A 72,089-nucleotide genomic window follows, 5' to 3' on the forward strand; every position below is an offset into this window, starting at 1 on the left:
ACCAGAGCTTGAACTCAAGATCTGGGCACTGTCCCTTAGATATTTCACTCAAAACTAACACTCTATAACTTGGGCTACAGCTCCATTGCAGGCATTTTAGTGGTTAATCGGAGATCATGGCTGTAAACCATGATCCTCAGACCTCAGCCTCCTGAGTAACTAAGATTACAAGCATGAGATACCAGCACCTGCCTCAGAAAGTATTCTTATGTTTACTATTTGCATTTTGAGCTGTGTGGCTCTAGTCAGTGGCTTAATCTCTCTGAATACCATTTTCTGACATGTGAATGAAGTTTAAGAAAGAACATCAATAATAATAAATACTCCATGGGGTGGGTATGGACATTTGATGGGGTAAAAATAAAATAAATGAAACCTTCATGTCTCAATACAGGAGTTGTTAGTAATCAATATTTATTATTTGTCATTATTATTTGGCCTGACCTTGATTTGAGAAGCCTTATAAGGTGCAGGGCAGAGAAGAGAAGTCCCACTGCAGCCTCTTCCCTGCCCCATCTCACTGGCTTTCTTTGAGGTCACTAGAGGCCCACAGCCTTGATAAATGTCCTAGCCCTATATGTTATGACTTGCTGGCAGATTTGAATTTGACCTTAATCACTCGTGCTCTGGCTGTGATTTTGAGGAAAATGGCTAAATACTGTTGTTGCCAATGGGGAGATAGCAGCCCATTCTATACTCTGGTCATTGAAGACTCCCCAAAACAATAGAGGGAGGGAGGGAGAGAGAAGGAGAGGGCTGGCAGAATCTGTGCTGGACCAGGACTGTCAAATGGGATAGAGAGACCCACCCTATACCCATTGAGGGGGCTCCCTTTCTTTTCCTGGAGTGCTGGTGATGTAGGTATTTTTTAGATGATAGGATAGAAGGATCAGAGTAGTCATGTCACTGAAAGGATCTGATTTCAAGGAATGGATACCCATGTCTTACTCTTCTTGCCATGAGAGGTCCTTGATGTCCTCGGGTTCCTAGTCTTTACAAATGAAGCAAAGGCTAGATCTTCAGTCCCAAGGCCCAGGGAGGATTCAATAGGCCTGAACTCAAGCACAGCATGGACTCTGTGGGGGGAATCTGACTGTCAGCACCAGCCAAGGATGTGTGGTTAAAAAACTATGCCTCCTGGTTGTCTGTAGGTTCCCGGATACCCAGAAGTTTCTATTTCACTCAACTCTTGAACTAGATCATTCCTTCCTTCCCTTTCTCCTTCTATCCCCTCCCTCTCTTTTTTGTCTTCTTTGGACTTGATCACAGGGCCTGTGTCTGAGCTTTTTCGCTCAAAGCTAACTCTCTACCACTTTGCGACACAGTTCCCCTACTGGTTTGCTTTTACATATCTGAGCCACTAATGCCATAATTCTTCTCTCCCTCTTTCCTTCTCCTCCTGCCCCTACTCCCTTTCTTTCTTTCTCTTTCTTTCATTTTGTGTTTGTCCTATGGTCTGAAAAGAGGGCTTGGGCACTGTTTCTGAGCTCTTCATTCAACGCTAAAATTCTACCACTTGGGCCACAGCCCCACTTCCAGATTCTTACAGTCTTCCCTGCCCAGGCTGGCTTTGAATAGCAATCCTCAGATCTCAGCCTCTTCACCAGCTAGAATTAAAGGTGTGAGTCACCATCACCTGGCTTACTTTTTCTTTTCAAAAACTTTCATCACAGGCAGAGTAGTTAGTGCTGTAATGAAGCACCAGCCAGACTCTGTAATAAGGACATACAAGTCTCAACTGGCCTAGGGTCAAACATTATTAAAACCAATTCACACTGAGGAATCCAGGTAAGACAGATTTACCCAGAAGGGTGAAGAATCTATGCCTGATGCCAATAGTTACATCTAGACTCCTAGTTACTGAGGAGGCTGAGATCTGAGAACCATGCATGATTCAAAGTCAGCCTGGGCAGAAAAGTCTGTGAGAGTCATCTCCAATGAAGAACTAAAGACCAAGAAGTGGAGCTTTGGTTCAAGTGGTACAGTGTGCCAACCTTGAGAATAAAAGCTAAGGGACAGAACCCAGACTCGAAGTTCAAACCCTAGGATTGGTGCACACACACACACACACACACACACACACACACACACACACACACACACACACCACAGAATGCCTGTAACCTGTTTGTCTCTTGGTCCACAGGTTTATTCCCAAAAAAAGTAGTGGGACAGGGGCATGGATTTGAGGTCTGAGTCCACTGACACACCAGGAATTTTCCTCCTCTGTAATATGGAAATAAGCATACCTGACTTATATGGTTGTTGGGAGCATTAGATGAGCTAACAAAAAGGAGTGTATGTGTGTTTGAGTGTGTGTGTATGTGTGTGTATTTGTTTGTTTGTGTGTGTGTGTGTGTGTGTGTGTGTGTGTGTGTGTGTGTGTGTGTGTGTGTGTGTGCCATTCCTAGGGCTGTCCCTGAGCTGTTTTGCTCAAGGCTAGCACTCTACCACTTGGGACACTGGTCCACTTCAAGTTTTTTTGATGTTTAATTGGAGATAAAAGTGTCATGGACTTTTCTACCCAGTGCTGGCATTGAACCACAACCATATATTGCTAGCCTCCTGAGTAGTTAGGATTACACATGTGAACCACTGGCTTCAACTATAATGAGGTTTTAATGAAGGGGAGCTGGTTATATTCTTCAGTTCCTATTTGATGGTGACCTCCCCTGAGATCCCTAACATGGAATCAAAAGATGGGGCTCTGCCTTCAAGGAACCAGGATGAGTCAAAAACAGCCAAGCAATGTTGCATTGACATACAGCCCGGTCTTATTTCTACTCACAACATGAGATTAAGGTGAGTCATTAGGAGCTTCTTTTCTTCCTGTGAGGGACACTGCTCAGACACACTTACAAGAGCACTGACAAAGAAAATGAACGTAGACTTCAAACTGATTGCAGCTTCTACATATATTGTAATCATGTGATTGTACCTAGCCTTGAAATGAACAGAAATGTATAAGTCTATCATGTTGCATGTGCCGATGTTGTAGGTTGGCAGACATGTATGTCAGCAACTGCTCACAAGTGTTTTAGACCCATGGATGATGACTTGCTTTATCATTAAAAAAAGTTTTAAACTGGTAGTGCAGAGTAGGACTTGAATTCAGGGGCTGGGCCCTGTCCCTTTGCTATTTTTACTCAAGGCTAGTGCTTTACCACTTGAGCCACAGCTCCATTTACCTGCTCAGGCTGGCTTTGAACCGCAATCCCCACCTCTTAGCCTCCTGAGTAGCTAGTATTACAAGTGTCAGCCAACAGTGCCCAGCTGACACATAAATGTCTTTTGTTTAGTGACCTAGGAAGATGGCTCAGTGATAGAGTATTTGCTTCTCATGCATGAAGCCCTGGGTTTGATTCCTCAACACCACATGAACAGACAAAGATAGAAATGGTGCTGTGGCACAAGTGGTGGAGCATTCGCCTTGAGCTTAAAGAGCTGAAGGACAGTGCCAGAGTTCAATCCCCATCACTAACAAAAAATATTTTGTTTACATATGGTGGAGTTCCTTTCAATGTATATACTATTTTAGATAAATATGAAGAAGCACTTAAGCACCTTACATTGTATAAAGATAAAAGTTATGTATTTCTGGGAAGAAAGTCATTAACTTACATTATGTAATGGTGTGTGTGAGGCACCAAACGGTCTCTACATCTTTGTCATTCTCCTGAAATTTGCCTTGGGTGCAGTGCAATGTTCAATGCTCAGACCATCTCAATAGACACATTTAGCATTTGTCAAAAATGACAAATCCCAGAGTGGTACTGGTGGCTCACAGTTATAATCCAATCATGAGGTTTGCAATGCGAGGATTGCGTTTATAAGCCAGCCTGGGCAGGCAAATCTGAGTCTCTTACGATTAAATAACAATGAAAAACTTGAAAAACAAAAAATGGAAGAAGCCAAATCACCAGTGGCTCACGCCTGTAATCCTAACTACTCAAGTGGGAGATCTAAGGACCACAGTTCAAAGCCAGACCAGGCAGGAAAGTCCATGAGACTCTTTAGTTATTGTTGTTGTTGGGTCTGGTCCTGGGGCCTGAACTCTGGGTCTGAGCACTGTTCCTTATCTCTTCAGCTCAAGGCTATCTCTCTACCACTTGAGCCACATTGCCACTTCTGGCTTTTTTCTTTTTGCTTATGTGGTACTGAGGAATAGAATCCAGGGCCTCTTGAATGCAAGGCAAGCCCTCTACCACTGAGCCACTTTCCAAGCCCTCCATGAGACTCTTATCTCCAATAAATCACTAGAAAACCAGAAATGGCACTGTGGCTCAAGCAGTAAAGTGCTGTCTTTGAACTGAAAACCTCAGGGACAGCGCCCAAGCTCAGAGTTCAAGCCCCATGACCGACCAAAAACAAACAAACAAATAAAGGATCCCTTGTAGGAAAGTCTGTAAGACACTTATCTCCAATGAATCACCAAAATGCCAGAAGTAGAGATGTGGATCAGGTGGTAGAGCACTGGTCATGAGTGATAAAAACTAAGAGACAGAACCCAGGCCCTGAGTTTAAGACTGAAGATCTGAAAACACACACACACACACACACACACACACACACACACACACACACACACACACACACAGACAGGAAGAAAAATTGCTATTTTAGTCCAAATGCACGTACAGATGTGCAGGTACATAAGTTTCAAAGAGGCAGAATCAAATATGATCACAGTTTGGAATACCAAAAAATACCATGTCCCATCAGTTCCTGGCAGAGAAGGAAGGCATGTGGCATTCCACCCTCAGGGAACTGCTCTTGGGGACATTCTGGGAAATCCCTCCACAGGAACACGTCTGGACTACTGGAGAGTCAAAGGTGGCAAATTCCTCAAGAACCAGAAATTCACATTTCACTCCCTCCAAGGGGCCTACAGCTCCAAGAGGGTCTTTGCACTCACTCCCCAATCAACAATACCTAAAATACAGATAGGATGGGGAAGAGTGAATAGGGAGAATTAGTGGGGAGGCCTAGCGTCCCTGTGCAAGTGGTTAAATGGGAAAAGGACTGACCTGAGTAGAGACACAGGATATGCAGGTGGAAGTTAGGGAGGGGAGCAAAGATGATGAGGGCATCAGTCCTACAGGATACAGACATGTGCAGACAGGGTACACTCCAGAAAGAGAATGCTGGAGGAGGTCAGGGGACAGGAGAGGGCAATAGAAAGAACTGATTGTAAAGTATGGTAAGTAGAAATAAGACTTCCATACTGGGGCACCAAGGGCCCTGGGTTCTATTTCTGACTCTACTGAGTGGACAAATCCCTATCCTCGCAGCCTCAATTTACCCCACCTGGGAGAAAAGTAAGAAGAAGCACAGACTGTTCTGGTGCTGCCACTGAGGTCACAGAGGAGGAGAAAGGAGAAGCTGCAGGTTTGAAGTAAACCCAGACAGGGGTGGGAGACTCGGGAGCAGCATTCTCTCAGCACCATACTGAGGCACTCAGTTATCTGCCTCCTAAACCCTCGGGGTGCCATCAGGCTGCCGATTATGGTGCAGAGCCCCAGCCCCACGTTGAGCAGGAAGCATAGGGCTGCCAGTAATAGAGTCACTGCCTGCAGAAGTGACACCTTCTGCTTCTGCACAGCCAGTCAGCCCCACAGGCCCTGTAACCTTGCTCCAAGCCTAGGCACGTCCACATGGTGGCAACAGTAACAACTCAGCAAAAGAGTGTGGCCCAGGCACCAGGCCACTCCACAGCCCACCTTCACTTCTTCTGTTTACAGGCTAGCAACCCAGATGCTACCACTTAGTCACCACCTCAGGGGGGAGTCGCAGCCACCAACCCACAAGTTGGGGACTATGGAGTCCTCACAGTCAAGATTCCCACTTCCACACTTGTTAGACAACGAATATATCTGGTTACCTTGGCCTTCTGGAGAGTTCCAGTCTATCTAGGTGTGATGTGTGGGTCTGATATCAGATATATCCCTCCTCAACTGAAATGGTGCATCTTGCTCCTCCATGGCTCCCCCCCTTGCCAAGTGAGGTGAGAAAGAGCCAGAATTGGATTGTTGGGCTATAAGCCGTACGTGCTTGGTGCTAGTGAGCAGGGTGCGTTTTGGTGGTTCAAGTGTACCCCAGGGATCTATCCCTCTTCACAGCCTCCTCTGCGTCTGTGAGCTATCCTTGAGGAGTCGAGCTTCTCAGGCTTTGCAGATACTGCTGGAGCCCTGCCATTGCCCTGCCTCCAAGGTCTCAGACTCCCCACTGCTGTTGGCCAAGGCCTGAGGACACCAAGACCCCAGGATTTCAGTGTCCGCAGCCATGAAATGGGGTCCATGCTGTGATCAGTGTGTACTGTTCCACTAATGGGCCACAGATGTTGGGTGTGCATGCACATATATAAACCAGAGAGCATTGCCTGCTGCCTGTGACATCTGTCTGCCATTTCTACCAAAGTGTTAGGGAGGCAACATGACACTGTCCTCTGGCCTCTTCCTCATGAAGGTACAGTCCCATGCATGTCCTCTGGACACTAAGTGCACGCCGATCCCTTCCAGAAACCTCCAATTTAGTGTTTGTCTCTATCCAACCCCATTAGGCAACCATCAGCCAGCACCAATGTGGGCTAGACCCTGTGCCAGGCTCCAGGAGGATGTGCAGGAAGCCCCAAGCCCTAAGAGTTCAAATGACTGAGGGCTGAAACACTAAACAAACATGGAGTGACCCAAGACAGGCTAATGTGGTGAGGGCTCTGAAGAAAGACTTTCTGCACCACAGAGAATCTGGTCCTCCTGATCCACTGCTCATCCCGAAACTGCTTCTTCCCTGATGCCTTCCTGTCTGCCATGTTCCACATGTGCCCTCTTGATTCTCTTCTTTCCAGCCTGCCACTAATCCTGGTGATTTACAAGCCACAAACATAGATAACTCTCACCTCCCGTTTCTTTTGGTTCCAGGCTGAACAGTAAGGTCAGTATTTCTGACATCATAGCTTGAGTCAATATCTGTAACAAAACTTTGAAGGCTTGGGTCACCTTGGCTTGAATCCACATTCCTGGGGATGACACACAAGAATTAATCAAAATAGGCAGTTTTGGCTCAAACTTGTAATCCTAGCTACTGAGTGTGATATCTGATTTGCTATTCACTGGAAGAAAGTTTATTCTAGCCTCAATCGTTCCTGCGGTAGCTAATTTTCTCTCCTGAGCCCCTTTCCCTTGGTAAAGAAGGATATCCATGGGAACAAAAATGTAAATTCAGAAACATCTTTGCTAAAAGTAAACTTCTCTCTCTCCCTCAAGCTTCCCAGACTGGCACCTTTGCAGTTTATCACAAATTTTGCTGAATGCCACTAACAATTATGATGCTTATCACCAGCTGTACTGAGTTCTTTATTACTCAGGAAGTTGTAATAAACATCATTCCTGTTCAGAAAATTTCAGCGCACTGTCAGAGGCATTGACTCGTGTGTCCCCATCTGAGCTTCTGTGTGGTGTGAGGGTGCATGCTGACATGCATTCTCTCTGGGAAAAGGATTCCCCTTCTTCAACATCAGGGCAAAGGTCCAATGTCCCAAGGCATGTTTGACTCAAGGCTATGATTTGCTTCTGTAACCTTGCTTGCTTGCTTTGGTAAACATCACCTATGTGAAAGCACTTCCTATAAAAATCCCCCCTGAACAACAAACAGGGCTGTTCTCTAGCTCTGTGAGCTGAGGACATATGGAATATGGCTAAATAAAGAACTTCCAGCCAAATTGCCTGAGTGCTGTCATATCTTCCTGGGAAATTGGAATACTACAATTTAAATTGGAATACAACACAAGTGGCTAAAATCTGAAGACTAATCTCCATTTGAAGCCAGCCTTACAAGAAGGCCCATGACATGACACTTTTTTCTCCAATAAACTACTCAGAAAAAGAAGAAGTTCTGTGACTCAAGTGATAGAGCACTAGCCCAAAGCATAAAGAGGCTCAGGAACAGCACCCAGGCCCTGAGTCCAGGTGCCAGTACTGGGAAAAACAAATACAACAACAACAAAAAAAAACGGGTAATCAACTCTCCTGTCTTCCTTGTCCTTACTTCTCAGCCTAGTACTGTCTTTGTGTGTTCAGTCACAGTGCTGTTGACCAAGAAGTCCTTTGCACACAGAAAGCCTGCTCTTTCTTACCTGCACTGGCCACATCATTCATTCTCTATTCTCCATTCGATGTTAAACTTTTTTTTGGGGGGGAGGTCCGGTCGTGGGGCCTGAACTCTGGGCCTGGGAGCTGTCCCTCAGCTCTTCAGTTCAAGGCTGGCACTCTACCACTTGAGCCATAGCGCCACTTCCGGCTTTTTTCTTTTCTTTTTTTTTTAATATTTTATTTTATTTGAGAACATACTTACAGAGGGGTTACAATTACATGGGCAGGATAATGCATACATTTCTTACCAAGCATTGCAGCCTCCTCCTTTGTTTACCCTTCAACGGCTTTTTTCTTTTTGCTTATGTGGTGCTGAGCAATCGAACCCAGGGCCTCAGGCATGCAAGGCAAGCTCTCTACCACTGAGCCACTTTCCCAGCCCCTCTATGTTAAACTTATTTGTTCAAGGCTGATGTTCTATGTTGGGTCTTCGTCCGTCCCACGAAAGATGGATGGGGTCTGAGGAAAGGTAAGTGTGGCGGAAAGGTAAGTGTGGCGCTCGCCCGTTCCCCAGCCCAGGAGACAATCAGACGCAGCGGGGAGCCAAATCCAGCAGGTAGAAAACTCATTTATTAACAGAGAGCAGCCCTTATTAAATATAAAAACGGCGGGTGGCATGGCAAGGGACGAAGAGGAACCAATCACTGTCAAGGTCACACCCTATCATGCACCTGAGCCTTCATGGGCTGGTTAGGCACTGATCGGAAGATCAATTGGGCTCTTCCCACTCTACTCTCTCCCAGCGCCATCTTGGCTGCCCATGTGCTCTATAGTAAATTGGGCTCTGCCCACTCAACCCCCTCCCAACGCCATCTTTGCTGCCCATATGCTCCACAGTTCTATTGTTGAGTCTCACATCTACTGTATCTCACTTTTTGGAGATAAGAGTTTCAGCAACATTTCTTTCTAGTCTGGCTTCAAGCCTCCATCCTCAGTTCTCAGCCCTATAAGTAGCTAGTTTTATAAGTGTGGGCCACTGGTAGCCAGCAAATTTGACTATGTTTTGGTACCTTATATATGTAGAATCATAAATATAGTTTTTATTTTTAATATGGTTTATTTCACAGTATTTTAAAGATTCATTCTTGTTGTAGCATGGTCAGAATGTTATTCCTTTTTAAGATTGAATAATATTCCCTTGGCTGGTTATACCACATTTTGTTTACCCATCAAGAGACATTTGGTTTTCTACCTTTCTACTACTGTGTATAATGTCATGAATAACATTATTATCTTTTACATTGTGCACACTGTTGTAAAAACATGCCAGAGACATCCTTTTATAATAAACTGAGGTGAATCCCCCTGTGGCTTTCCTTCATATTAACTATCAAAGAGAAAACTTAAAGCCAGTGAGGCTCATATGGAGTGACCAACTTAAATATTTTTCATCCTATTTACAAGGATATTGCTGTATTCCTATATAAATAAATATCCAGCCAGGTACTGGTGGCTCATGCCTGTAATCCTAGCTACTCAGGAGGCTGAGATCTGAGGATTGCCAGGTTGGGCAGGAAAGACTGTGAAACTCTTATCTCAAATTATCCACCAGAAAATCCAAAGTGGTTCTGTGGCTCTAGTGGTAGAGTGCTAGACTTGAGCTGAAGAGTTGAAAGAAAGTGCCCCGGCCCAGTGTTCAAGCCCCATGTTCAAAAATAAATCAATAAACAATATCCAACAAGTTGACAAATCAGGCAAGGCCTTTGAAAATTTGTTCTTCTCTTCTCTGGAAACTTCTTCTACACCTTTGTGTGGACCTGAATGCTTAATAGTTCCTGTCTTTGATCCTAGCTTATCAGGAGGCTGAGATCTAAGGATCCATGTTCAAACCCAGTCTGGAAAGCCAATTCTGACAGACTCCTATCTCCAATACACTAGCAAAAAACTTCAAAGTAGAAGTTTAGCTAAAGTGGTAGAGCATCTGCCTTGCAGGAAAAAGCTAAGCAAGTGTATGGGACCCTGAGTTCAAGCCCCAGTACTTGTACACACACACAAAAGGAAAATAAACTTTGTTTAATTCGTTCATCTTTTCAGCAGCTAGATCAGAAGTTCTGCCACAGAAAGGCCTTCCCTGGCCATATGACCTAAAATATTAACTTCCTCTCAGTTCCTTGATTTTTCCTCAGAGCAGGTCTCAGTTTGGGCCTCCCTCTGAAGGGTGTGAGCTCCAAACTCACTCTATTTTATAGCATCCTTTTCTCTAGCAGCACCTAGTCCCCATTATTGAAAATCAGAAAATTGGACCTCCTTCTGAGCAGAGCAGTTTGCAAAAAGGGTCGCCCTCTTCTCTGGGTCAAGTAGCCCAAATAGAGCTGACAGCTGAGGATTTTAGCTCATACAACTCTCAACCACGGGAAGGTAAACTGAGGACCTTCCCAGGATAAGTAATTCCTGCTTGAGCAAAATGTATCAATCAATGTCACAACAGGAAGGAAACTATTCAGAATATATCTTCCCTTCCCCTCTCCTCTTCTAGCTCTCAAGAGGATTTTGAAAAAAATTGGATTTAAGTGTGGTTATTTTTCATATCTTCCCAGAGTCACTTGTTCAAAGCTGCACACCAGCCCAGGTTGCCCACAATAGGAACTCCATCTTAGGAGCCCAGCTTTAATCTTGGACCTCTTTCATCACTCTTACAATATAGGATGCACCCAACAAGGGAAGGGGCTTCAGGGGCTTTATCCTCCTCCCACAGACAAGTTAGTTCCAGAGGGGAAACTGACCTGGCCATCGACTGAAAGTGAACCAGAATAGGATGAGCTCAGAGTGAGCCCTCCTAATGGGAAAGTCACAACCATTAAGTTAGATAATATATACTAAAGGGTTGCCTGTCTGTGGTGGCTCACACATGTAATCCTAGCTATTCAGAAAGCTGAAGTATGAGGACTGGGGCTTGAACTCAGAGCCTGAGCCCAAGGCTAGTGCTCTACCACTTGAACCACAGTACCACTTCCAGCTTTTTCAGAGTTGGTTATTGAGATAAGATTCTCATGGACTTTCCTGGTCAGGCTACCTTTGAACCACAATCCTCAATCCTCAGTCTCCTGAGTAGCTTAGATTATAGGTGTGAACCACCAGTGCCCACCTGGCCCCCATTTTTCAGATGTACCTCACCTCATTCTCTTTCTCACTCAGAACCAGCCACACACCACTTCCTCCTGATATGGGGTTTATTCCAGCCCTGAGACTTTCACCCTAGCTATTGCCTCTGTCACATGCCCCCAAAGCTGGCTCCCTCTCAATCTACAGGTCTTGGCTTCAGTGCTACCTCTTCACAGAAACCTTTTCTCTATGTATGTGGATTCTGGGGTTTGAACGGGTTTGAAATCAGGACCTGGTCACTGTTGCTTATCTTTTTAAAATCTTAAATATAGTATTCTACCATTTGAGCCACAGTTCCCAATTATGCTTTATTGCTAGTTCATGGGAGATAAGAATTTCAGAGACATTTTTTGTTGAGACTGACTTTGAAACATGATCGTCAGATCTTAGCTTCCTGAGTAGTTAAGATTACAGGTGTTAGCCACCAGCACTTGACTCAAAGGACTCTTTCTGGCACTCTCACCTGCACTATTTATCTTTCTATAGTTGTTTCATATATTGGTTTATTGACTTTTCACTTGGTTTCCACAAATAAATGATCAGTTGTGTCTTGGGTAGGTTCCTTGTCTGCTCCTAGCCTACATTGTGGATCATTCACACCTGACATGCATGTGATGAATGGTGAATCTCTCCACCCACTGTCCCCTTTTACTTTCCTTTTTTTATTATTTGTTGTATGGTCTTTGGCCTTGAAATCAGTGTCTGGGCATTGTTCCTGAGTGTAATCCTAGGTTGTTAATGTTAGCTTCTTGGGAGGCTGAGATCTGAAGACCGTAGGTCAAAGCCAGTCCAGATAGAAAAGTCCCTGAAACTCATCCCCATTTAACCACCAGAAAACTGGAAGTGGCTTTGTTGTTCAAGTGGTAGAACACTATCTCCTACTTGTAATTGCTTGCAAACATTAGTTCCCCTGGCTTCAGTAGCCAGCCTTTGGATTGAGACATGATCTCTCTATGCAGCCTTGGCTGTATAGGGATTATCCCTCCTATAATTCGTTTTTGAGTATACTTCTTGCAATCTTTCACATCCCAATAACAGGTCCCTGTGCTCTCAACTGCTATTATCTTTGATGTCTTATAATACTCTCCACCCCTTTCTCGAGAATTGCTCTGCTCCTGGGCCTGAATACTGCAGCATATTCTGAGAAGAGTGGTAGCTATTCGCTAGCCACACCCATCCTGCCCAATCTCCGCCTTAAATTATACTTTGGTCTAATTATGAGGCTACCCAGAAGGAAGGGAATATTCTGCTAACCGCCCTCCTCCAGCCCTGCTTCTTAGTAGACAGTTTATGATCTCAAATTGTGGCTCCCCAGAGAGGAATCTTTCACTGCTGCTTAAAAAGAAAGACCAGGCAAGGGAAACAACACAGAATCCTGGCCTGGAACTGTGCTAGGACTGGGGTTCTTCTGCAAGAAACAGAAGGGAATGGCAGGCAGAGTGGTACCTAAGCCTCTCTTCAGAGGTGACTGCTTGACATTATAAAGCAATTGAAACTCAGATGACAAGATGTAATGGTTAAGCCAGGTAAGTAAACTGGCTCTCCTTCTATAGGGAGAGGTAAGTTGGAAGGATCTGCAAGAGTTGGGCACGGTGGCACTGTTGAAGGTACTCTTTTTACTTGGACAGCCTAAGTTTTCTTTAATTAAAAGGTACATGCCCATGGCATAATTGAATGATCTGTCCTCTATAGATCCCTGGATCTCATATAGGTAGTACCTCATGTCACACATTACTTTAAGAATGATGGGTTCCAGCTTGTTGAGTCTTGGCTCATCAGAACACAGGGAATATTGTGCAACTTGTTTAAGCTATGGGTGCTCCATTATTTGTTCAATATTTGTCTCTCCCTCAGGTCCTCAATTACCAGTTGGCAGATTACATTTTGTCCTCAAACAGACAGTTTATATGGACCAACATATTTGGCCCTCAGAACTAGTGACTCTACCTGGATAACATCCTCCCCTCAAAGGGAAATCTTCCTGTTATAACAAAATATAAAAAGACACCTAAGCTCCAGATTTCCACCTTGTAGGCAAATTTTCTTTTTCCAATTGTGGGGCTTGAACAGTGTCCTTGAGCAATTCAACTCAAGGCTAGAACTCTACCAATTGAGCCACTGTGCCACTCCCAGTTTTCTAGTGGATAATTGGAGATGAATATCACAGACTTTTCTGACCGGGCTGGCAATGAGCCATGATCCTCAGATCTCAGCCTCCTGAGTAGGTAGGATTACAGGTGTGAAGCCAGTTCCAGCCATCATTTCTTTCTTGCAGGAACATTTCAGGGGTATGGAATAGCACAACACCACATAAATTTGTCAGCAGCTGCCCCGGGGAGAACCAGATGATTAGACCAAAATAACTAACCTTGATATTGCCTTTGCTGTCCAAAAGGATATTGTTGGGCTTAAGGTCTCAATGTGCGATTGTGTTCTGCTGTAATTAGTACAATTTGTTTGAAGAATCTCCTGGCTTCAACTTTATATAAGTGGTGGGATTTTCAGATAGACTTCAGAAGGTAGCCCCTAGTGGCCAATTCCATGATGAGATATACATACTCTTTTCTCCATCACCAGGTACAACTTGATGATGTGTCTGGGCCATCCAGCCTTAAAAATGTCCATCTTATTCTCTATTCAATGCCTGGAGGACTCTCCCATATGACGTATTTTAAATTGCCATCTCGGTGTCTGTGAAGTGGTGATGGGACAGTTTCACTCAGGTAACTTGGTCAAGGAGTTCTTTTGTCTGGTATTGTTTGATGATCTCCTCCTTCAAGCAGCTCGGGGATGATTCTTTGTATTCTGCGATCCTCCTGCTATGAAGGCAGGTAGCAAGTCTCCGAAAAATTAACTCAATAAAATAATGGGAAACCCAGCAAAAAGTAAAAAAGAAATACCAAAATCCAACCAACAAAACCTGCAACCAAACAGATCATCAATCTAGCTTTGAGTTAATCCAGCAGCTTACCAAGCGAGAGTTCCCAGCACTGTTAACTGACAAATGTTGGGGCACAGTGGCTTCCTATATACCCTACATGACCTATCACAATGGAGCAATCACAACTGTGCATAGTGACATCATGGGGGAAATGGACAAATCAGATTCAGACCAAGTGAGGTCAGAGAAAAAGTGGACCAATTACAGCCTGCCACCATTGACACTGTAGCTCTTAGGCCTCCAAGACTGTTGCTAGAGATTCCAGGAGGACTTGAGGTTGCTATGGTTATTTTCGTGGAATTTTTGAAACCACTAAGACAGTGGTCAATGTCCTCTGACCTATGAGAGCACTCCTGCATTTTACAAATTGCTTCTGTGGAGACACTAGCCAATAGCCTCCATTCTTGATGGCCACCTTATCCTATGACTTGTTCCAGGAATGACACAGCACAAAGTCCTCCATCCTTCTTAAGGACACCTGTCTCCCACAATTTACTCCTGAAGGGACAAGGTCCAGGCTGGTTCTGAGCCACAATCTTCACAATTCAGCTTGCAGAGTAGTTAGGATTATAGGCCTGAGCCTTCAGTATTTAGCATCTCTCACTTTTAGAAGAAATATATTTTTTGTTTTGTTTTGTTTTAGAAAGGGTAGTTGTAAGGTTGGGGATTTTGCTCAATGGAAGAGTGCCTGCCTGGTGAGTACAAGGCCCTGAGTTCAGCCCCTATCTCTGGGGTGGGGGGAATGTTATAAAAGAAAGGTTGGTGTTAGATATGTCCTTTTCTTTTAGCACTTTGAATTTGTTGCCCTTGCTGCCTAATACTCTTTTTTCTAATGAAAAATTGGTCATAATATCATTGAAGATCACTTGTGTGTGAGGAGTTGTGTCTCTGTGCTTTGGGAGGATTGCTGTCTTTGAGTATTTAATTAGAATGTGTTTTAGTGTGGATCTATGGGATTATGCTAATTGACTTTTGTTGAGCTGCTAGATTCCTGCATATAAGGGTTCATGCTTTTAATGAAAATTGGGAAGATTTTGGTAATTATTCCTCCAAATACTATGCAGTTTTTCTCTCCTGTACATTATATATATAGATATATACACATAAATATACATTATACATTATACATACATACATTATATACATATTCACATTGTATATGTGAATACGCTAATATAAATATATATTCCTACATATTTGTATTATATATATATTTACATACATATATTTATTTTTCACATAGCTTCTACTTTTGTGATTGTTTATGGAAGTCTAGATTCGTACAAGTTACTTTGTCAGAGATAGAGTTAGAAGTTTCCTCTTTATATCTTGGTGAAAATAAGCATTTCTTGGCAAGGATATTGAAGCAGGTACAATCTAGCCTTACTCTCTCTCTGATTTACTGTCTCTGTCAGGTTTCTGAGCACAGGACCATTGCTTGTCAGGTTCTTCTATTGTGCACTGTGATCTTTTGCAGTGTCATGTTCTGCTTCAATGGAAACTAGGCCTGCAATTGGAAGAGGAGCTGCTCCAAAATCAACCTGCTTGGTGCAAAAGTTCTTCTGGAGTGGCCTTAGTAGATGCCCCTGTTCCAGGACTACCGACTGCTGACTGTGGACTGCACAAGCACAGGAACTTTTTTGACCCAAGTCAGAGGTCTGCAGTGGAGCCCGGGAGTGCTGCCCTGATTGTGGTTGTGCTAGGAGCCAGGCTGGGGGCAGAGAGACCTCACTGTGGCCTGACCTCTGGGGCGCAACAGGTTTAAGGGCTCTTTCCAGGAGACATGTGTAGTTGTAGGGAGCAGAAGCCGAGCTCCGAAGGCCCCTAAGCACATGCTGGAAAATGGAGCTGGGAGGGCCAGGCTGTCCAGGTTGTCAGGGGGCAGGCGATGAGCCTATATTAGTAGTCTTCAGGGTTTCAAATGAAGATCTAGACTTGCTTGCTATCTGGAAATGTCCCATGCTGTTGAGGGTAAAACTGCCAAGGCCCACAATTAAAGGACAGGCTGGTGGCTGGCAATGGAATGTTGAAACTGGAGTGCGAAGACATCACAGTGGGCTCTGTGGGTTCCCTAACATTGCAGAGTAGGGATGCTGGAACCCAAGGAGATACCAGGCTCTGCTGGCTGGGCACTAGATAGACTTCTGGATGAAGCCTTGCTGGATGGACTAGCAGAATCCATGGTTCCACTCACCCACAGGCACATGAAGCTGCCTAGCATCTCCCCAGCAGATATCTTGGGGACAGCAGCTCTCCCAACTTGGACAAGGAGGTTCTGCTTGCTAGAGGATGTGGCCTATGCTGGTCATAGACAGGAAATAAGCCTGCTGCTGGAGGAAGCTTTTGCCCCTTCCAAGGCTCCTGGATCAAGAGGAGCCCTCAGGAATACGCTCATAGAAAGGCTAGTCCCCACACACAATGAGAACATCTCTAGTTGGTTTGAATCTTTGGGGGGGTCACGTCTTGGAATGCAGTGGTATTGTAAGAGGAGTGTTATTGACTCTTGTTCAACCTGAATTGAACCTTGATTCTTACAACAAAGCCTCCTTAGTAGCTAAGATTATACATGTGATCTACTTTTGCCTAACTCCATCAAAGTTTTTAAGCCCATGGCTCTTCAGGGAAATCATAGCCCTGGGTTCCTAGGAATCAAGATGCATGCTAGGTACGAAAGACCTTTGAGCCTGGCATAAGTGGAGGAGTAGAGAGGGCCCCCATGTCACTGGGTGTTGAATCAGTACAATTGTTGGCATGAACATCTGGCTTTTCTGAGACCAGAAGAAAGCTCAAACTTGCTAGATAGGCAAAGATCCAGAAGAAGGAAGGATCAGAATGCAGGGTTTTAAGCACAATTTCTGTGAAATGAAGATTCAAAAGGGAGAAGTGACTTCTGAAAGTCCCATTTATGGCAGTGGAATGAAGGAGAAACCTTAGTGCCCTGCACCCCAGGTCATGACATGCCTGCAGTCAGATCGTAAGGAAGCTAGGAGGCCTCCAAGAAGGCAGTGGTATTAAATGAGTCCTGGGATCATTCGCCCAGTGACAGATGTAAGAAGCCGCAGGCTTGGACACCACGCTGTTTATCCCAGGCTTATTGCCTTATGGTTAGGCTAGATGTCATAACAGCCTTGCTATAGATTCCTGGAACCAGAGACTGAATGACGCAGGACACTAAGCTCAATTGAAATCTGAAACGAGGACACCACCAATCATATCAAGGGAGTGAAGAGCAGGGGCCTGAAGCTAGGGACCAAGTGTAGAACCAGGCAGTGGTGGCTCACACTAGCTACTCAGGAGGCTAAGATTTTAGAATCGAGGTAAAATACCACCCAGGTATTAAATTTCATGAGATTTTTTTCGCTAATTAACCAGGGAAAAAAGCCAGGAGTGGAAGTGTGCTCAAGTGGTAGAGCACTAGTCTTGAACCAAATGGTCAGACACAAACTCTATCTGACCCTGAGTAGTAAGGACTACATAGGAGGCTAAGATTTGAGGATTAAGGTTTGCAGCCATCCTGTGCGAAAAATCCATGACACATCTCTAATAAAAAGCCAGAAATGGAACTGTGGCTCAACCGGTAGAGCACTAGTCTTGAAAACAAACTCTAAACTCGATTCTCACTCTGAGTGGTAAAGATTACTTAGGAAGATGAGATGTGAGGATTAATTTTTTGTTTGGGTTTTTTTTAACTGTATTTTTTGTCTTTTCTTTTTTGGTTCTGGGGATCAAACTCAGGACGTTGCACTTGCTAGGCTAGCGCTTTGCCACTGAGCTACATCCCAGCCCCGTGAGGATTAATTTTTGCACCCAGCCAGGGCAAAAGAATTCATGACACTTATCCCTAGTAAAAACCAGATGTGGTACTACCTCTGTTATTGAAAATCGTGCAATTTCTCAGTGACTTTTATCTAGAACTTCTCTGTTATTTTCAAAGTTGAATGCTTCTTTTTCCTAATTCTGCATTCTGATGAATGTAAAATACACAAGATTTCAATGTCAGGTTTGAAATAACTCTCACATACTTGACTAACATGAAGTGCCAATGAAAGCATTTGAGCTTCATCTTCAATGGGGAAGCAACAGCCTCTGAATCATTTTTATTGATAGACAATTGAAACAGAAAAGGTTGACTTCTTAAAATATGCTTTTTATTGTAAAAATTCTGTACAGAGGGGTTACAGTTACATGAGCAAGGTAATGAGTATATTTCCTATCAAGCATTGTTGCCTCCTCCTTTGTTTTTCCCCTACCATCCCTCCCCTCCCACCTCCACAACTACAATTCCCCACACCCCCCATAAATGGTAAAGTTCAGTTTTCAACATAGTGTCTTGTACATCTCATTGTTACAATGGATCAACCTATATGCCTATTTAAGCATTTTCCCTTCCCAAATTATAGAACTATATATACAAGATGCAGAGTATCGACAATAAAAACAGTGAATACATGGGTTATACCATGGAGGAGGAACAGACAAAGAAAAAAATCACATGGTACAGAAAGGCTTGGAAAAATTTATACTAAGGGAAGTAAACCAGCCACAAAGAAACATAGGGTCCACTGTTTCCCTTATTTGCAATGACTAGTATATATCTGGGACAAGCAAAAAAGGTCAAAAGCTATGTATATACAACCAGATAAGATGATGTTAAGCAAAATAAACCCCAAGATAGGGACACAAGTATTTTTTTTTTACTTTCTTGTTATTGTTTCTAACGTATTTATAAGAGGTTAACATTTTAATGAACAGTGATATTCTGCAACTTTATCAATCAACTTCATTTCTTTCACATGTGCCCAAATTGGAGGGCTTTTTCAAGAAGATAAAAACAGAAAGAATAGGAAAATTATTGGTAGACTTCTATCTGGAGAATGGACTCATTTTATAATCAAGGAACAAAAGAATATTTCAGTGAGGAGGATATTTTTCAAAAAATCAGGGAAAGCATGAATAAAGGAAAAATGTAACAGAAGACATGTATTCTTTGCATTCTAATGCTAGGTTTATTCAATAGAATATCTTTATTGTACCCAGCAAAGCATAAACACAACCTTACTTAAAATGCTACAAAGTTACAAAACACAAAATTTATAATAGTATATGTACACTGCTATGTATATAGTATATATATAGCATATATATAGTATATACATATAGCATATACTATATATACTATATACAAGTATATACTATATCTATACTATACAGATATAGTATATACATAGTAGTGTAAATAAAATAAAGGCAAAAGAGAAATGGAGAGATGCAGAGTGAGCGAGCAAGAGAGAGAGAGAGAGAGAGAGAGAGAGAGCGAGAGTGAGAGAGAGAGAGAGAGAGAGAGAGAGAGAGAGAGAGAGAGAGAGAGAGAGAGAGAGAGAGAGAGAGAGAGAGGCAATATACATATTGCCAAGGCAAACCTGCAATACCATGAATGGCAGGCAAAATGGGGTGGGGGCAAGCTTTGATAGGGGCAGCTTTGGCTCAACTTCTCTCCAATTTCAGAGTAAACACAAGGTAAAGGACCTGGTTAACAGACCCATTCATAGCAACAAACACGGTGTGGGATTCTCTCAGGGTAGAAGGGGGTCAAGCAGGGACAAGGGCCAGGCATAACAGGAAGAGCAGCTTTGTCCTTTTTCCCTGAAAGCCTCTGCCTCTAACCACCAGCAAGGGCATCCCTAGATTGCCAGTCTATACCCAGTAATCAGTGGCAAGTTGGGAATCACCAAACACTTTATGAATGGAGAAGGAATGAACTTTCTAGCCAGAAAATTACAGGCCACCTTTTTCAACAGACCCCCAAATCCACAAAAATTTGGGAGCCAGAACTGGGCTGCAGATGAACTGTCTCATCTGCTGCCTTCCCCAATATGGGATATTTTCTTACAGCCTCTCCTGGGCTAGTGAAGTGACAAATCTGACCTGAGTTATAGGGGGAGCATCAGGTCCCTTCTTATCCGGTGGAGTTGGAGCTGAAGCTGGGGCGGTAGCCCAGGGAATAGGGACTTTGTCTGGGGAATACTGGGCTTCAAGGGTATGATCTCCTGCATGTTGTATTTGTAGCCGTGCATGGTCTGCTCTGGTGACTTAGCAAAGAAGGACTGGGGAGCTGGGGCACTGCTGGAAGCAGACATGCAGCTGCTGGGCTACACTGGAGCTTCATGAGAAATAGCTGGAGTAGCTGCAGAAGACAAAGCTGAAGGCTGCGCCAGACCAAGACCCAGGGTCATGGCTCCCGCTAGAATCACTCCTTCACTCAGCCCTGCTGAGGTACTTCCTGCTTGGCTAATTGTGGACATTTAATCTGTAGAGGGATCCTCTGACTTCTTTTCAGAGCAGCCTTTCCTGTATTAGAAGAAGGAGTCATCTCCCTTCCATCCCCACCTCCTCCCACTCTCCTCAGCCTATGGGGCTGAGACAGTGCTCAATGGAACAGAATTTTGACCCCATTCCAAAACAGTCCCTCAGAGCACTATTACACAGTAGGAGCATAGATCTGCTGGAAGTGGACAAGCTCCTCATCCAGGAAGAGAACTGGTATTCAAAGAAAATAAGAAGATATTTGAAGTCACAATTGCCATCAGTCACGAATTTCCCTTAGGTAGTGAATTATTGAATGTTACAGAAGTGATAGCTCCCTTCAAGCCCTTTATCGAGCTTAGAGAATGTGTTCAAATGAAGATTTCTCCAGGCTTTCCTGTAAACTTAGATAGACCTGTGCTTCCCAGGATCACAGCCACTGTGACTTTCAACAGTTTTGAGATGATGTAGTTGATGGCTCTATCTTTACCATATCAGATAACTACAAAGACCCCCCAACCATTGTCCTGACCTTTAACATAAAAAAGATGCTATTCACCAAGAACAAGGAACGTAGAGACTCCTAGAATTAAATTCAAAAAGAAGGGACAAATGCTTTCAATAAATGGATTCACATATTGAAGTGACACATCAGTAATAGAATTGGAAGAAATGGGCATCTAATATGAATTTCATCAAGTATTCTGATGAGCCATTTTCAGTCTTTTAAAAAAGAATTCTTTATGTGTAATTGTTTGATCTGCAGCTACCAGTGGCGTGATTTGTTTTTAAAGATTTTTATTGTACTTGTTGAAATATACATGCATATATGTGTATGTATGTATGTGTGTGTATGTATGTAATCTACTTATCCATTTATCTTAAATACTCCCAGACCATTCATGTAAGTCAAATGTCTTAAGATATATGAAACCCTTTAAAACTCATCATCTCACATTCATTGGGCACCAATATTGTTTCACTTCATTTTCATAAAATGTAAACTTTGAAACATTGTGTATAGTTTAGTAATTTGAATGTTTGTTCAATATAAAGAACTAGACGGAATGAGATTTCCTGTAGATGAATAAACCAAATGGTAATCATTAATAATAGTATTTATCTGTCGCTATACATTTCAGAATGCTTGTTCACAATCCAGGGAATGAGGTACCTTTTTTAGCCCCTAAGAGCACTCAATTGGGGTGCTATTTGTGTTTACCTGAATTATTTTTTCAATGGTAAATATTACTAATCTTCCTTTCAGAGAACCACTATTTTTTTGCTTTCTACATTAAGTGTTCCTGTTCATAATAAGGTATATTGAGAATGTAGAAAATCCTCCAAGTGTCAGTTCTTCAAATAATTTCCAAGTTTTTAATTTGCTTCTTCAAAGGTGCATATAAGTTTGATTAGTATGTTATTCAAAGAATATGGGTTCATTGGTATCAATTATATTTTAAAACACATATATTAGATAGCATGTAATATAGGTTTTCAATTTTTAAACAAATCTAATTTGCTAAAATTATATTTTACAAGTTATAAAGTTCAGAAGTGCATACAAGATTAAGAGTTCCCATTTTATTCTAGTCCTGTTTGTTTTTGCCAGTCCAAGGGCTTGACCTTAGATCATGGGCACTGCTCCTGAGCTTCTTTTGCTCAAGGCTAGTGCTCTACCACTTGAGGCACAGCACCATTTCTGGCTTTTTTGTGGTACTGAGGAATCAAATTCAAGGCTTCATGCATACTAAGCAAGCACTCTATCACTAAGCCACATTCCCAACCCAAGGTTCTATTTTCTTAAGTCACAGGTCAAAATCATGCACTCGCTTTTACACATACAAATGTTCATATTTATTAGAAGTTGGTTTGAAGATCCAAGAATGAGATAAATTGGGAGTATTATATGTAAGAGTTATACAATGTTGCGTCATATTATGGAGATTAGCTCAATGATTTCTTTTGTAGTAATGAGTGTGTCAAGAATTATTTTCTTAGTGATTAGTAGTTAACATTGGTCTGGTCAGAACATGCTAGAAAATCTTTCCAAAGATAGGTGGAGGTATATAATGGATACTCCCATTATTTAGTTTCTAGCTGTGCACTGGTGTCTCATGCCTGTGAACCTAGGTACTTAGGAGTTGAAATCTATGGATTGCAGTTCAAGGCCAACACAGGCAGATTCTTATGTCTAGTTAATCCCAGAAAAAGCCAGCAGTGGCACTTTGGCTCAAGTGGTAGAGTGCTAGCCTTAAGCAAAATGTAGGTCAGGGACAGTGCCCTGGTGAGAATTAGAGACGCAGGACTATAAAAATAAAATAAAATAAAATAGTTTCTTTGAATCTTTAGCTGGATTACTACAATAGAAGACCCGTGGTTAGAGAAAGCTGAGCTCAATATCTACCTTAAAGTTGATGGTGAGAGAAACATCCTCTTTCTATGCCTCATAGCCTATCAGCTCTTGTCACCTCAGGCCATGCACAAGGGTAACAAGACTCAAGACTGTTGATAAGGCTCATGTCTCTCACTTTCCAATACCCAGATAACACTCAAATGTAGTATATATGTATAAGTTTACATCTGCACACACATGCACACACAAACACAGATATCCCACTCATCCATCACAGAGCACGATAGACTACAGTTTGTAACAACATGGAAAGACTGGGAAAACATTACATTAAGGGAAGTAATCCAGACCCAGAGAACACTGGCTGCTTATTTTCCCTTGTTTGTGGCAGCTAGAATGCTCCAATAAATCCAGAAGCAAATATACTGGATTGTGTGCTAAAGGTTACAGATGAATTACCTGAAGCATAGTGGACTCTATGAAGATAAGATAGTGTGATTTTAATTTTCTCTAAAGAAAGTTTTAATGGTCTGCCAAGAAAACAAAAACAAAATCTCCAAATTTTGTCAGGCAATCCATTCACTTGTTAATAACTTAGTAAAGAAGGATGCTCTCACTGGAGTGGACCAGACTGAACACAATCACACACATTTTAGTGACTAAAAATCCAAAGCCTACTGACATCACAAATAAATGAATTTTGTTTAAAGTTTTAGTCTATTTCTATTTCCTAACTTTCCAAAAACCAAGAATTATTGTCTTACAAGGGAATATGAAAAGGAAAACATCCATTTGTGGAAATGCACATGAGGTTAGTTGTTTTTTTCTTAGAACTTTGTCTCAAAGAAAACGAAGAACTAAACTTAAATGCTGAGGAAAATAAATGTTATTACTTCATCATACTATTAAAATAATGTAAACTCTGAGCAAGGTAAACATGACAAGCAAAAATATGGCAAATAACAGAAGTTTCAGTGAAGTAAATTTCTTCATTCACATTTCCATCTTAAACCCTCCACCTCCGTGTTCCATAAGTACACAGCTGAGAATCTGGCAGGCCTCTTAAGGAGCAGAGCAAATTGACAGTCTCCGCAGAAGCCAGATGAGCAAAGTGAGTTAACAGTACCCAAGGTAGGTGTTTCAGTATGGGAAGTTGTTGGAATTATGTTCCTTTCCTTATATCCAAAGAGAGACATGTTTATACCAAGGTCAAGAAACATAGATGGAGGCTAGGAAGTAGCCTCAGTGGTAGAGTGCTTGCCTCTCATTCATGAGGCCCTGGGTTCGATTCCTCAGCACCACATAAGCAGAAAAGAAGCCGGAAGTGGTGCTGTGGCTCAAGTGGTAGAGTGCTAGCCTGGAGCTGAAAACTGAGGGACAACGCTCAGGCCCAGAGTTCAGACCCCATGACCAGACCCCCCCCTCCCCTCCATAAAAAAAGAAATGTAGATGCAAGACTATCAAAGTCAAAGGTGGAAAATCAATAATTATCATGAAAGATAATGTTTCAAAGAGGAATGTGGTAGTGCATGACAGTGATACCACAACTTAGGAAACTGAGGCAGGAGATTCTTCCCTTTCAGTGCAGATAGGCAATAAAGCCAGGTCTTGCCTTAGGAAGCTGAGGTTTCCTATCATCACTTGCCAAAGACTAACTACTTGCACAAGAAGCACCATCTGTGATTTCCATGACACACTCTCCATCTTCACATTCATTGTCTTTACTAGCTTCTTCTCTGTCACTGCCCATTTCCCATTCAACTGTAATTCATCTCTTTTGTCCCCCTCTTTTGCACACAAAGTATTTCGGCCTATTCCAGTGTCATTGCCATTCTTTCTTGGTATTTTAGACAGTGTCATTTCTTCATTTTAAAGATCATTTTCACTGGAACTCCATGCTATCCTTGTGAGCTCAATGTACTAGATGTGGTTGTTTCTTTGGTGGTGGAGCTAATTCAATATACTGTTCGGTAATAGCTGCCTTTAGGCAACTAATGGCAAGGTTTTAGAGGTGTTCTGAAATCCTCTCCAGTTGTGAGCCATACTTTAGAGAGGGAGGCAGCCGCTGTGCCCACTCTCCTAAGATTTGCATTTCTGACCTGCGGTGGACTCTTCTGGTAAGGAGGGATTTTCTAGGTCCCATATCCTTTACCTCTTGGTTCTTCTCACCAGAGACATGGCACCAGTCTGTGATAGCATAATTCTTTGGAAATAGTAAGACAAAACCCAATAAAGGAGCAGAAGGAAAATATATTGGGTTCTGTGGGAAAATAAAAAATTCATAGTGATGCAAAACTTATGGGGATAAAGTTTCCATTATCAGAGGCCATGAAGGTCAATCCATCATAGTAGTTCTTCATGTTTCTGTGTAACATTTATCTTTATGTCATTCTAATGGACATGTGGTCCTACTGACTACCAGGAGTCACTGGAAGTCCAGAGGACATTTGGTGCATGGGTGGAGGGGTGATCATGGAGGCCCTTATTGGAACTGACAGGCGAGGAATGAGGGCAAGTGGCCAAAAAGGAGGCAGCAGTAGGTGCAGGGGAAGCTTCAGTAGTGGCTACAGTTGCAGAATGAAATCCGAGGGGCTGTAGCATGGTCACTGCAATCTTTGGAACTCATGCTTTCATGGGGAGCTCCATGAGAATGCACAGAGCAGGGAAAAGTGGGGCCTCCTGAGGCCAACCTCCAGACAGCTGTGGCCCTGCAAACTGAGGGCTGAGGGTGGTAAGTGCAGAGCCCAGTTGATTCTTTTCCCCATCTGAGCTGCCTTCCTACCATCACCCACACACCTCACTTCCTCTATAGCAAGATCACAGGTAAGAAGAACCCCACTCAGTTTAGACGAGATTTTGCAGTGGGCCCTTATTTACCTCTCCCTCTTCAAGAGGCTATAGCTGGAGCAGTCCTTGGAAAGTCACATGCAAAACCAATAGGCACACGAAAGGACGCAAGTGCTGCTAGAGAGAAGCATGAGAGTCTGATACCATTAGAATGTGGTGATGGAGGTGTGGTCCTGTTGGTAGACAGATAGCCAATGAACCAAAGTGTCAGGTCCTGAGTTCGAGTCCCCGTCTAGCAAGAAGAAAGAGAAAGAAAGATACCTTTATGGCATTTTTTACATTTGACATTCCTTTTGTATTCTCACTAAATAAATTTCTATATACCAGTGTGTAATAAATTTATTCTTTTTTGTTTGGATTAGGCTACATTTTTACATTACTGGATTTAGTAACCCAGGACCTCATCAGTTCTATTCCCACCCATTTTTCTGTTGTTTTTTTCTTCGTTCGTTTTTGTTTTTGTCTATTCTGAGAGCTTAAAGTCCAGACTAGAGTTCTGCCCATGGTCTCTTTTGCCCACATCTTTACTTTTTGCATTTGTGGCTTTATTGTAGTCTTAGAACCTCATGCACTTTCCTGCCAGGACTGACCTCAAAAGGTGGTCCTCAGATCTCACCCTACAGACTTGCTTGAATTATAGCGATGAACCAGCAGCATTTGAATTCTACTAAAATTTATGTTGGTGATCTTCATATTATTTCCCCAAAACTTGGCTGCTCCTGCTGCCTTGTAAGCAATGTCCTTCTGTTCTCACCTTAAAAACAGGGGTTTTAGGTTCCAGCCACCAGCCTGCTGCTTAAGATATGTTTCATTTTCTTTTCCTTTTTCCTTGTTTGTTGTTGATTTGTTAGAAATTAAACTTATTCTTTGCTTAGTTTTAAAGTACCTTAATTGACCTTTATTATTATATGATATAATGCTATAAATTATATGTAATTTTAATATGTTGATGAATTCCCATAGATTCACAGGCATCAAAACCCAGATACAAAGTATTTCCTTCACCCTTAAAAAAGAAGGCAGCCTCTGTTTCCTTAGAAGTTGTACAGAGACTCTTTCTGGAGAATATCCTGTACTTGTATCCAATATCATGCGACAGAACAGACAAGAGCAATGTCTTGTTACTCTGTTATTCTCAGAGAATAAAATGCTATTCAAAAAGCTTTGAAAATTTGTTTCCTCATGTTATTTATAATGTGTGGGAGCTTAATGACAGATATTACTATTTCCTGTAGACAATTATATGCTATAGCTTGTTTTATTTTTGTTGTGGGGGGTCCTTGTACTAGGGTTTCAACTCAGGACCTGGTAATGTCCCGTATGTTTATTGCTCAGGGCTAGGACTCTTCCACTTGTGCTACCTCTCTTGTTTCTAGCTGTTTAGTGGTTAACTGGAAATAAGACTGGGTAGGTGATGGAGGAGGATATGACTATGATACATTGTATCCATGTGTGGATATATAATAATTAATATTTTTATAATTTATATAATTAATATTTGCTAATAAAAAGAAAGATAATTGGAGGTCTAATTAGTCAAAGGAATCCTCTTGCATTTGACTTCCTAGAAAAAAATATCATTTTCCTTGCTTTGCCTTTCTCTTTGTTTCTGTTGCTAGCATTGGGGGATTGAACAAAGGGCTTCGGTGCTGACCCTTATCTCTTTGCTTTATGGACAGTGCTCTACCACTTCAGCCACAGCTCTAGGCCCAGACTTCTGCTAGCTAATTGGAAGAAAAGGGTCTCTCAGATATTTCTGCCTAGTCTTGCTCTGAACACCAATACTCAGATCACAGCATCCTGAGTGGCTAGGTTTACAGGTGAGAACTCCTACTCGGAAGTCTTGGTGTAACATTTCATTTTTATTTTTGAGAATGTGAAGGTCTCTGACTTACTAGTTTGTTATTCAAAAACTTGTTTTGTGCAAGATATTATGGTGCATGCTTGTAATCACAACATGCAGAAAATGAAGCCAGGGAGATTTAGTTTGAAGCCAGCCTAAGGGAAAGTGTGAGAGACACTTTTTTCCAAAAATAAAATAAAAAACAAATAATTTTGCAATTAGGCAAATTTTCTCCATTTAAGGATCACAACTTCTAAGTTTAATTTCATGCCTACAATACTAGATACTCAGGAAGTTGAGATCTGTTGATCCCTCAATATTCAAAGCCATCTGGGGCAGAAAAGCCAAGCAGATTGTTTCTCCAAATAACAACTAAAAGCCTCAAGTGGTAGAATGCCAGTGTTGTGGGGATAGGCAATGAGAGCTTGAAGTCAAGTGGCTAAGCACTACTAATAAACACAGAAAAATTAAATAAATGAGAGAAATTCACAAGAATTCTCTCCAGCTCCTCAGAGAAAAACAGAATGAAATTTGTAAAAACAAGAGACGTCTCTAGAGAAGAAATAAGAATGGCCAATAGACAGTTGAAGAAATGTTCAACATTGCTGGTCATAAAAGAAATGCAAATCAACAGAATAAGCTTTCTGATGGTGTCTTCTAAATGTTGAATAAATCTATCACATTTCTTGGATTTGTCTTGAAAAGTTGTCTGTTCTTTCTCTATAATATCTAGGCTGTCTTCAATCCCAGGGTTCTATCTTCTGTATGCTCTAACCTATTGTCAAGACTTTCTACTTTGTTTACTTTTTTATTTCTTATCCTTCTAATTGGTCGGCTTTGGTGGCTTCAAATTCTTTGTTGGAGTTTTGTTTTAGATCTTGTACAAACTTCTTTACTTCCTTAATTTGGCTTTCAGAGTTCATTCTCAAATCCCTTACTTGATTAACTATGATTTCATTGGACTCCCTTTCCTTCTGTTGAGTTTCATGCAGCATTTCCTTTGTGGCCTCCCTAGATTCCTTTTCCTGTCTGTTTATGGATTCTATGAATTTCAATTGATCTTTGTCTATTCCCATCCCACTCATGCAATTCCTGCATTAATGTTTTATTAGTTTCCTCATGCTCATGAAATTCCTGTATTAATCTTTGTTTATTCTCAGTGTGCACTGGCAGTTCCTGTCAGAAATGACACCATCCCTCTGTTAGGAAATGGAAAGACATGGAAAAAATTAATTAAGTGAAGTAAGACAAAGAAACATAGGTCCCATGGTTTTCTTAATTTGTAATAACTAGTATAAGTCTAGGGCAAGTAGAAAAGTTCAAAAGTTATGTACATATGACAATAAAAGATGATATTAAACGAAATGAAGCCAAAGACAGGGACACAAGTGGTTTATTTTTTCTTGCTATGGTTTTAACGTATTTATAATGTACTATGTGATTTTTTTTTTCTTTGATGACTTCCTTCCCCACTGTTTAACCCCTGTTTTCATTGTGTTTTATTTCAGTGCCCTGTGTCTTGTATATACATTTTTGTAATTTGAGGAAGGGAAGGGAAAAAATAAAATGTTTAAATAGGGATACCAATTGACCCATTGTAAAAATGAGATGGTGATAACGAACTTTACAACTTTGGTAAGGGGGAGGAGGGGAGTAGTATGGGAAGTGAGGAAGGAAGGGATGGTAGGACAAAAACAAAGGAGGCAACAATGCTCAATAGGAAATGTGCTCATGACCTTAATCATGTAACTATTACTCCCTGTACAATATTTTTACAATAAAAAGCGTATTTTTTAAAAAAGAAACGCAAATCAAAACCAAAACCACCTTTAGATTCCACCTCATCTCAGTTAGAATGACCATTATCCAGAGAATAATAATAATAACAGATGCTGACAGAGTTGTGGCTAGATGGGAACACTACTATACTGTTGGTGGGAATGTAAGCTGTTTCAACCATTCTGGAAGACTGTATGGAGGTTCCTAAAAAGACTAAATATAGAACTCCCCTAAGATGCAATAATCCCACTCCTCAGTATTTATCCCAATGATCTCAAACTAGGCCACACTAATGCTACGAGCACAACTATGTTCGTAGCAGAATTGTTTACCAAAGCTAAGATAGGGAACCAACTCACATGCCCCTCAACAGATGAATGAGAGCTGGAAAGGTGGCTCAGTGGTAGGGCGTTTGCCTTGCATGCATGAGGCCCTGGGTGTGATTCCTCAGCACCACATAAGCAAAAAGAAAAAAGCTTGAAGTGGCTCTGTGGCTCAAGTGGTAGAGTGCTAGCCTTGAGCTGAAGAGCTGAGGGACAGCACCCAGGCCCAGAGTTCAGGCCACATGACCGGACCCCCCCCCCCAAAAAAAATAGATGAATGATAGAGAAAATATGGTCTATTTACACAATGGAATTTTATGCTTCTATCAGAAAGAATGGCATTGTCCCTTTTGTAAGGAAATGGAAAGTCTTGGAAAAAAATCATATTAAGTGAAGTAAGCCAGGCCCAAAGAAACCTAGGCTCTGTGATTTCTCTCATTTGCAATGATTAGTGTTAGCCTAAGTTAGTCCTAACAGAGGATCATAATATCCCAAGAAGTATGAACATATGACCACATAAAATGATGCTAAATTAAATGAATGCCAACACTTTGAAACAGTAGTTCTTTATTTGTCAATCTTGATGTAGCCAATGTACTACAGCTAGTTCTTTCTTCTTTTATTATTTCCTTTTTCTTTTTCCATTGGCTGTATCCCTGCAATTTCTGTCTTTGAATCTGGTACTCTCCATCTTGTACATGTATTTGTCTGATTTGGGGAACAGAAGGGAAATAACAAAATGCTGAAAGAAGTACAAAAGATGTCATATTACAGCAATGATACTCACAAGACACTATATTGGAAATGAACTTAATAAGTTTGTGGCGGCGGGCAAGGATGGGGGCTGGAGTGGGAGGAGGGAAGGCATAGAGGGAGAAAATCAATGAATTACTGTCATCTTATATGGTCATATGTACATAGCTTTTGAATTTTTCTGCTTGTCTTAAACATACACTAGTTATTTAGCTAGAGTTTTCTTATATTTTTTAATTTTTATATTTTTTAAAATTGTTTTATTGTAAAGATGCTGTACAGAGGGGTTAATATACAAGAACACGTATTTTTTGTTGCTTGCTACAGTTTTTTTAAATGTATTTATAATGTATTATGTGATTTTTTTTCCTTTGGTATGTTCCTCCCCCACGGTATAATACATGTTTTCACTGGGTTTGATTCTCGTGCCCTGCATCTTGTATATACATTTTTCTATTTGGGGGAGGGGAAAGGAAAAAAAATGTTTGAATAGGGATATGAGGTTGACCCATTGTAACAATGAGATGTACAGGACACTATGTTGAAAAGGAACTTTACAACTTGTGGAGGGAAAGGAGAGAGTATTTGGGGAGGTGGAGAGGGAAAGGATGGTAGGGGAAAAACAAAGGATGAGGTAACAGTTCCTGAGAGTATATGTACACATTACCTCACTCATGTAACTGAAACCCCTCTCTACAGATTTTTTCAAATGAAAATGTATTAAAAAAAACTCAAGCTTGGACTTCATTTCACCTAATATCAACTTATCTGACCGTTTCTGCTTGTCTCAGACATATACTAGTTATTGCAAATAAGGGAAACCCTGGGACCTATGTTTCTTTGGGCCTGTCTTACTTCACTTAATATCATTTTTTCCAAGATGATTTCTTTGTTGCTTTGTATGTCCCTTCCCCATGGTACAACCCCTGTTTTCACTGTGTTTGATGTTGGTATAATTTTTGGAGGGGAAAGAAAAAACACATTGTTTAAATAGGGATACAGGACCCATTGCAACAATGAGATGTAAAAGACATTATGTTGAAAAATGAACTTCACAATTTTGGCCGGGGGGGGGGGGTCGCGGTGGTGATGGGAAGGGATGGAAAGGGGAAACAAAGGAGGAAGAAACATTGCTTGATAAGAAATGTACTCATGCCGGGTGCCAGTAGCACAAGTCTGTAATCCTAGTTACTCAGGAGGCTGTGAACTGAGGAAGTCCGTGAGACTCTTATCTCCAAAAAGTCACCAGGAAACCGGAAGTGGTGTTGTGGCTCAAGCAGTAGAGAGCTTGCCTTGAGCTGAAGATCTGAGGGATAGGGTCAAAGCCCAGAGTTCAAGGCCCACGATTGAAAAAAAAAAAGAAAAAAAAAAAAGAAATGTACTGATTACCATGCCCATGTAATTGTAACCCATCTGTATGGTATTTTCACAATAAAAAACAACAACAAAAAACAACAACAACAGCAACAAAAAATTACCAAGATGAGTTCATGTGAAAGAGTTCTTTAGGACTTTCAAGAAGCTAGTACCAAATACATATAACCACAATTAAGTGATAAAGAGAAATGTAACTTTTTATTTGTATATATTTTTATTGTAAAAATACTGTACAGAGGGATTACAGTTACTTCAGTAATGTAATGAGTACATTTCCCATCAAGTGCTATTACCTCCTCCTTTGTTTTTCTCCTGCCACCTTCCTTCCCCACTTCCCAACTCCTCTCCCACCACCCCTGAAGATGTAAAGTTCGTTTTCAACATAGTGTTGAGTATATTTAATTGTTACATTGGGTCAACCTATATCCTTTGTTCATCATTTTGTTATTTCCCTTCCCCTCCCCAAATTTGAAAAAATGTATATACAAGATGCCCACATAAAAATGCAGGACTTGGAGTCTTAATATCTGATGAAATAGATTTTAAATTAAAATTATGTAGGAGAGTTAAAGAAGGTCAATACATACTAATAAAATGATCTCTCCTTCAGGAAGATATTACAATTCTAAATATTCACCACACAATGGAGCACCCAAATTTACCCAAGTATCTTTTTTATATGAATAAACAAAAATTTCTTTTTGTTTCTGTTAACTTAGAACTCATCTTTTTTTTTTAATCTGTGTTGTTCGTTCCCAAGTCAGACTAATCTCTTGTCCTTAGATTTCTTTGGTATAGTTTGGGTGGGTAATCTGAGATATAAGCAGTATTCTTTGTTCAATTTGGAGGTCTAGCACAATGGCACTACTTCCTGAATAAGAGGTCGAACTGAATTGCCCCTGAGAGTTTCTGTGGCTTCTCTTAGCTCATTGAGGAAGTTAGGAATTTGAGAAAGTGACTGTTAAATAAATGTCTCTTAATAATAAGCATTATTGGTAGAATTTGCAAACATATTTGGGTAATAATAGAATAGAAAAAATGTTAAGTTTCTTATCACTACATATCTTTTGTCTAAGTATAAAGCCCAGACTTACCCTAAGGGTCTAGAATAAGCAAAATGGCTTATAGAGCCCAGATCATTTATTTCAACAGAAGATGACAGCAGCAGAAGAAAAACGTGCATAACTGGCAGAAAGAAGACTGAATTTGATATCTCCTTAATTCTTATGTTCGAATGCTCAATGAGGAACCCTTAGGACTGTGGACAGCTTAGGGACCTAACAGTTCCTGTTTCATGCAATCATAGAAAGCAAACACCGGTCTCGCATCCCAATGTGAGTGCCATGCCTGACTGGTGACCTTGGCTGTGTGTACTGAGAAGGTCCATCAGGGCTCTGTCATGGTCACTGGAGACTCAGGATTGCTAAGAGAAGGACATAGAGGGAGGTGGTAGAAAAGGCCTGAGTCAAGGTTTTGTCACATCTAAATGATTTGTAAAAGGCACTACTGTCTTCTGGGTAAGAATGTGGGTATATCATCAGGGTGTGGCACACAAATTTATCATGACAAGTTTTAGCTTGCACCATTTCCTATGAAAGCCAACAAGATATCATTAATGCACTCAGGACATATTCCTATCAATATTTCGTATGTAAAAGCTATAAAATCAAGTTCATCATGAGGAAAAACCAAGATGAAAACCAAATTGCAGGAACATCTACAAAAAAATGTTGTTCTGTACACATTAAGTGTGACAAAGTATTAAAACTTAATGAAGCTGGGAAACTTAATTTCATTTGAACTACTGTTGCAACTTTCTTTTAAATTTCATCTACTTAACATAAAGAAGGTAGGCCAAGCACCACCAGTGGCTTACACCTGTATCTCAAGCTATTTAGAAGGCTGAAATTTGAGGAAAGAGGATTGAAGTAAGGCCAACTAGGAAAATATGTGAAAACTTTATCTCCAATTAACTATTCAAAAATCCAGAAGTGCAAATTTGGTTCAAGTCATAGACTGTTAGCCTTGAGTAAAAAAGCTAGTCAGCTTCTTAGGTTCAAGCTCCAGTATTGACACATACAAACTTACACACACACACACACACACACACAGAGAGAGAGAGAGAGAGAGAGAGAGAGAGAGAGAGAGAGAGAGAGAGAGAGAGAGAGAGAGAGAGAGAGAGAGAGAGAGAGAGAGAGAGAGAGAGAGAGAGAGAGAGAGAGAGAGAAAACCTTCTTCAAAAATAACCAGTGACCAGGAACAGAATCAAGATGATTTTTTTCTTTACTTTCTTTCATTTTTGTAATTTTTTTTCATTTATCTCTTTGGAAAGGTAAAGGGGACCTAGAAATGAGGGACAAAGGATGAACAGATGCGTAGTGGTACTCAGTTGATATTATGTTCAAAATGAACTATGGAACTTATTGGTAGGGATGGAGGAGAACACTGGAAAAGATGAAGGGAAGGGTGACATTGTTCAAAAAGAAATGTACTTGTGGAAGTACAGCTGTCATTCAATGTGAGTGCCATTCTTCAGTAAAAGAGCTCAGAGACAGTTCCCAGGCCTGAGGTTCAAGCCACAAAGACAAAAGAAATGTAGTCATAACCACACGAATGTAACTAACCCCTCTACATCACCATAATAATAATATTAATAATAATGATAATAAAAACTAAACCAGTGAGTGAGAAAAACAGAGAGCAAGGGAAATGGTGACACTTCCAAAAAGAAATATATTCAGAGTTCTGGGAAGTTGGTGGAGGCTAAACAAGCTCTCGCATAGAAAGCAGTTTTAGAGTTCCAGTGAACAGTCCTAAGCCAGAGAATCACACCAAGTGTACCATCACAGTACAGAGAGTTAGGCCAGAGAGGGAAAATTCAGGCAAGGAGACAGATCTGAGCACTTGCCAGCAGCTGCCGCTGTGGCAGCAGCGGTGGCAGTGGTGGCTGTAGCCGCCATACCTGCAAAACAGAGTCCGGGATGAAGGAGCCACACATGGTGGGCAAGCAAATTCTACTCAACACAGAAAGAAGAGACAAGGAGCAGGCATCTTCATCCTGCAGTTCGCAGACCACAGATGACACAGGAACCAAGACTCAGAGTGAGTAGAAGCCTAACAGTCCTCACTCCTTCTCAGGGAGCAGAGGAGGGAAGGCCACCGCCCCCCCCCCCAGTACCGGAGATCTCCATCTTGGATACTGACAAAGCTCAGTGGAGCTGCTAGCTCCAACTCAGCCCTTGGAAGAAAACTAGAGTCATTTAGCAGGTCACAAGAACCTAACTTGACCTGCCAGACTCAGCTCCACCCAGGGAAAAGTCACCCAGCAAGGGCACCAGCCCCAGGAGTGGATTTCTTCACTGGGTTATCAGAGCCAGAGGCTGCCCCTCCCTTTAGCAGCCTTGACAATCAATTGAAATTGAGTAACATAAACCCTGAGAGTGGCTCCAGGCTGGGCTCTGTGAGTTTCTCACAAACCAGCCCCCGGGAAAAGCTACTGTTTGCTGAAAGGCTTCAACTCTACCCAGAACCTAGCCTCATCACAGCATCTACAAACGTGAGGAAAAACCCATCTCCATCTTTTGTGATACTCAAAGCAGATCTCCCTCCCATTGAACTAACCTGGGAGGAGGATGGCAAAACATTGGAGAAAGTAGAGCATTTTTCTGCCTGTTCAAACTGACTTAAGAAACCAAGCAAGCCACAGGAAAATCAATCACCACAAGCAGACCAGAGACTCCAACAAGAGGCTGGTTATGGACACAAGGGAGATACAGAATTTTTCCCACCCCTCCAAAAAAAATCAAATAAATTTTTTTTTTTTTGTACATTTTATAAAAAAAATTTTTTTCTAAAACTTTTTTTAAAATTTTTAATTTTTACCTTTTTTGAAAAAAATTTTTTCTAGTAACTTTTTTTCCTCTTATAATTTTTATTTTAGGGGTATATGAGTGTGTGCGTTTTTCTTTCTTTCTTTTTTTTTCTTTAATTTTTTTTTGTTTAGCTCTACTAAACTTCAGATCTTTTTTCTTTCTTTCTTATCCTTTTCACCTTTTCTTCTCCTTCATTCTTCTTTATGTGACTTAATTGTTGTTCTGCGCATCCTCAGATAAACCCGTAGTGGATGATTAGGCCTTATCCCCCATTGTGTACACATTTAACCACAAATTTATTACTCAATTCAAAACCTCTTAGGCTTAAATTCTTTAATAGCAGTACTACCTCATTAAACCTATATGATATTTTAAGTATTTCTATTTTTAAGTTTTTCACATCTCCTTTATATACCTCCTCTTCTCTCATTATATGCACATTCTTCTCTGAATAGTTTGTTTTCAATCCTGCATATTTTTAATTTTTACTTTTCTATTTTGTCGGGTCTCTTTTTTTTCCTTTCTCTTTCTTCTTTATTTTCTCTCTCTCCTTTCATACTATCCAACCTATTTCCTGCTTAGAGTATAGGACTTAGTTAAGTTAACTCTCCCTGTGCCTTGGAACATCACTCTATTCCTATTTTTTACTCACATCTCTCCCTAAACCTAATAATTTCTGGTTTACCAAATTCTTCTTTGCGGTTCGTAGCCCATTAATATATAGTTATTTGATGTTGAATAGATTTATCTGTTGAATTACATTGTATCTGCAGACTATAGACTGTGCGAATAGAGACTTTGGTTGATGCTTGCCTTAAGATAGTGTTCTAGCACAAAACTGGTTTTATTTTCATCCCAAATGGGCAGAGTAAGCCAGAGAAACACAAGAAACATGGCAACTCCGGGAATTGAACTCCCACTCATGATAATCAGGGACAGAATAGATAATGAATAATTCAGAGTAGAGTTCCCAAATAGCTCTACAAACACTGCTGGCAAATATGATAAATGAAAAGATTGAAAACAAAAAAAAGACTCTGTATGAGCATGATAGTGAGAGAGAGGAGGCAATCCAAAGGTTTATACAGGAATATAATGAGCGTGAGGAACCTACTCAAAAACTGATACAAGATTTGTGTGAGCAGTTTGAGAATACTCAAAAAGAAAGGCAGGAATGGTGTGAGCAGGCTGTGAACATTCAAAGAGAACTACAGGAATGGTGTGAACATGAGGAAGGTAAGCAAAGAGTAATACAGGAATTGAGAGAGCAAGATGAGAATACTCAAAGATCACTAAAGGCATTCATGGAATCCATTAATAAAAAGCTGAAGGAAGTCAGGGAGACCACAAAGGGAATGCTGAATGGAACCCAACAGAAGGAATGGGAGTCCAAGGAAACCATAACCAATCAACTAAGTGATTTGAGAATAAACACTGAACACCAAATTAAGGAAGTAAAGAAGTTCATACAAGATCTAAAACAAAGCTTCAACAAAGAATTTGAAACCACTAAAGCTGACCAACTAGAAGGAAAAGAAATAAAAAACAAAGTAGAATGTCTCGACAGCAGGTTAGACCATGCAGAATATCAAATCTCAGGGATTGAAGACAGCCTAGATATTATAGAGAAAGAACATACAACCATCCAAGTCAAGTCCAGGAAATATGATAGATCTATCCAACACTTGGAAGACACGATCAGAAGGCCTAATCTAAGGATAATGGGTGTAGAGGAGCACTGAGAAACAGAAGTTAATGGTCTAGGAAATTTGTTTAACAGGATCCTAGCAGATAACTTCCCAAAAATGCAAAAAGATAGACCTGTTCAGATACAAGAAGATTTTAGAACACCAAATAGACCTGACCAGATTAGGACATCCTACCCTCACATTATAATCCACACAGGATCAATTCAGACCAAGGAAAGATCCTTAAAGCAGTCAAGGATAAAGGATTAATCACCTATAAAGGGAAACCAATTAAAATCACCTCAGATTTCTCAGCAGCGACAAAGCAAGAAGACCTTGGATTGATGTATTCCATGCCCTAAAGAAAAACAACTATCAACCAAGAATACTGTACCCAGATAAACTCTCCTTCATAACTGAAGTCCAAATAAAAGCCTTCCATAGCAAAGAAAAATTGAAAGAATACATCTCCACCAAACCAGCACTACAAAAGATTCTTAAAGATGTCCTACACATAGAAAACCAACAAAACCACAACAAATGCCAAGAAACTGCACCCAAACTGAGAATCCAAGAACCATAGGAAAGAAACAGTTGTCACAGCCCCCAAAAAGGTGGATAATATGGCAAATACATCTCAGTCCTATCTCTCAAACTTAACGGACTTAATTCTCCAATCAAGCGACATAGACTGTCTAGTGGGATTAAAAAGCAAGATCCTTCTATCTGCTGCCTTCAGGAGTCACATCTTGCCCGTAAAAACAAACACATTTTCAATGTTAAAGGCTGGAACACAATCTACCAAGCAAACGGCACTAAATATACACGGCAGTTGCAATCCTAATATCAGATATAATAGACTTCAAATTAAAATCTGTGAGAAGAGATAAAGTAGGTCACTACTTACTAATTAAGGGATCTCTCCTTCAGGAGGATATTACAATTCTAAATATCTATTCGCCAAACAAAGGAGCACCCAAATTTATCCAAGAAACACTATTTTCCCTCAACTCCCACATAGATCCAAAGACATTAATAGTTGGGGATTTGAACACACCACTCTCCCCACTAGATAGATCAACTCCGCAAAAACTCAACAAAGAAACTGCAGATCTAAACAACTGCATAAATCAACTAGATTTAACAGACATCTACCAAATATTTAACCCAGCAGCATAAGAATACACGTTTTTCTCAGGAACACATGGAAGATTTTCTAAAATAGACCACATTTTAGCCCACAAAGCAAACTTGTCCAAATTCAGAAACATTGAAGTTTTATATTGCATTCGCTCAGACCACAAGGGAATAAAATTAGAACGCAACACCAAAAGCCACCAAAGAAAGTCTGGGAACACATGGAGGCTGAACAACACACTGCTGAATCACCAGTGGGTCAGGGAAGAGATTAGAAAGGAAATTCAAATGTTCATGATGTAGAACAAAAACGAGCACACAAATTACCAGCTCCTCTGAGACACAGCAAAGGCAGAACTCAGAGGTAAGTTTATAGCTCTGAGGTCCTACATCAACAAATTGGAGAGATCTGAAACCAACAATTTAATGAGGCATCTGAACTCTCTTGAAAGAGAGCAGCAAAATAAACCCCAATCCAGTAGACGGAAAGAAATAATTAAAATTAAATCAGAATTAAATGAATTAGAATCCAAAAAAAAAAACTATACAAAGAATCAACAAAACAAAGATTTGGTTCTTCAAAAATATTAACAAAATTGACAGACCCTTAGGAAATCTTATCAGAAAAAGAAGAGAACACACCCAAATAAATAAACTCAAAGAAGAGAATGAAAATATCACCACGGAAAAAACCAAGATTCAGAACATTTTAAGGGAATACTTCTCAAAACTTTATGCTAATAATTTTGAGAACTTGGCAGAAATGGACTTTTTCCTAGCAAATATTGACACGCCAATACTAAAATAAGAGGAGTTAAACCATCTTAACAGGTCCATATAAAGCATTGAAATAGAAACAGCAATAAGAGATCTCCCAGCTAAGAAAAGTAGAGAAATAGAGGGTTTTACAGCGGAATTCTACAAGGCCTTCAAAGCTGAGCTCACACCAATACTCCTCCAACTCTTCAATGTAATCGAAAGAGAAAGTTCACTACCGAACACATTCTATGAAGCCATCATGACCCTCATCCCAAAACCAGGCAGGGACTCATCAAAGAAAGAGAACTATAGACCCATTTCTTTGATGAACATTGATGCAATACTTCTCAACAAAATTTTGGCCAATTGACGTCAACAATTCATCCAAAAATCATACACCATGATCAAACAGGATTCATTTCAGGGATGCAAACCTGGTACAATATACTCAAATCAATTAATATTATTCATCACATCAACAGGAGCAAGAATAAGAACCACATGGTTATTTTAATAGATGCAGAAAAAGCGTTCAACAAGATCCAACACCACTGTATGATGAAGGATTTGGAAAAATTAAGAAACCATGGAACATGCCTCAATACAATAAATGCTGTATATGACAAACCTGCAGCCAGCATTATACTTAATGGTGAAAAACTAAAGCCATTTCTTCTTAAGGCAGGAACAAGACAAGGATGTCTATTCTCTCCACTTCTATCCCACCTAGTATTAGAATGCCTAGCTACAGCAATAAGGCAAGATGCAGACATAAAGGTGATCCAAATAGTGAAAAAAAAAAAAAAACAAAACTCTCCTACTTTGCAGATGACATGATCCTGTATTTAAAGAATCCCATAGACTCCACTCCCAAATTACTCAAGCTGATTGAAAACTTTGGCAAAGTAGCAGGGTATAAAATTAACCCTCAAAAATCAATGGCTTTTCTGTATGCCAACAATGAGAAAAGTGGGGCTGAATTTAGGAAAGCAACTCCATTTGTAATAGCCCCAGAAAAAATAAAATACATAGGAATTAACTTAACCAAAGAAGTGAACGACCTCTATGATGAAAAATTTAAAAACTTGAAAAATGAAATCAAAACAGAACTTAGAAAATGGGAAAAACTCCCATGCTCCAGGATTGGAAAGATTAACATCGTGAAAATGGCAATACTTCCCAAGGCTATCTACAAATTTAAGGAGATACCTACCAAAATTCCTACCTCATTCCTCAAGGAAATAGAAGAGGCAATCCAAAAATTCATACGGAACAATAAGACCCCGAATAGCAAAAACAATCCTCAATGGAAAGAACACTGCTGGTGGAATATCAATACCAAAATTCAAACTCTACTATAAAGCCAAAGGAATAAACAGTTTGGTAATGGCACAAGAACAGACCTCAGGACCAATGGAATAGAATTGAAAACTCAGAAATGAACCTACAGACCTATAGCTATCTAATCTTTGATAAGGGAGCTAAAAAAATAGAATTGAAGAAAGACAGCTTCTTCAGTAAATGGTGCTGGAAAAATTGGTTAACTACTTGTAGAAAACTAAAGCTAGTTCCTTATATATCACCCTGCACCACATTCAACTCCAAATGGATCAAAAACCTCGGATTCAAAGCAGACACTCAGAAAACATTACAGGATGGAATAGGAGAAATCCTAGGTCTCCTTGGCACAGGCCAAAATGTTCTTAATAGAGACACGGAAGCACAACAAATCAAATAAAGGTTGGACAAATGGGATTGCATGAAGTTTCAGAGCTTCTGCATGGCAAAGGACATAGCTAGCAAGATCAATAGAAAGCCCACAGATTGGGAGAAGAACTTCACTAGCTATACAACAGACAAGGGTCTCATATCTAAAATATACTTGGAGCTCAAAAAATTAAATCCTCCAACAACAAATCCTCAAAGAAACAACTGCCCAATAAATAAGTGGGTTAATGACTTAAAGAGAAACTTCTCTGAAGAAGAAAAAAGGATGGCCAATAGACACATGAAGAAATGCTCAACCTCCCTAGCCATAAAAGAAATGCAAATCAAAACAACATTGTTATTCCAACTCACCCCAGTTAGAATTGCAAAAATCAATAACTCTAATAACAACAGATGCTGGAGGGGATATTGACACAAGGGAACCTTACTGCATTGTTGGTGGGAGTATAAACTTGTTCAACCACTTTGGAAAGTAGTATCGAAGATCCTCAAAATACTCCACATGGAGCTCCCCTATGACTCAGCAGTCCCACTTTTGGGCATTTACCCAAATATTTACAAACAAGACCACACTAAAGCTACCAACACAACCATGTTTATTGCAGCATTATTTACCATATCTAAGATCTGGAACCAACACAGATGCCCCTCAGTAGATGAATGGATCAAGAAAATGTGTTATATATACACAATGGAATTCTATGCCTCCATCAGAAAGAATGACATTGCCCCATTTGTTAGGAAATGGAATGACTCGGAAAAAATTAAATTAAGTGAAGTAAGCCAAGCCCAAAGAAACATAGGTCCCATGATTTCCTTTATTTGCAATATCTAGTATATATATGAGTCAAACTGAACAGGTCAGATAAGGTGATGTTAGGAAAATGAACCCTAAAATATGTATTTTAAATGTTTTTTTTTATTTCATGCATTTGTTTCTAATGCAATTTTACAATTATTTCCTTGTTGCTTTGTATGTCTCTCCCCTACAATATAAACCCTGCTTTCACTGTATTTGATATCGGTATAATTTGTGGAGGGGAAGGAGAAAAACAAGTCGTTTAAATAAGGATACACGTGGACCCGTTGCAACAGTGCAAGTACAAGTTGTCATGTCCAAAACGAACTATACAACTTTGGTGGGGGGGGGAGAGGATTGGGAGGGGCGAGTAGGGGGAGGCTGGAAAGTGATGGGAAGGGGAAACAAAGGAGGAGACTACAATGCTTGATAAGAAATGTACTCATTATATTGCCCATGTAATTTTCACCCCTCTGTACAGTATTTTCACAATAAAAAATAAATAAAAATTAAAAAAGAAATATATCCATTACCTTAATTATATGATTACAGTCTCTGTATAAATCACATTTATAATAACAATACAAAAGAAAATCAGACAAATATAATACTGGAGGCTTGAGTCAAATAAAAGAAAATCATATGTATGTGATACCAAGCTCAAACCCCATTATCAGTTTCCTGTTCAAAATGGCTCTTCTCATTATGAGATTAAAGAGTGAGGAATAAGTCATACATACAGGAGAAAGTTCATCTATCAGGCAGAAAATAGTACTTACAAAGAGCAGCACTTGCTAGAATACATGCTGACTAGAATACATGCTGGCTCAATGTTTTCTGAAATAAACAAACCTAATTGAGCTTTAATACAGGCTCCACTATATACAAACTGGGGAATCAAATTTAACTAAACTCTCTGGACCTCAAATTCTTCATAGGTAAAGTTAGCATAACAAAACTTATCTCATCGTATTATGAGATCTGGATGTCATCAGATATGGAGTGGGTTGTGTCTTAGGTCTGTGTGAAACACTCAACCTCTGCTTGAAAGAGTAAAAACTGGCATGATGTTTACCATATTACTTAATAGTAATACAACAACCACTACAGGCTCACTTCTCTAATCCTACTTAGAAAAGAGGCTGAGACCTCAGGATCTAGGTGCTAAGTCAGCCAGGAGAAGAAAGTAAATGAGATTCATCTCCTATGACCTCCAAAAAGGTGAGGGGGAGGTTTGCTTCAAGTGGTAGAGTGCTAGACTTGAGCATAAACTGCAGGAATAGTGCCCAGGCACTGATTTCAAGTCCTAGGATCAGCACACACACACACACACACACACACACACACACACACACACACACACACACACACACACACACACACACATACGCACGCACACTAAATTTTTTATGCTGGTATCACTGCTATTAATAACACTTTCCCCTCCTCCAAACTCACCAGCTCTTTGTGTGTGTGTGTGTGTGTGTGTGTGTGTGTGTGTGTGTGTGTGTGTGTGTGTGTGTGTGTGTGTGTGTGTTTGGCAGGGACTTGCCATGTAGCTCAGGCTGCTCTTGAAGTTACAATGCTCCTATTATCTTTTCTGGTTTTTTGAAAAACCTGAAATTAGAGGTTAAATGGATAGCTCACGTGGTAAGGGACTAGTTAATGAGCAACAGAATCAATTACCAAGTTCAAGTTCCAGTCTTAGACTTTAAATAATATCAGAAATGATTTTTCTTAAATGAAAAAATGACCATAGGAATCATCTGATACCTAAATGTATGATTCAAAAGAGAAATCCTGAAAATGTTCAGGAAGTCAGAATTTAAAAATTCAGTGATTACCATGTAGACAGTAGATCAGAGCATCTGTACCTTAATGCTAAATGAAGTGGGCTACATTAAAAACTTAAAAATTGTACATATTTACACTGCTCAAAAAAACACAACAGGATTTTGTGATCCTCCTCCCAAGAAAATGTCGTATATATACCCAATGGAATTCTATGCCTCCATCAGAAAGAATGACATTGCTCCATTTGTTAGGAAATGGAAAGACTTGGAAAAAAATATATTAAGTGAAGTAAGCCAGGCCCAAAGAAACCGATCCCATGGTTTCCCGTATTTGCAATATCTAGCATATGTCTGAGTCAAGCAGAAAAGTTCAGATAAGGTGATGTTAGGGAAATGAACCCTAAGGTATGTATTCACATGTTATTTTTTTCTTTCATGCGATTGTTTTTAACACATTTATAAGATTATTTCTTTGTTGTTTGTATGTCCTTCTCCCACAGTATAACCCCTGCTTTCACTGTATTTGATGTCGGTATAATTTGTGGAGGGGAAGGGGAAAATAAATCGTTTAAATAGGGATACAGGTGGACCCATTGCAACAATGAGATATACAAGTTGTTATGTCGAAAACGAACTTTACAACTTTGGTTCCGGGGGAGTGGAGCGGGCAGGATGGGGGGGCCAGGAGGAAGGTGGGAAGGGTTGGGAAGGGGAAACAAAGGAGGAGGCTGCAATGCTTGATAAGAAATGTACTCATTATCTTGCCCATGTAATTATAACCCCTCTGTACAGTATTTTCACAATAAAAAATAAATTAAAAAAAAAACCCACAACAGGGCAGCACTGGGAAATAATGCTTTAATTCTAGCTACTCAGGAGGCTTAGATATGAGGATAGAGGTACAAAGCCAGCCTGAGCAGGAAAGATTGTGAAACTCTTATCTCCAATTAACCACTAAAAAATCAGAAGTGACGCTGTGACGCAAGTGGTAGAGCACCAGCCTTAAGCAGAAGTGTTAGGGGAGAGCACCCAGGCCGAATTCAAACCCCACAACCAACGCCCCCCCCCCCCCCCACGCACCTTGCTTATTCTCTGTATCTTGATTACTCTGGCTATTTGAATCATTTTTCTCATAATGACCAAATATATGTTGCTTTTCAACAGCTGCATAATTTTTAATTCATCACTTAAATTGAGCATATTATGTGTCATTATTTTTTTTTTTGGTTTAGGAAAATCTCAGTAATATCTTGTTTTTTTACTATTTATTTTTGGCAGCACTGTTGCACAAATTAATGAGTGGATAACACTCAGCATACCATATGATTTAAATTTAGGTAACACAGCTGGGCGGCAGTGGTTAATGCCTGTAATACTGACTATTCAAGAGCCTGAGAGCTGAGAATTGTAGTTTGAAACTAGACCAGGCAGGAAAGAGAGATATTTCTTTTCTCTTATGCATAATCAAAACATCTGAAAGTAAAACTATAGCAAATGCTAGAGTCCTACCTAGAGAAGAATAACATCAGACTGGCACCCCCATAGACACACCAAAACTAAATGACATACAGTTTTGAGACTTCTTTGCATCATCTCAACTTCCTAACTGCATGGAAAATTGGAAATTTAAAACTGGAAACTTAAAAATCTATTGATTAATTTTTTTAAAAAAGTGATGAATGTTTTAATCATGTCCATTCCCAACCAGTGTTGCACCATAGAAAGGCAACACCATGGAGACAACCTGTCATCCTCTTCTTCCCCACCCATCACTCTGCCGCTGTCCCCCTGCTGCAGCCATCCTCATACACCCTTGTTTCTAGTGAAGTGAGCCCAACCCCTCTTTCTGACCCCTCTCATCTACATTGGAAAGACACCTATCCAACATTGCTTTGTCTACTCCTATCCTCATTCCTTCCCTCACCCCAGGACCACTCTGTTTGCTCCTTCTGTCCTCCTCCCAGGTCATCTTAACATTCATGGATGTGGGAATGTGTGCTCATGCTTATATGAGATGAATGCTTGGCCAGAACATAGGCAATACACTCACCAGAATGGTTCTCCCGGGAAATGTTCCTGGACAACCCAGATTCTAGGTAAGCTCCACCATCCATCAAGTCCCCTCCAAGTCCTCCACTGTTCCTTCTTTACACTATGGAAGCCATCCCAACACAACTCTCTTTCTAGTTGAGTGGGCCCAAACCTCTTCTTGGAACCATATTCTTTTGCTAGGCTCCACTATCCTCCAGTTGACTTCCCCTCCTCACAGCCTGGCCCACACCCACCGTGTTCCTTCCCCCTCAGCCTACCTTGTATCCTGCCCCACCCTGTCCCTCTGGACCCAAGGCCACGCCAACATGCGTAGGTGAGGGGAATGTGTGTGCATGTACATCTGAATGCATGTACGTGATGCCCAACTGACCTGCACATTGGCAATACAGTCACCATAGACAGAGGCTACTGTAGTTTGAGGTTCCTAGGTCTCCTGGCATCTGCTGACAGTTGTAGGGCTGGAGGTGGGGAAGCTGCTGCTACCTCCTGCTTCTGAGATGTGGTACTAGAGGGACTCTAGGGCTTCAAGTGAGGCAGATCTCCACCTTCCTCTTGTGTGGCCCCAGGTGCTGGACACATCCCATGATGACTCTGATTCCAGGTAAGTGGGCCTGTCTCCCTACCTGACCAAATCCTCACCGCCTTTTCTGGGCCAGATCCTTACCCCTACTTTCAGCTCCAACCTTCACCCCACTCTTGGATCCACCACTCACCTCACTTCCTCAACCCCACTGTAACCCCAACCCTCACTTACAGCTTCACCCCTCATTCCCAGTATTGTATCCACCCACACCCCACTTACGACTCCACTATTCACCCCCCATTTCTGACCTCATCCATCACCATATCGGATCCACCCTTCATCCTACTTCTGTTATCAACCTACCCACACTTCCAACCTCACCCCTCACAACCATGCTCTGATGCACCCTTCATCCTACTTCTAGCCCCAACCTCAACACCAATTCTGGTCCCACTCACACATCCAACTTAGGTCCCACACCTCATCCACACTTCTGCTTCCATTCCTCACATTCATTTCTGGCTTCATCCCTCACCCTCACTCTTAGATCCACCTCTCACCCCACATCGGGCCTCAAACTTACTACTACTTCTAGCTCCACTCCTCAGTCCCCTTCCAGCCCAACCCTCACCCTCACTTCTGACCCCAACCTTACCTCCCACTTTGGCACCACACCTTATCCCAACTTTCATCTCCATCCCTCATTCAGGCTCCTCTTCCCCTCCCTTCTCCCAGTTCTACTCATCTTCCCATGGGAACAGATGCATGCATGCGGGCATGTGTGGACATCTGCTCATGCACAAGGCATTCCCATAGCATGCTTGGAAGTGGTGCCAAATTTCTTGAACAAGGTCTGTGAGAGCTGCCAGAGAAGGAAGGCCTAGAGTAAGTCTTCCCCACTTCACCTCCTGGCTTAGGCTTTTTTGTCTAATGTCAGTACTGCACTTATCATTCTTGGAAAACAAAGATTTAGGTGAGTATCTTCCCTCATCCCTCAGCTCCGGTTCCCTGTGGAATCCATCCTGGGAAGACCCTATTTTGAGTTAAGTGGGTTTAGTGGACCTGTCCCTTCTACCCGGTCCTTCCTATTTCCCCACCCCCACCTTCCACAGCCTCCCCAGCTCCCCTGCCACCTTGCCCACTCTCCTCCCACTGCCCTCAGTCCCTCAACCCTGTTCTCCAAGCCTCTGTTCTCTCAACAGGCGTGGGTGAAATGATGTCCATGAAATGCACACTTAAGTATACACACGCACATGCACATGCATGTGGTACAAGGTTGGTCTGGACATAGGCTGTGGCAGTCACCAGAGAAGGAAGGCTGGGGATTAGAGTCCACCTTACTAAAACCTGTAGTGCAGGGCTCACACATTCACTGGTGGTTGTAGTACTGGAGCCATTAACACTGCCACCCACCCCCAAGTGGTCTCTCAACTGCTGGAGGGACCTAGTGTCCAAAGACCTCTTCAGATCTCCATCTTGCTGGAACACATGTGCCCAAGTGCCTTGAGGCCCCATTTTGAGTTAAGATGTCCCTTCCCCTGGTGTGGTTGCTGAGGCACGATGAAGGGTTACGCAGTTGTACACATGTAGCTTCAGATAGGAATGAATGTATGCTTAAGAGTCCACTTGAGAAGGAAGGTGGGGGCTGTTTGACAACCTGGGCTTTCTTCTCAGGCATAAGTGGGGATTGCTTGCGTCCAGTGTGTCAACTGAGAGTGGCAATGGGGTTGGAGCCATTGAGTCTACTGCCTTCACCAAACTTTTCATACACTGACTGTAGTGATGTGCTACCCTCAGGAAGCCCCTGTTTTGAGGAAAGGGGTGCTCTATCCTCCAGAGTGTACAGAATCATGCGTGAAGTGTGTGTGTGTGTGTGTGTGTGTGTGTGTGTGTGTGTGTGTGTGTGTGTGTGTGTGTGCGTATGCACGCACGCACACACACGCACACACGTTCTCATTTACCTGTTGCCAGATTTACCTGATAATGTGTTACAGTGGGACTAAGAGAAGGACGGCTAGGGCTTGGTGTTTGTCCCATGTCCCTTCCTGGCATCTATAGACTTGGTTATGGGTTTGAATCTGGGGATTGTGCCACCCTCCTCAAATAGCACTTCACCTGCTACAAAGAGGTCTTGTTCAAGGGATTCTTCAGCTTCACCTCCAGATCTCCATCTTCCTGGTCAGTGTCTAACCAAGTTCATAGGTCATTATCTCATGTCCATATTTGAGATAAGTGGGCTCCCATCTAAATTCTCATGAGATCCTAATTATGTGGGAGGATTTGTGTTTAGGTGTGTACACAGTGTGCAAGAACACATATTCATGGTGCCAAATTAGCCTGAGCATGTGCTATAGAGAATCTAAGAAAAGGAAGGCTATGGCTAGGATTCTGCCCTGACTCCCTTTCTGCTGTAGCCTGTGTAGTTGGAAGGTCTGGGTTTGATGTTAGGGATGCTTTCTCCAAAGCCCACCAGTGCTTCAACTGATACAGGGAGATCGTGGTATTTGAATCAGCATTTGATTGTTAGCCCACAAATATTCTAAAATATTTTTTTCCAATTCAACAATTTTTATTGACATTATTTTTCTGTGGCACCACTTAATCTAGGTCTTAGTTACTTCACTGACCTCTAATGAGATCTTTCTTAAGGGCAAAATAAGATTTACATTTTTCTCATAGTATCTGGTACTGTGCTACATTATGTAAAAGTTTTATATCATTACTGGGTGTGGGAAGGGCGGGTCATGTATTTTAAGGTTAAATGTTGTGTTGGGTTTGTGGGTAACCTGCATAATTATGGTAGCAAGACCTTTTATCAAATGAGAATTCTTTTGTGATATCCTGACTTGTCAACTGCAGAAATTAAGGGGAAATCATTCTGTTGTTGCGGCTTCCGATGGAGAACTTTCCATCGAGAGTCACAGAAATGATGACCTGGATGAATGACTTGGAAGGTGAAATCACAGAGATGTGGCCTGAGCACTCTCTGAGTTCCGCAGTGCAAATGAAATTCCTCCTGAAGAAACTTGAGGTAATTATCTGAAAGCAGCTGAGCTTTTTTCACAGATCACTTGGAGGAGGCAAATTGAGCCAGTAGACATGGGGTGTGACTTACTTTTTATATGACTTTCTTATTTAATTGCTTTTACAAAGGACTTTTACTGACAGCATGTCACTTTTTGAATACAATGCATCTTGATCAATGTCATTGCATTCATCCTTCTCCCACATATCTCCCAACCCCATCTCTATGTTCTCAAGTTACCTGGTTTTATATTCACGCATATACATTGACTATTAGGACTGTGTTTGGTTACCCAACTTCTCTCCCTCCAATCACCATCCTCTACCCCTTGACCTCCTCCCACTCTCCACATATGGAACACATGTTTCAGCCTCCTGGTATTCAGTTTGTTAAACTCTGAGTTGTTTAAAGGAGTTACACTCTTTCAATCTTCCATGAGTATACCAGAATTTATTCAGCTTGTATGTATGCCTAGGACCCTGAATATGTTTTTTCATGAATGTTTATAATTTAGATCTAACTTCCACAGAGAGAAGTCTTTGTCTCTCTAACCCTGACATACTTAACACGATTTTTTCAAGGACAATCTATTTCATGGCAAATGATCTTTTGAGTAAGAGAACAAGGAAGAAGTCATTTTAGCTTTTTGCAAATATATATGTGTTGCTTTTCCATGATATTTCATTTTGTGTGTATATAACTGAATATGAAACTAGTTGTTTGTGGGCAGTGTACTTACCCTTAGAAATGCTGAAGATAAAGGAGCCATGTTATTACTTTAAATGACCTCTCAGGCTTTGAGGAAAAGGAGAAGGAGAATGGCTTCATCATCAAAGATAATAGTATCAATAGATATTTTTGTTATTCCCTGTCACATTCTAACTTGAGTACATGATATAATACTTAAGTGACTCATGCTTGCATTTCTACCTATCTTAGTTATGGAGTTTGTTTGGCAGGAAATTTCAAGAGATTTGTGCTCCAATTTTAGTAGTAGCCTTGGGGAAAATGAAACTCAATGCTGAGGCCCTGAGTTCAAACCCCAGAATCAACACATTAAAAAAAAAATTATCTTGGGCTGGGAAGGTGGCTCAGTGGTAGAACGCTTGCCTTGCATGCATGAGGCCCTGAGTTCGATTCCTCAGCACCACATAAGCAAAAAATAAAAGCCAGAAGTGGCACTGTGGCTCAAGTAGTAGAGTGCTACCCTTGAGCTGAACAGCTGAGGGACAGCGCCCAGGCCCAGAGTTCAGGCCCCATGACCGGACCCCCCCAAAAAAATCTATGCAAGCTTTAGTAACAAAACACCTAACACTTGTTTATGCTCCCCTCAGATGTCTGCATAGGAAATGCCAGATCTTTCCTGGATAAAAGAGTACAATTACTAAGCACAACAAAAGAAGGTTGGCCTTGTGCAGTTTTCACATTAGTATAGAAGTTGGAGTTATCCAAGCTTCCCTAGGGTCTTGACAGTGCTCCAAGGAACAGAGAAGCTCTGTATATTTGTGACACTCCTTAAGGGCATAAAGAGTCTGTCTGGAGTACATCATTTCTGTTTCCCAGGATATTGTTTCCATGAGCTCTCAGGGTAGTTTAGAAACTTGCAAAGCTGTCCCAACTGACTCTCAGAGGAACTCCTGGCCAGAGAGGGGTCCTGATATTTGTTCCAATGACTTGTAGCATCTATTTTTGTACACCCTCAAACTTTTCAGTCTGTTTGACATATGTCCTCCTTTTCACAAATGTGTAATGGCCAGAATCTCCACTCCAAGCAGCATCCTTATGGGACATGGAAAAGGTAGAAAAATGCTGCTCACAGTTATTAATGTTGTGAGCATTGCATCTGCTAGGGGGAAATCCACTCAATGGGACAGTTTTCCATTCAGGATGTAGGTGTTTGTGCTCCTTGGGCATGCGTTTTAGGAGTTTTTGAATGGAGATGCACTACAACGAATGGAGAGCAATCAGTGGGCTTTGATAGCCAGTTGTTGCTTTAGCTGAACACCTTCACAGATGATATTGAAAGCAAATTCTATGAGAGAATAGAGGTTGTAGAACACCTGGGAGTGATGAACCACCAATGGCACCAAGTAGATGGAATCCTATTAAATAAAAGATGCTTGAGAACACAGTTAGATGCATTATTTGGTCCTACAAGATACTACTTTCCAAAAAATTTTAAAAAGTGTTCAGATATTTTTATCACTGTGACTAAAATAATCTAAATTATAACCCCTTTATTATGTCTTATTTAGTATTCTTCATGGTTACATATAATGAGTATGAAAAATCTTACATCCTGCTTGGAATTTTAGAAGAAATTTTAGTTACGAAGGTGTCAAGTGCATTAAGCATAGTATCCCACATCTGTAATACCACCTGATTGGGAAGCAGAAATAAAACAGGATCATGGTCTGAGGCCAGGCCAGAGAAAAAACTGCTAAGACACCCATCTCAAAAAAATGAGCTGGCCATAATGGTTCACATGTGTAATCCTAGCTACTTATGTGGCAGGCATAGGTAGCCAGGTCTCAATCAATCTAGGATCAGCCCTGGGCAAAAAGCTCAAGACCTCAAATAAACAAAATGTCTAGAAGTATGTCAAAAGGAGTTGACTGCTAGCTGTTGTACTACCTAAGTCCTGTCTAGCAAGCACAGATCTTCTGAATACAAAACCCTCTGAATACAAAATTCCCCTCTCCCACCAAAAAGCCATTGTCCCATTTGAACATTTAATTTCAAGGCCACGGAGAGGTGGCAGCTGGTGATATTCTCTTTAAAATTAGTTACTCAAAAGAGACAAAGTTTTTTAGGCTTTGAAAGAATTGAAAAGGAAGAAAAATGCATGTGATTTTTATTAGCACTCAAAGGCATGAACAGACAACGAGAGTGAGCAGAGAACTCACATCAAGGAATCCATGGCTAACAGATAACACTGAAAATCTTTTACCTCAGTTTCTACGTGTTGCTCACTGCAGTACAGAGACTATACAATGTCAGAAAAATGAGATATGAGAGTTACAAATGGTCAATATTCATCATTTTCTTGATTAATTTCTCTCTTGAGGGGCATTTGGGCTGATTCACTAAGCATGGTTGTGCTGAAAGCTTTATTATATCCTGGTTTGTAATCTTTTGGGTAAATCCCCAGGAGTAGAGTTGCTGGATCATAGGGTCATAGGTAGTCAAAAGTAGGGTGAAGGGAGGAAAGGTTGGAGAATGAAGAGGAGGAAAAGGGGAAAATGTAGAGAGGATTCCAGTAAATATCCTACCATTAATTGAGAAGAGTGAGGGAAGGTGTGTGAAGGGGAGGGATTAATGAGAATGTTGAAAGTGGTGGCATTGATCAAGGCATATTGTATTCATAAACTGCTTTGTTTAATGACAACTCTGCTATGTAAAACAATAATTTAAAAAATCATGTTCCTAAAGTGATAAGCAATTACAAGCAATATTATGAGAATTTGTTCAGATGATCTCTAGGGTCCATAAATAAGACTTTTTTGATTAGGATGAGTTTTAGAACAACAGTAATTGTACAGACCATATTAAGAAAATTTGATGATTTCCAGCTATTCAAAATAATGATTGCTGGATATATGGCTCAAGTGGTAGAGTGATACCTAGTGAGAAAACGTGTCAAATATTTAATTCAAGTCCTGATCTCAAACAAAATAAAAACAATCAAGAAAAGTAGGGCAGTTTATTGGGCACTGGTAGCTCATGCCTTTAATTATACCTTTAATTGGAAGCTGAGATCTGAGGATCTCAGTTCAAAGTCAGCCTGGGCAGGAAAGTCTGTGAGACTCTCATCTCCAATTCACTGCCAAAGAAAGCTGGAAGAGGTATAGAGCTAGCCTACAGTGAAAAGCTCTGGGACAGAACCAAGGTTTTGACTTCAAGCCTTAGAATAGTGCATATAAATACACAGAAGAAGTGAGGCACTCAGGTTCTGGTGAAAATTCTTCTATGTGCTGGTAGTCTGTTGAGAGGGAATTACAGTGTGAAAAGCAGTGTGGATATTTGGTGATCCCTGGTTTCTTATCCAGGAGCTGCAGTGCAGTGTGTAGAAGACCAGTCTTTCTTCAGAATTTCGCTCTCTTGGATGGATTCCCCAATTTCCTCTAAGTTATTGAAAAGTAGAATCGAGTTAGGGATATATTTCATAATATGTCAGAGTAACGTTTCCTAGATATTTTTGTTTACCTTAAGATCTTTACAAATTACTTTTAGTAAATCTGAAAAATCTAGCAATTGACTATTGTAAGTAGATGAGTTTTTCAGTTCAGGTGATCAAATATAACATATTGTATTGCAATTGAGTGTTTCTTTTTTAAAATTACATTATTACATCTTCTGTAATTAATATAAATAAATGAAACAAACTACTGGAATATTCTGGATCTTGGCTATGGACTGGTGTTTGTAACCTAAAATCAAGAATCCGAATATTGTAATCAAACGTGAGACCCTCCCAGTTTTATAAATAAAGTTGTATTTGAACATAGCCTCATCCAACTTTTGTATGTTCTCATGATGCAAGGCAAATTTGAGTAGTTATTATTGAAGACCATATGGCCCACTCTTTACAAAACATGTTTGTTGACCCTGTCCTAGAATATTACAGCACACTCCTAGTGAGCATGTGGATACTATGCAAGATGTTTAACATATAGTTGGTCTAGAGGATGTCACTGGAATATTTTTTTTAATTTTTATTTTTGTTATTGTTGTTGTAGTTGTTGTTGGGGAAGGGGGATCATCAAGCTTGAATTCTGGGCCTGGGCATTGTCCTGGAGCTTCATGCCCAGGGCTAACACTTTATCATTTTGAGCCACAGCTTTACTTGTGGGGTTTTGCTGCTGCTGCTGCTGCTGCTGCTGCTGCTGCTGTTGTTTGTAGATAATTGGAGATAAGAATCTCAGGGACTTTCCTACCCAAGCTGGCTTCCACTCTTGATCCTCAGCTCTCAGTCTTCTGAGGAGCTTGGATAAAAGCTGTGAGCCATTGATGCCTGGTTAATTTCTTTTTTAAAATTTGATAATTTTTGTTTTCATCTGATTTCATATTCTATCAAAATATGTGCGGAATACCTTTTCCCACAGACTCAAGTCTCCTATCACTCTTTCCTGGGGGCTGTCCTGCAAAAGCGCCCTCAACCACTATGAACTCTATGAGGGGCCCTTATGGCAGCTGAGTGTCCAGGGCAAAGGTGGCAGAGGAGGCAGTGACACCTGGGGATTGGGCAGGGGCAGGGCATACATAGAGGAAAGTGAGCACTGCTTGTATGGGCAGCCTCAGTTCAGGAGCAGACAGCCCAGGGGGTTGATGTCACGGGCAGCCCTGGGGGCTCTGTCGGCTGCATGGAGGTAGCAGTGGTGCTGCTGCTGCATCTCCTTGCCTGCCATCGTCTCCATTGTCCCTGAAGCGCAGGTGCATGGGCTCCACCTTGAGCGAAGGGGCTTAGGGCAGCCGCTGGCAGTCCGGGATTTTCTGCCAGGGTTGCTCATCCTGCAGGCAGCCAGAAAGTCACACAGGCCATCCAGATGAGGTCGGCATGTGTACAGCCACTGACTGTCTCCCTGAGGCGCTTGACCTGGTGGAGAATCCAGTCCTTGGGTGCTCAGCTGGCAGCAGGGGACTCAGGCTGCTGAGTAGCATCTGGTACTCCCAGCTGCTGGGCAGGGCCCAAAGACCAGACCTCAGGCAGTAGCTGCAAGGTCGAGGCACTGGGCAAGGCGTGGTGCGATGAGCCAAGGTGCCCAGGTCCCTGAGGCCTTGCTGTCTGGTCTCCACTGCCAGCTTGGAGGTTCACAGCCTGGTGGCTGCCCCCTGCTGCTGTATGGCTTTCCAAGGACTCTAGCCTTAGCAGGGTGCTTGGAACCAGAGGCCTCATGTACAGCCCTCCTCCTTTTCACACTGCAGCAGAATTGTGGACCATAACAAGCTGCGCTGACCCGCCCCATTTTGCAAATTTGGTGTTGGAGATGCTGACCTGTGGCCCACAGACCCTCACAGCAGCGGTCTTGGAGCCCAGGAGGCAGTGCCTTTGGCACCCCATCTTGGACAAAAGGACCAGGAGTGGCAGAGGCAAAGGGGCCAGAGTGGCTTTGCAAATGATTTAAGTACACTTTATTTGGGAGTATACTGTCTTCTCAATATGTGTAACATATTAGTTTTGTTAGGTGAATATGTTGGCCATGTCTACATTGGTATTATAAAGAGAATGTACAGAGGGATTAAATTACATGAGTCAGATAATGAATACATTTCCTTTTGTATAGTGCCTTCTTTTCCCTCCCTCCCTCCAAGCCCCTTCCTCCCATTAATTGAATATTTAAGGAATTATCTGAGGAAATATGGACTAATGTACAATAAAATCTTTATGACAGTAGAGGCTTGACCCAATCACATTTATTTTTTTGTAGAATACAGAAATCTATTTTCTGCAATGAAGAAACAACCACGAGCTAACCTTGGAGACTGGAGGGAAGTTACTGGGCACCCTAACCTGGGCACTAAGGAGAAGATCAATCAGCCTGAAAGGATGCCTGAAAGAACACAGAACTGCAGCTGGGTGAGATGATCAAGCAGGTCCAGAGCATTGTAGAGGTGGCATTCACTTACTTTTCTACTGATGATATTCACATACCATCATAGTTTTATTTGCTTTATAAAAGAAAGGAAAGTTTAGAAAGTTCAGCATTGGGAATTTTCCAATGTAAAGACAAGGCTTACTAACAATTATGTTGTGCTCAATAATAATACAGTATGGAAAAAGGATCAGTGTAGAGTATATAAAAACTTTAAGTACTGTGAAGATACTCTTTTATGAATCATGAAACTTTGTTCATGGAGCACAAATCTAATTTTATATGTTTTACAGTCCTGGGATATAATACATACAGTTTTCTGCTATCATTAGAAAAGGTACAGTTCCACATAGTGAAATCCTACATGATTTAGAACTAATTAAGGAGTGTTTTATTCTGTGTCATTAGTAGAAAAATAATTGTTTTGTTTGGCCCCAAATAGCAAATTATTCTCAATGATTATGAACTAATTTGAACCTAATAAAGCTGTTTTGAATTCGAGTTCATTTTTTTTCTGCCAGTTCTGCTGGGACATGAACTCAGTGACTGGGTGCTGCCCTGTAGCTTTATACTTCTTGGCTAACATTCTACTGCTTGAGACACTGCTATAGTTTTTTTGCTGGTTGGTCTTTTACTGGTTGGGATAAGAGACTTATAGACGATTTTGCACCAACTGGCTGCAAACCATGATCCTCAAATCTCAGCCTTCTGAGTGGCTTGGATTACAAGCATGAACCATCAGTATGTGACTTCTGTTATGCTTTTTCATAGTAAATTTTCTCAAATGAGACCGAAAATGTATCAATATGTGCATCCATGAATGAGTGAATACATTTATTTCTTCTGTGAAGTAAGTCATAAACTAAATAAGATTAGTTTTTTTTTTTCAAATCGGAGAACAAAACCCAGGGCCTGGCACTTGTGTCTGGCCATTATCTCTCATTGGTTCTCAGAATGACATTTTTCTTTTTTTGCTGCAAAAACTGGCAGTGGCCACTTCATTGGCCCGGATAGAATAGGAGCATCTTCAGAGATTGTGTTTGGGGCCTAAGTGAATGTAAATAATATCTTCCCCACCAGCTAATATGTTCTCATCACTGTCTAAATAATTTCTTTTAGATATATTGTCTTATTATTGTACAAAATAATGGACTCCATTATATTTTCCTATTTTCATACTACTTATTTTCATAATATTCACTTTCATTACACTCTTTTGCCTGTCTCCTCCCATGGTTGCTTCTTGTTTTTACATTTTTCTCTCTCTCTCCCTCCCTCTCTCTTACTCTCGCTTTTTCTCTCTTTCTCTCTCTTTCTCTGCTTGCCTCTCTGCTAGTATTTGCTTTACACTTTCTACCTGCACTCCCCCTTTTAAGCAAAGCCTCAAGTTCTGGGTTTCTGCTTATTAATTGGAATTAAGAATTTTAGCCAGGCATCGGTGGCCCTCACCTGTAATCCTAGCTAGTCAAGGTGCTGAGATCAGAAGATTGCGCTTCAAAGCCAGCCTGGGCAGGCAAGTGCATGAGACTCTTATTTCTAATTAACCACCAGAAAACCAGAAATGGCTATGTGGCTCAAGTGGTAAGGTGCTTGCCTTGAGCTGAAGAGCTGAGGGGTAGTGCCCAGGCCCAGAGGTCAAGCTTCATGTCCTACCAAAAATAAAAGTGTTTCCATAGATTTTTCTTTCAAACCATGATAATAAATTACATTTGTTCATGTAGATAATATAGGAATTTAGTATTGTTGGGTTATTAACAACTACTTAAATTATTTTTGAAAAATCATAATGAACTATGCTTTATGAATCTCATCTTATTCTGAAATATTACAAAAACAGTAGAGTTCTTCTATAGGGTCCCAATGTAATAGGAAGCCCTGTTCTATATCAGAAGTATCTATCAACCATTTCTTTCTCTTGTATCTTATTTTACATCTATTCAATTATTATTTTTATTTGTCAATTATCTTTCAGTAGTTGTGCAAAGGAGTTGCCATATAACAAAAGCAGTTTATGAATACAGTGCATATTGATTTGTGCCACACCTACAATAATCACACCCCCCTCTGACCCACCATTCCCTTATATTTCTTAGTTTTGCAGTATAGGCAATGAATTCCTTTTTAGCAAATTTAATTTTATTTATTTATTTATTTATTTATTCATTCATTCATTTATTTATTTATTTATTTATTTATTGTCAGGCATGGGGTTTGAACTCTGGGATTGGGCATTATCCCTCAGCTGTTGCACTCAAGATGAGCACTCTACCACTTGAGCCAGAGCGCCACTTCCTGTTTTTTAGTGGTTTATTGGAGATAAGGGTGACATGGAGTTTCCTGCCCGGGCTGGCTTTGAACTGAGACCCTCAGATCTCAGCTTCCTGTGTAGCTAAGATTACAGGCCTGAGTGGCCTGTGCCCAGCTGATTATAGTTATTTTAAAGAGGTTGTGTAGAGGGATTTCATTTACATAAGTCAGATGTGAACATTTCCTTTCATACAACATCTTCTGTTCCCTCACTTTCTCCCAATGAGCTTGACTACATTCTGACCCTTCCTCCCTTCATTTGTCTACACTTTCCCCACCCTCTTTTTGATGTACCCCAATTTCTTGCATTAATATTCTCAGGCTTTGTCCTAGTCTTTCTAAAGATTATACTACTTGGGCCACATTGCCAGCAGCGATGGTGGAGCAGGAAGGCTCTCACAATGAAGCCCACAATCACATGCAAGTTAAGCTGCATGGAGAATGGCGGCCAGTATGGGGCACACCAAATGTACTGGACCATCTTCTTCAGGTACATGTCCCAGAGCAAGCCCTCTGAGGCCCAAGAGCTCATGTGCTCAGGAGCATACTGCTGTTCTTCCTTCATGGCCAGCAAAACAGCACAGCAGAGCTGTCCATGCTGGTGTGGAGTCCCTGAAATGGATGTAGATGGCAGAAATGGATGGAGTGTCTGGCTAGGGTGTTCAGTTGATGGACCCCTTCTCCAGAGCCCTGAAGTGTTCCAGTTGGGGTTCCTGGAAATGGGGCCATCCTTAGCTCCTTCCATTTTGGGCCCTGACGCTGTGGAAAGAGCCGAACTACTGGGAATCTTGATACTACTTTCTACACTCCACAGACGGTGAGGGCTGCGCCAACATGCTGGTGGAGGACTCCACGGCCCACAGCTTCCATGGCAAGTGGACATACTTGTGGCTCAGGCAGTGCTGCAGTTTCTCTATTGGAAAACAAAACTAGGTCTGTGGTCTTCATCATGTATGCACAGAAGCAACATCCATCAAGCACGGGCCGCCCTCCATCCAATCCCTGCTCCACTTCATCTGATTTCTGCTGCTGGCCTTGGATGGCAGCAAGCTAACCACGTTCATGGTGCTGTGAGAGCAGTTCCAGCCCTCCCTGTGCAGGTACCCAATACATGACAAGTAGCTCGACAGGACAGAACAGGACAGGAGAGTTGTCCCTCAGGGTACATCCCAAGCTTTTGTCTTCCTATGGAGGCAGTTGGCCACGTCCTGGCCTCCCTTAGTTACTCTATCACCTACAATTTTTCTTAGTTATGCTCTATGTATTAAAAACTTCCTTAAAGACAAGTTATACTGTTCATGGAGTTCATACTCACAGCTCTAAATACTGAAATGCCTAAAATATATCATTCTGCTTTGAGTAAATTCCCTCCAAAAGGTTTTCCAATTCAGAAGTTTATCTTGAATGGATTTTATAAAACGTTTCAAATGTTATACAAAAAAATAAGGACTAAGTAAATGAACGATCAAGTACTTAATGATTAGAAGACTCAATGTCCTGAAACAATTCTCCTTAACTGCTCAGTACATAGAGTATAATTCCAGACAAAATTCAGCCAGATATTTTTTATGAGAAACTTTTAAGAGGGCAAATAGTATTTCCTCACTTTCTAAGGAAATATTTTTGTAGAATCAAAATGATCTCTTCAAAGTTTTAGGAAAAGTCAATAATAAATTCATCAGTACCTAGAGTTTTATAGATTGCAATGCATTTAAATGTAAATTGAGAAAATTTGTGTAGATTCATTTTTTTCGCTCTTCCTTAAGTAGGTTTGATAGGTTTCATCTTTGAATAAATCATCTGAAGTTGTTTATTACTGTACTTTTAAATTTTATAACGGTAGGATTTCTGATAAAGTACTCATTTGTTTTGGTTATTGGCAACTGGTTTCTTCTCTGTTTTGTTATTTTGTATTTTGATACGTCTTTTAAAATATATATCCATTTATTGATCTATTCAGACACAGCTTCTATTTTCATTGATTTTCTCTGCTGTGTTCAAAAGCAGGATTTTTTTGCCACTTAACGAAATGATTCTTAAATAGAAAAGCAAAAGAAGAATAGAATAGAAAAATAAGAGTATCAGTTCAAGCTTGTAATCCTATCTACTCAGTAGGCAAAGAGCTGAGGATTTTGTTTCAAAGCCAGCCAGGGGAGGAAAACCTGTGAAATTCCTATCTCCAACTAAACACCAAAAATGCTGAAAATGGAGTTTGTGGCTCAAGTAGCAGAGCACTGAGCTAGAATTACATATGTGAATCCCCAGTGTCCTGGTAAGTTGTGTTTGTTTTTTCTTTTTTTGAGGAGTGTAAATGTTTACAATTTTTAAGTCCTTAACGTAGCCCACTGCATGTAGTATGAAGTTACACATGGTCTGATCTACTGTCCATATGGTAATCACTGAGATTTAAAATTCTGTCTTCCTGAACATTTTCCAGTTTTCTTCTTTGACCATACATTTAGGTATCAGGGGTTTCCTATGGTCAATTTTCATTTAAGGAAAAAATCATTTCAGATTTCATTTAAAGTTTGAGACTGAGACTTGTACTTGGTGTTTGATGTTGTTGCTCTTTAGCTAGTACTTTACCAACTAAGCTATGACTTTAATCCATAATTTCAGGTTATTCAAAATGCTAGGAAAGGTAATAGTGATAATAATGCTATTAAGTCTTTCGCCCATCTAGATACCCACATTTGGTTTGTTTGGGTTCCTAGTTTATCACTATATTTATATGTCATAACTTTTGTTTTTGTTTTTGTGCTATTACTGGAGCTTGAAACCAGAAACTTGCCCTCTCCTTGAAACTGGACTTTGTTAGCACACACTGGTAATTCTATCTACTCAGAGAACTGAGATCCAGGTTTAAATCCAGCCCAAGAAGGAAAGACCATGAGTTTCTTATCTCTAAATAATCCCCCAAATAAATTTGGAAGGGAATCTGTGGTTCAAGAGTAAAACACCGCCCTTGAGGGAAAATGCATAAGTGAGAAGGTAAGGTCTTGAGTTTAAACTCCAATATCAGCACTCAAAAACGTTGCTTTCCTTCAGCTTTATATTAAATTGCTCAGAAAATAATCAGCATTGTAGTAATGTTTAACATTACTATTACAATAATCAGTTATATTTATTGATGTTATTCCTTTATTTTCCTAAAGTTTACTGACACATTAATATCCAGTAATAGAAAGACAGGATTACTCTTTCTTTCACAAGTATTTATGGTAGTTGAATATATGGAACAGAGGTGCATACCAGAGTTTGGACTGAAGAGAGATATTTGCAAGCTCTTCACATAAATAAATGATAGTTGAAGACCCTGTGGGCATGTATGAAATAAGCTAAAGAAACCAGCAAGGAAAGATAAGGCATGAATCTGGAAAGCAAACAATTTTGGAAGAATAGAAAACAAGAAAAGTATGTAGCTTTTGGTAAGAACTTTCTAACTCACCTACACAGTGAGCACATTTGATTCCTCATTTCTAGTAAAAGCCATTTTATTTTCATTAACAATGATCTATTTGTTCCATTATATAAATTTAACATATTATATATTTCCTAGTAGATTAATATTTATACTTTTTTTCCTTTATAGAAGAAGTCCTACATTGTAGACAAGGCTTACCTCAAATCCTTATTCTCTTGTGTCAGGTTCCTGAGTTTTGGCTGGAATTACCATGTGGTAGCATAATACTATATCCACTTATATTATTTACATTTTGTACACTTGAAAATTAGTGTGAACAACTTTAAGCCATAGTATCTTCATGAATTTGAATAAATTTCTTTCAGAAAAATGTTATAAGTAGAGTTACTGAGTAAAGTCAAGTATGGTACACATACCTGTAATCCCAGTACCCAAGGGTATTGTAAGTTTAATAGCACCCTGAGCTTCACAGCAAGTCCTTGTCATCATCATCATCATCAACAACAACAACTGGTGAGCTTGGAAGAGAAAAAGTATTAAGTGACGTGATAGGAATATACAAAATTGTGTGTGTGTGTGTGTGTGTGTGTGTGTGTGTGTGTGTGTGTGTGTGTGTGTGTGTGTGTGTGTGTGTGTGTGTGTGTTCGCCCTAGGACTTGAACTCAGGGCCTGGTCAATGTCCTGAGATTTATGCTCAAGTCTAGCACTCTACCATTTGAACCAAAGCTCCACCTCCAACCTTTTTAGAGGTCATTGGAGATGAGTCTCATCCAGTTTCCGGTCCAGGCTGACAAAGAACCTAGATCCTGAGGCCTCAACCTCTTTTATAAGTAGGATTATAGGTGTGAGCTTGTAGTAGGTGTTGTATTACTGTTAAGTAATATGGTAAACATCACGCCAGTTTTTACTCGCCCCAGCAGTGTTTGAGTGTTGCACACACACTTAAAACACAACCCACACCATGTTTGATGACATCCAGGTCTCATAATCCTGTGAAATAACTATTGTTACCTATGAAGAATTTGAGGTCCAGAGACTTTAGTTAACTTTGAATCCACAGCTTGTATAGAGTGGAGCTTGTATGCAAGCTCAACTAGGTTTGTATATTTCAGAAAACATGGTATCAACATGTGTTCTAGGCAACATGTGTTCTAGCAAGTACTGCTCTTTACAGGTACTATTAAATTCCTCTTGTATGTATGACTCATTCCTCACCCTTTAAATATTTGCACCCCATCTCATAAGCTAGGGAAAGTACAAGTGATGAGAAGAGCCATTTTTGAAAGAGAAATTGATAATAGGGTTTGAAATTGGTATTGGATATTAATCTGATCTTCTTCCATTTCAGATTTGCCTCCAGCACTATATTTCTGTTTTTTTAAATTTTATATTATGATAAAGGTAATTTACACATAGATTATAGTCATATAAGTCAGGTATGAGTATATTTCTTTTTGGAAATGTCAACCCTTACCTTGCTCTCTTAGATTTTCTCTCATTGGTTTGGTTTTTATTAACTTCTTCTTCTTCTTCTTCTTCTTCTTCTTCTTCTTCTTCTTCTTCTTCTTCTTCTTCTTCTTCTTCTTCTTCTTCTTCTTCTTCTTCTTCTTCTTCTTCTTCTTCTTCTTCTTCTTCTTCTTCTTCTTCTTCTTCTTCTTCTTCTTCTTCTTCTTCTCCTCCTCCTTCTCCTTCTTCTCCTTCTCCTTCTTCTCCTTCTCCTCCTCCTCCTCCTCCTCCTCCTCCTTCTCCTCCTCCTCCTCCTCCTCCTCCTCCTCCTCCTCCTCCTCCTCCTCCTCCTCCTCCTCCTCCTCCTCCTCCTCCTCCTCCTCCTCTTCTTCTTCTTCTTCTTCTTCTTCTTCTTCTTCTTCTTCTTCTTCTTCTTCTTCTTCTTCTTCTCCTTCTTCTCCTCCTCCTCCTCCTCCTCCTCCTCCTCCTCCTCCTCCTCCTCCTCCTCCTCCTCCTCCTCTTCCTCCTCCTTCTCCTTCTTTCTTCTTCTTCTTCTTCTTCTTCTTCTTCTTCTTCTTCTTCTTCTTCTTCTTCTTCTTCTTCTTCTTCTTCTTCTTCTTCTTCTTCTTCTTTTTCTTTTCCTCCTCTTCCTCCTCCTCCTCCTCCTCCTCCTCCTCCTCCTCCTCCTCCTCCTCCTCCTCCTCCTCCTCCTCCTCCTCCTCCTCCTCCTCCTCCTCCTCCTCCTCCTCCTTATTATTATTACTGTGATGTAGAAGGTTTGTTACATACGTTTGGTAATGACTACCTATTTTTGTCTTTGTTTTTGTTATAGTCATGAGGCTTGAACCCATGGCCTTGGCAGTGTTCCTGAGCCCTTTTGCTGAAGAATGGCATTGATATTGAGCCAAAGCTCTACTTCAATGAGTATATTTCTATTTGGACAATGTCACCCTTTCCCTGCATCTCCTCCAGATTTCCCCTCCTTCCCCACCAACAAGTTTCATAGTGCACTTTCAACATAGTCTCAACTGAGTGCCACTGCTGCATTTGTTCATCCTTTGTCCCTCCATTGCTATGCCCCCTTTACATTCCTAAAGAGAGATAAATGAAAAAATGACAAAAATGAAAGAAAATAAAGAAAAAATATTATCTTTCTTCTGGTCCTTGGTCACTCGTTATTTTTGAGATAGGTTGTGTGTGTGTGTGTGTGTGTGTGTGTGTGTGTGTGTGTGTGTGTGTGTGTGTGTGTGTGTATAGTGGGGCTTGAACTCAGGGAGCTGACCTTTAGCTATTTTACTTATAGCTAACTCTCTACAACTTGAACCAAACATCCATTTCTGGATTTGAACAGTTAATTGGAGATAAAAGTTTCACAGATTTTCCTGCCTGCGGTAGCTTCAATTAACTTTCCACAGTTCTCATCCTTCTTAATAGCCACAGTTAAAGCTAGATGTGAGCCACTGGTGATGCTTGGCCTACCTTATTTTTATTAAGTAGTTGAAATGTAAAATAAAGTTGCAGCAGTATTACAAAAGAATCAATTTAACTTACACAGCTTCTTTAAGTTTTAATAATTTGTCACATATGATATATACAGAACAACAGTTTTTGTAAAGGCCCCTGAAATTTGGTTTTCATCTGGGATTTTTCCTCATCATGAACTTGATTTTATAACTTTTTATCTAATAAATATTGATGAAAACATGTCCAGAGGGCATTAATTATCTTTTCTTGGCTTTCATTATGAAATGGTGCAAGGTAACGCGTCATGATAAATTTGTGTGCCGGACCCTGATGATATATTCACATTCTTAGTCAGAACGCATTAGTGCCTGTTACAAATCACCTAGATCTGACAAAACCCTATCTCAGGTCTTGTTACCACATTCCTCTATGTCGTTCTCTTAGAGAGCAATTCCGAGTCTCCAGTGATCATGACAGAGCCGTCCTGGACCCTCTCAGGACCCACCAAGAACACCACTCATGTGTGTCACCTAAAGAGTGATGGGAGACTGTTGTCTGCTTCCTATGATAGAAAACAACACAGGATCTGTTACGTCCTTAAACTGTCCTCAGTCCTGAGGATTCCTCAATGAGCATTGAAACTTAAGAATTAAGGAGACATTAAACTTTCTCTTCCTTCTGCCAGTTTCTGCTGCTGTCATCTTCTGTGGAAAGAGATAATCTGAGCTCTAGAAGCCATTTTGCTTATTCTAGGCCCTTAGAGTAAGTCTGGCTTTTATACTTAGACATTAAGATATGTAGTGATAAAAATAGCAAACAACATTTTTCCTACTCTATTTATTACTCAAATAGGAGTTTGAGAAAGTGACTTCTAATTAAGTGCTTCATACTAATAAGAGTTATTGGTAGAATTTGAAAACATATTTGAGTAAGTTCCTCAGTGAGCTGTGCAAAAGAAACCACAGCAAGTGTGCTGGGTCCTCCAGTCTAACCTCTTGACCAGGAAGGAGCACCTCCCTGCTAGGCCTCCAAATTGAAAAAAGAATACTGCTTATATCTCAGATTACATGCCAAAGCTAGATACCAAAGAAAGATAAGGATAAGTGATTAGTTTGACTTTGGAACAATGCAGATGGCAAAGAGAGTTCTAAGTGAACAGAAACAAAAAGAAATTTTCTTTTGTTCATATAGTACAATAAAAAGAGCTTTTCTTATTATCACTAAATTGTGGTTATTTGTACTTAGTACTAGCTTCTTGAAACTCCTAAAACACTCTTTCACATGAACTCAGAAGTTCCAATGGTATCAGCTTGACATTTGATGGGAAAAATTCATTTTTACACTAAAAATATTTTATTGTAAAGATGCTGTACAGAGGGGTTATATTTACACGAATAAGTTACATTTCTCATTGAAAATTGTTTCCCACTCTATTGTTTTTCTCTGTCTATCCCTTCCCTCCACTCCTTCCTCCCCCCATGTCCCCCATGTTGTTGTAAAGATCATTCCTGCTTTAATGTAACCTATTATTGTTGCACTGGGTCATCTTTCAGCATTTTGTTATTTCCCTTCCCTTTCCTCAAATACATGCATATATAGGATGGAGGGTACCAGAATCAAAGACAAGAATTGCCAGGGATAAAACTAATTTGAAAAGAAAAATGAAATAAAGTAAAAAGAAAGAACTAGTTACTGTACATTGGCTATATCAAGGTTGACAACTAAACAAAATAAGACCTGCTGTTTCAATATCTTCGTGTTCATTTCAATTAGCATCATTTTGTATGATCACACATATGTTTATAGTACTTCAGCTATTATAATCTTCTTTCAGGACTAACAGGATAATACTAATTGCAAATAAGGGAAATCATAGAGCCTATGTTTCTTTGGGCCTGGCTTACTTCACTTAATATGATTTTTTCCAAGTCTATCAATTTTCTTATGAAAGGGACAATATCATTCTTTCTTACAGAAGCATAAAATTGTGTAAATATTCCACGTTTTCTTGATCCATTCATCTATTGTGAGGCAACTGGGTTGGTTCCATATCTTATCTATCGTAAACAATGCTGCAATGAACATAGTTGTGCTGGTAGCTTATTGTGCTCTATTTTGAAATCATTTGGGTGATGGCCAAGAAGTGGGATAGTTGGATCTTACGGGAGTTCTATGTTTAGTCTTTTTAGGAACCTCCATACTGCCTTCCATTCCCACCAACAGTGTAGTAGTGTTCATATTTAGCCACATCCTGGTCAACATCTGCTATTATTTGTTCTCTTGAAAATGGCTATTCTAACTGGGGTGAGGTGGAATCAATGTGGTTTTGATTTGCATTTCTTTTATGACCAATGATGCTGAGCATCTTCCTTCTCCTTTCTAGAGGCTACACAATTACAGATTTCTAGTGTCTCACCAGAGGCATAGAAACTTGTAATGCTGTGTGTGATTTTAGTTTTACATTCACTTCCTTGGAGCTTACACTGACTCCTATAACTTACAATAAAGGTTTATACTATTTCACTTACTGAAAAATAAGTAATTTTCAAAAACGTAGAAAAAAATCTCTTGGTCAGGGGTTCCAGATTTTTATTGGGAAATTTTTATTTCGTTGCTTGTTTGTTATATCACTTAAGCACACGTTGAATTTTTGGTTTTCCAACCAAATCTTCAACAACCAAAAGCTATGTTGCCTTATTGGATTTCACTTCATAAGTTAGCAAAAAATTGACATATTTTTGGTTTGGTCTTTCAGGGATTTTTGGCTTATGGAGTGTTAGTGGGCCAGTACACAGGCTTGGACTGAGGGTCTGGAAATCTTGCTTAGATTATTTTACTCAATGCTGTCACTGTGCCACTTGAACCACATCTCCACTTCTTGCTTCTTAATTGAAGATAAGAATCTTGAGGAGTTATTTGCTTAGGTTGGCATCAAACTGTGATCCTCAGATCCCACCCTCCTGAGCAGCTAAGATTAGAAGAATGAGCCAGACCCTGGATATATTGTGCTCCCTATGTAACCTAATCAAGGGCACAGAATTCTGAAGCATATGTGTATGGTTATATATTTCAAAATTAGATGGCAAAATATAGACCTTTGTGTGTGTGTGTGTGTGTGTGTGTGTGTGTGTGTGTGTGATAAATGTGCAGAGGGATATGAGGATGAATCTGATTTTGAGGAAGATTTCACCTAGAGCTTTTCACAGATTGGGCTACGCTGTACAGAATGCTTGAGATTAAAAGTGAGGTAAATGCTGTCATCCTCCCATTCTCCTACATCCCTTGCTAATATATTTATAACCTGTGATGTTGTCATGGTTACTTTTTGTGTATGAGAGCCAGTACTGGGGCTTGAATTCAGGGCCTGGATGTCCCTTAGCTTTGTATGCAATGCTAGCACTCTGGCATTTGAAGCACAGCTCATCTTTTTGCCTTTACTGGGAAATTGAAGGTAAGAGTCTTTTATTCTCATGTTGGCTTTGAACTCAGTTCCTCATATCTCAGGGTTCTGAGCAGCTAGTTTTACAGGCCTGAGTTCCAGTGCCTAGCATTTCATTACTACTTTTACAAGCTGCATGCTCACACACATACTTTCCATTACAAAATCTCACTGCTCAGGATATGTGACAAGAAGTGAGGAAAGATGGTTGAATGGATAAGTTACCAAATGGGCTTCTACCCCCATTAACATCATTCTGGTCGTTAACTTACCCTTCAGTCAGTGAGAACATATTTCCCCTTTCATTCTGAATTTTTCAAAAGGAAATCAGTGAAATGTTTTTGTTATATCTTTCAAAGATTATCTCCCAAACAGGAGATATTATTTGAATGTATTTGATAATATTTCAGATTGGGTTGGTCTTGTGTGTCGGAATGTGGGCAGAGACCGTCCAGCCAGCTGGGCATCAGGCACAGAGCTGATGCTTCCTGTCTGCTGGTTGCAGAGAGGAAGGTTTTCTTCCTGGCCAAGCTTTCAATTGATATCCTTTCATCTTTGACTTCTAATTACCTAGCATAACAAGCATGAACCATCACCAATAGGCTCATTTTAGAAGTATTAGTAGCTTTTCATTCATTGCTTTTTTCCAGGAAGTTTGATCTGGGAATCTTGGTTGTACCTCATACGGTTATTTTATGATACACGTTGCCTCTGCCATTTCTGAAATTTATTTCCTCAGTATTAGATAAATGAATTTGATCTAAAGCCAATAGTATTTTCCTTCCAAGATGCTAGGTACGTTATTTAAATCTCTTATCCTTTGGCAAAGCAATCAGGATGTTTGTGTAAAACCCTAATTCTTGAAAGAATTATAGTTATAAGGTATCATGTGCAAACTTTCATATAGTATCTTTTTTAATGTTTTTATTGTAAAAATACTGTACAGAGGGGTTACATTTACATGAGCAAAATAATGAGTATATTTCCTATCAAGCATTGTTACCTCCTCCTTTGTTTTTCCCCTACCATCCCTTCCCTCCCACCTCCAGAAGTACACTCCCTCCTCTCTCCTTCCTTCCTGCCTAAATTATAAAGTAAGTTTTTCAACATAGTGTTTTTACATCTCATTGTTACAGGGGGTCAAGCTGTATCCATTGTTAAGCATTTGGATTTTTCCCCTCTCCTCCCAAAGCTAGAGAAATATATATCAGAATTTTGATGATTAATAAAAATATATGTTCAAATTTCCAGTGGCAGTAAATGGTGCTGGCAAAATTGGTTAACTACATGTAGAAAACTTAAGCTAGATCCTTATATATCACCCTGCACCAGAATCAACTGCAAATGGATCAAAGACCTTGAACTCAAAGCAAACACTCTGAAAACATTACAGGATGGAATAGGAGAAACCCTAGGTCTCCTTGGCTCAGGCCGAAATTTTCTGAATAGAGACCCAGAAACACAACAAATGAAAGAAAGGTTGGACAAATGGGATTGCATAAAGTTGCAGAGCTTCTGCAGGGCAAATGACATAGCTAGCAAGATCAATAGAAAACCCAAGGGTTGGGAGAAGATCTTTACTAGCCATACAACGGACAAGGGTCTCATATCTAAAATATACTTGGAACTCAAAAAATTAAACGCCCCAACAACAAATCCTCAAAGAAACAACTGCCCAATAAATAAGTGGCCGAAAGACTTAAAGAGAAACTTCTCTGAAGAAGAAAGAAGGATGGCCAATAGACACATGAAGAAATGTTCAACATCCCTAGCCATAAAAGAAATGCAAATCAAAACAACATTGAGATATCACCTCACTCCAGTTAGAACAGCAAAAATCAAGAACTCTAACAACAACAGATGCTGGAGGGGATGTGGACAGAAAGGAACCTTACTTCATTGTTGGTGGTAATGTAAACTTGTTCAACTACTTTGGAAAACAGTATGGAGGTTCCTCAAAAGACTTCACATAGAACTCCCCTATGACCCAGCAATCCCACTTTTGGGCATTTACCCAAATGTTTACAAACAAGACCACACTAAAGCTACCAGCACAACTATGTTTATTTCAGCATTATTTACCATAGCTAAGATATGGAACCAACCCAGATCCCCCTCAGTAGATGAATGGATCAAGAAAATGTGGTATATATACACAATGGAATTCTATGCCTCTATCAGAAAGAATGACATTGCCCCATTTGTTAGGAAATGGAAAAACTTGGAAAAAATTATATTAAGTGAAGTAAGCCAGGCCCAAAGAAACATAGGTCCCATGGTTTCCCTTATTTGTAATATCTAGTATATGTATGAGTCAAGCGGAAAAGGTCAGATAAGGTGATGTCAGGAAAATGAACCCTTAGATGTGTATTTTAATGTTTTTTTCTTCCATGCATGTGTTTCTAACGCATTTATAAGATTATCTCTTTGTTGCTTTGTATGTCTCTCCCCCACAGTATAACCCCTGCTTTCACTATATTTGATGTCAGTATAACTTGTGGAGGAGATGGGGAAAAACCAGTTGTTTAAGGATACAGGTGGACCTGTTGCAACAATGAGAAGTACAAGTTGTCATGTCCAAAACGAGCTTTACAACGTCGGTTTGGGGGGGGAGGGAGGGGAGGAAGGAGAAGGATTGGGATGGGGGGAGGGGGGAGGCTGGGAAGGGATGTGAAGTGTAAAAAAAAGAGGAGGCTGCAATGCTTGTTAAGAAATGTACGCATTATCCTGTCCATGTAATTGTAACTCCTCTGTACACTATGTTCACAAATAAAATTAAATTAAATTAAAAAAAAAATTTCCAGTGGCAGACTGGTATGCTAAATGGGAGCAGACATTGGTGATGCCAGGGGTTTGAAAGCGGATAATGAAGCAGAATATCAGAGGAGAGCATTTGCTAAGGATATAATTTCCAAAGGTCATACCAAATATATGGAACTAGAATGCTAAGTGATGATCTACTGAGCACTAAATTTTATTTGTTGGATTCTTTGTTTTATGTATTCCAGGGATTAGAACCTTGGGCTTGGGTACTGTTCCTTAGTTTTTGTTTCTCAAGGCTAGTGCTCTACCAGTTGTTTCACATGATATTTTGGGTGGTTAATTGGAGAACAGTCTTTCCAAATTAACTCTTTGGGCTTGCTTCAAACATGATCTTCAGGTATCAGCCTCCTGAGTAGCAAGCATTCCAGTTGTGAGCCACCAGAGCCCGGCTAGAGTCACATTTTAAAAGTATTCTCTCGGTGAATCATATGTGTCTAGCTCCTATTTGAGCACTTTGGTTCCAGGGGTCATGTCAGATTTAGAATAACATGAGAATTTTTCATTTTGTAACCCGCAGCATCCAATATCTATCTAATTTATTCTTATCTTCATTTCTGATCTTTTTTTCTTCATTGTAGCTTTCCATTCTTACTTCACAAGCAAGCATGTCAGTGCTGTTTTCCTTTTCTGAAGCAAGTCACGTCGATTCCCATTAATTGGGGATGTACTTACTGTTCTTACTGCCTGCAGTACCTGCTTCTAGATAATTGCATGGATGATGGCTTTCAAGCTAACTATCTCCTTCTCAGGGATGTCTCCTCGCATCCCCACTTTGAAGTTGTTGCCACAAAACGACCAATGTCATGTCTCTGATTTATAGAAATTATCATTATGACTTCTGGTTTTCTTTTCAGCAAGAAATTGCTAAGGAGAGATCCACGTTCACTTCTGTTTCGCCAACATCTGTAATAATGCCTGGTCCTTAGTGCTCAGGAACCTTACTTGGAGATCAGCCTTCTCCAGCTCAATTTATGCTAGTTTCTGGTCAAGCCAGCTCTTCAAGCTGAAGTCTGGTGGCTAGCATTCTTTGTGCCTTTCTGTGCCGCTGAGGCCACTTCAGGGCAAGATCAGTGCCTGACACCTATTTCCTGCTATGGAAAGATGGCTGTGGCATCATAGAAGTTATGGCTATTGTTTTGTGAAGCTGCGTGAGGACACACATCCCCACAGAAATTCACCAAGCCAAGTGTGTCCCATGCCCAGAAGTGCATTCTACAACTCAGCAACCAAATTATCACCCACTCCCTGATGAACTCTATATTTCCATTTCCTTAAAAAGAAAGAAAAATTCAAAACATGCCTTTGATGATTTGTCATTGAATTACTGAAGCAGAGTATACAATTTTGTGTATTTGTAAGTCTTTCTCCATCTCTCTTGAGCCATTGACATATTTCTATGTGTTTGAAGCTTGGAAGGTAAAATGAGGTTTAATTCAGCATAGTCAG

At 40.5% G+C, this 72,089-nt stretch overlaps 1 pseudogene; it reads left to right on the plus strand.

Moving 5' to 3' along the window:
• Positions 1-16,280: 16,280 nt before the first annotated feature.
• On the plus strand, positions 16,281-59,209 carry LOC138820337 (Golgi to ER traffic protein 4 homolog pseudogene; annotated as a pseudogene).
• The last annotated feature ends 12,880 nt before the right edge of the window (positions 59,210-72,089 follow it).

Source organism: Dipodomys merriami, unplaced genomic scaffold (assembly GCF_024711535.1).
Source record: "Dipodomys merriami isolate MVZ:Mamm:240054 unplaced genomic scaffold, mDipMer1.0.p SCAF_861, whole genome shotgun sequence".
Classification (NCBI taxonomy): Eukaryota; Metazoa; Chordata; class Mammalia; order Rodentia; family Heteromyidae; genus Dipodomys; species Dipodomys merriami.